The 72,089-nt window shown below is 32.8% G+C and overlaps 4 protein-coding genes and 1 pseudogene across 11 annotated transcripts in view; 4 read left to right on the forward strand and 1 right to left on the reverse strand.

Annotated features, from left to right (window-relative positions):
* The first annotated feature begins 7,086 nt into the window (after positions 1 to 7,086).
* LOC18588968 (glucan endo-1,3-beta-glucosidase-like) lies at positions 7,087 to 10,888 on the forward strand. Of its 2 annotated transcripts, none has more exons than XM_007013736.3 (5): positions 7,087 to 7,344; positions 7,802 to 8,708; positions 9,311 to 9,895; positions 10,204 to 10,492; positions 10,679 to 10,888. In XM_007013736.3, exons 2-5 carry the CDS (start codon positions 8,157 to 8,159, stop codon positions 10,702 to 10,704), a joined length of 1,452 nt encoding a protein of 483 aa, XP_007013798.3. In that variant the 5' UTR covers positions 7,087 to 7,344; positions 7,802 to 8,156; the 3' UTR covers positions 10,705 to 10,888. The 2 variants fall into 2 exon arrangements, with proteins under 2 accessions (XP_007013798.3, XP_007013797.3); XM_007013735.3 differs by having other exon boundaries at positions 7,087 to 7,339.
* An 8,165-nt stretch (positions 10,889 to 19,053) lies between these two features.
* On the forward strand, positions 19,054 to 28,178 carry LOC18588969 (DNAse I-like superfamily protein). Of its 4 annotated transcripts, none has more exons than XM_018127793.2 (15): positions 19,054 to 19,200; positions 19,292 to 19,670; positions 20,022 to 20,185; positions 20,922 to 20,987; positions 21,155 to 21,207; positions 21,944 to 22,025; positions 22,175 to 22,221; positions 22,701 to 22,776; positions 23,773 to 23,865; positions 23,996 to 24,028; positions 24,109 to 24,197; positions 24,274 to 25,411; positions 25,526 to 25,611; positions 26,126 to 26,210; positions 27,348 to 28,178. In XM_018127793.2, exons 1-15 carry the CDS (start codon positions 19,111 to 19,113, stop codon positions 27,489 to 27,491), a joined length of 2,625 nt encoding a protein of 874 aa, XP_017983282.2. In that variant the 5' UTR covers positions 19,054 to 19,110; the 3' UTR covers positions 27,492 to 28,178. The 4 variants fall into 4 exon arrangements, with proteins under 4 accessions (XP_017983282.2, XP_017983283.2, XP_017983284.2 ...); XM_018127794.2 differs by having other exon boundaries at positions 24,292 to 25,411; XM_018127795.2 differs by lacking the exon at positions 27,348 to 28,178 and adding an exon at positions 26,450 to 26,701.
* Positions 28,179 to 28,809: 631 nt separating this feature from the next.
* On the forward strand, positions 28,810 to 30,912 carry LOC18588970 (3-ketoacyl-CoA synthase 11 pseudogene; annotated as a pseudogene).
* A 31,886-nt stretch (positions 30,913 to 62,798) lies between these two features.
* LOC18588972 (EG45-like domain containing protein) lies at positions 62,799 to 64,158 on the reverse strand. Its single transcript, XM_007013741.3, has 3 exons — positions 64,001 to 64,158; positions 63,594 to 63,894; positions 62,799 to 63,117 (listed from the first exon to the last, which is right to left on the reverse strand). The coding sequence occupies exons 1-3, from the start codon at positions 64,107 to 64,109 to the stop codon at positions 63,111 to 63,113; spliced, it is 417 nt and encodes a 138-aa protein (XP_007013803.1). The 5' UTR covers positions 64,110 to 64,158; the 3' UTR covers positions 62,799 to 63,110.
* A 5,277-nt stretch (positions 64,159 to 69,435) lies between these two features.
* DXPS3 (1-deoxy-D-xylulose 5-phosphate synthase 3) overlaps positions 69,436 to 72,089 on the forward strand; it is a 5,933-nt gene continuing 3,279 nt past the window's right edge. For 2 of the 4 annotated variants that reach the window (XM_088809926.1, XM_007013742.3), the window contains exons 1-5: positions 69,436 to 69,690; positions 70,285 to 70,404; positions 70,480 to 70,644; positions 70,857 to 71,007; positions 71,316 to 71,584. In XM_088809926.1, coding sequence (XP_088666052.1) covers positions 69,550 to 69,690; positions 70,285 to 70,404; positions 70,480 to 70,644; positions 70,857 to 71,007; positions 71,316 to 71,584 — 846 coding nt within the window. In that variant the 5' untranslated portion in view covers positions 69,436 to 69,549. Of the gene's footprint in view, positions 69,691 to 70,071; positions 70,185 to 70,284; positions 70,405 to 70,479; positions 70,770 to 70,856; positions 71,008 to 71,315; positions 71,585 to 72,089 lie in introns of those variants that run through there. The other 2 variants (XM_088809927.1, XM_088809928.1) reach the window with 2 other exon arrangements.

The following is a 72,089-nucleotide window of genomic DNA, read 5'->3' on the forward strand; positions in this document are numbered from 1 at the left end:
TGTGTAAATTTAGACGTACGATTTAATAATGGCAGGATATAATTTTGGCCTGAAAACAACTGGAAAAATAAGGGAGGATGGATATAGAATAATTTCATGCTAGAAGCAATTAGATGGATGGAAAAATCTATATATTCAATGTTAATCAATGTAATGTTGTGTTGGTGCAGCCGGTGTGCTTGGAAGAGAAAGACGACGAACCTGAAAATTAATTAATGCCAAACTGGGGTGACATGCGACGGCCCAATTCTTATGACACACCGACTAGAAGTAGATTAATGGCGTCACACGCTAAGTATCTGGAGATTTATGGCGTGACACGCCACAACCCAATTGTTCTGACACGCTGAGTGGAAGCAGATTACTCGGCTGACACGTCGAGTGTTAGTGGATTTACGGCATCACACGCTGACTTATTACAGAATTTTGGGGTGACACGCTGAGTGCAAGCAAATGTATGTTGGGACACGCTGACTGGTATCATGTTTAAGGCGTCACACGCTGACTTCTTCCGACTGTGTATCAAATTAAATATATTATATATAGAAAAGGAAAAAAATTCTTGGTATCAAATTAATTGTGTATAGGTAAAAAAATTAATTATGTATCAAATAATTGTACAAAGTATATTGTGTATACAAAAAGAATTATATCTGTTTACAATGAATTGTATACAATAAATTGTGTATACAAAAAATGTGTATAAAATGAATTGTATAAAAAAATTTATGTGTACCAAAAAAATTGTACAGACAAGGGCTTATATGTTCAGGGTTAGCTCTCACAACTGTTGGAAAAAATTTCCAGAGCATATTGTCAACGCATTTTTGCAATCATATTCTGCTTAATTTCGATATTTTCTTATTACAAAATATGCTCGATGTACCTTATCATGAACATACCGCAGCTGACACTATCATTCTGCCGATGCATTGGCGTCAAATCCCGTCTCTTCCGAAGTATGTTATTGAAATAACCAGCTTGGTGGCAGATGAATGGCATCATTGTCGTCAAGGGTGTCATCTGACCCGCACGAACTCCGTTATCCTTAGCATCTGAAGTTATTGCTGAGTCCACGACCTTGATCGTCCACCTCACCAAGTCGATCTTTGCAACCACCCAATGCCCACCAACGTTGCAAGGCGCAAGGATGAAATCAACATCTTCTCATTTTTTGGCATACGTTGGCCTTTCACCCTCCACATAGCCCCGCAACTCATCTGGAATTTGCATTTTGGCTCGGGCATCTTCTGTTGGAAATTTGGTGTGTAGCATACGGATGGTGTCCTGTGAAAGATGTAAACATTAGCTTACACTTCACGCAATCAAAAACTTAGTATTTATAGAATTGAATAATTTTCAAATAAACTTACGAAGAATATCGTGTCAACCATGCATGCACAGGTAGTGTACAGCTTCGACTTCGGCCCTGTCATTTGCTTGCAGAGTAGGCTGAGGCATGCGTCGATATGTTCACTTGTCATTTCCTCATTGGGATCCTCTAAGGTTATGAAAAAGTCAGCCCCTTGATCCCTTAAGATGCCGACGTTACGCCTGCATATGTAACATAATTAATTTCATAAGTCTTGGTGGATAATTGTTTCATTAAAAAATAATATTTGTAATTTTATTTACGAGCTTACCTCGTGGACTCCTCTTTCTTGAAAGCTTCGTAGTCTTCTACGATTTTATCCCTCACATCTCGACGGGTCATTAAGGGGTCGATGAATGGGCTTGCCATGTATTTGCTCGCCATTTTCAGCCGTGCCCGCTCAGTTGGGTCTGAAATTTCTACTGCACCATGATGGACAACAGATGACTCTAGTGACGATGACCGTATCTCAACTGCATCAAGAGTGCTCTCACGATAAAGAATGATAGCTCCTGCTGCTGCGTCGACGAATGCATCGACCGGAGGAAGATGCTCTCCTTCAGCATCATCTGACTGAAGGGTGACATCCATTGCCACAGCTTCTTCGACGACGTCATCTACATGAGTTACGTGCTCTCCCTCAGCACCAAGAACGTCATCGTCAATGTCAACACCAGGTTCATGATTCTGTCCATCATCAGCATCATCGTGCTCCAAACCAGCACCGTGAGATGGACCGCCCTACAAAATTGGAAAAACCGTTAGGGAGCTCATAAAATACCACAACCCATAAACTGTAAAATGTTGTGACACGCCATGCATAACAAGATAAACTTGGTGACATGTCAAGGATAACGAGGAAAATGTCATGACACGCCATGCAAAACAATTAAAATGTTGTGACACGCCATGCATAACAAGATAAACTTGGTGACACGCCAAGGATAACAAGCAAAATGTTGGGACACGCCATGCAAAACAATTAAAATGTTGTGACATGCCAAGGATAACAAGCAAAATATTCTAACACGCCATGCATATCAAAATCAAACGTTGTGACACGCCATGAATAACAAGTAAAATGTTGTGACACGTTAAAGCTGACACGGCAACAACTAACTATAATACAAATGTCCTGACCTGCTAATGACCAAAAAATAGTTAAACCACTACCACTTAACCCCAAAAATATCAAAACCATCAAGAAAACACAATCTAAACAGTTGCTAAATGTAAACCATCAAAATACAAGCGAAGATAAAATAACGTACTTGTGATTTAAGGCCGTCAAGAATCCGACCAATGATACGGTCCTTAATCGTCTGCATTGCTACACTCAATGACTTAATTGAAGCCTTCAGCTCCAACATATCTTTTTCATGCTTGCGCATGATCCGTCGGAGCTGGCGGGTTGTGACTGCTCTAACATTGACTGTTCTCGACTGGGTTAACTACAATAACATATATAACTGTGTTATTCAATAATCATACATGAAATTGTTGAACATTAACCGTTACAACTTTAATATCGTAACCAGCGGCTCGTTAGCAATCTGCGATGGAGCCGGACCGATCGGTGCTTCAGGACCTGTCGTCGCTTCCACATACTGTAATTACATATTTAACTGTGTTATTCAATAATCATGTATGAAATTGTTGAACATTAACTGTTACAACTTTAATATCTTTACCGCCTGCTCGTTAGCAGCCTACGGTGGAGCCGGATCGATCGGTGCTTCAGGACCTGTCGTTACTTTCGTAAACTGCAATTACATATATAACTGTGTTATTCAATAATCATGTTTTGAATTGTTGAACATTAACCGTTACAACTTTAATATCCTTACCGTCGGCTCGTTAGCTATTTGCGGTTGGGCTGGATCGATCGGTGCTTGAGGACCTATCATCGCTTCCGTAAACTGCAATTACATAAATTACTGTGTTACTCAATAAACATATGTGGAAATGTATAACACAAATCGTTAGAACCGATCTTACTGACGGGTCGTTTCCACTCTGCATCTGAGGAGGACCGGTGGGTGGTTCTGGAGCTGCCAGCCCATGGTCCAACTGCAAACACAGAAATGTTATTCGATATCACAAATGGAATTGGAGAACACAAAATCGTTACAATTGTCCTTATCGGCTGTTCATTGCCTTGACCATGGTCATCCCCTTCATCCATCAACTCATCAACTAAAGTAGCGATGGTGCGCATCCTCGTCGTGCCACCAGAGGCTCTTTTCTCCTTCAAGCTTTTCCTTTTTTTCCTCGCACCTAAGCCCCAATCCGACCGATCCTCCATGTGCCCTATTGGCACGTACTCGTTGCCCTCCAATAACGGGACATCAAGGTCCACAAAATACTCTTGGAGGGCCTCATCTGTAATGGGTTCCAAAGTCTCCAATGCCCATAACTGTAAATAAACAAATAAAATGTTGTCATTATCGAATAGGGAAAATTATTTTACAAATATAACGCAAAAATTAGCAGTTGTTCACTCACTTGGTCAGATGACTCTAACTTCTGAATTGTCTTGTGGAAGTCTTTTGGCTTCTGATTATAATCCCATCTGCACATTCGTGGGTGGACGTTGTCCTTCAGACCAGAGAGGGCAACTATTTTTTGGAAGGCCAAAATTGCCTCCATTGCCCAGAACTGCATGTCAAATGTAACCATTATCATATCGTTAATCATAAACGATTGCACCCATAAATTTTTGTTCGAAAGGAAACTGAAAAATGTTACGTTTTAGTACTTGTATCACCCATGCGAATCCGTAAATGTTGTAGCGTAACCGAGTTTCCTTTGTCACGTTCAAGTCAAGAACTTCGAACCCTTTCAAAAGGTAGTCCAAGGTCAGCTTCCAAACATAGTGCCCCAATGGGAAGACATTCCAAGCGTCGATGTCCTCCACCAATGACAACAACCAAGGCGTCACCCGTTTACGGTAATCTTGACCAAATAAAATGTTATTCGTGATCAAGAAGAGTGCCATCTTGGTTGAGTCTCCTGGTCGCTGAAAGTTACCCTCGCGGAAGGTATCAAGCAAAGCCTGCAGCTTAACGATGTCTTGCCTATTCCAGTATCTTGCATGAATTCCATCCGCAGCAACCTCGTACGGTTGTCTGAACACATCGGGCATTGGACCAAACTTCAGCCCGGTGATGAGGCAGAACTTCTGCTTTGATAGCCGCGCCTTGCTCTTGCCAATGATAAACCATAGCTCGTGGTCCATTGACTGCCTCTCAGTGATCCGGCGAATCATGATGTTGTGCAAGAGACCGGCGCAAAAGTACCCCTGTGGATAGACGTCCAAGAGCATTCTGAAGCAGGTACGCTTAACTGGATAGTACTCCCCCTTTTGTTGGAGAGTCTTTGTGATGTAATGCAGCTGCGACCACTTACAGTGAGTGCTAATTGCGACGTTGAACGCCCACTTCTCCCTCAGCATGATCAGCAAACTGTTAAGATCCTCATACTGTCTGTGCTAGATCTGCAAAATATGGCACACATACACCAGTGAGTTAAGCAGTTATGTGCAACAAGGTGCACTGAAGACATAAATAAGGAATAAATGTTGTGACACGTCATGCATTGTAATCAAAATATTGTGACACGCCATGCATAACAAGTAAAATGTTATGACACGCCATGCATAACAAGTTAAACGTTGTGACACGCCATGCATATCAAGTTAAAGGTTATGACATGCCATGCATATCAAGTAAAATGTTGTTAAACGCCATGCATAACAAGTAAAATGTTGTCAAACGCCATGCATAACAAGTAAAATTTTGTGACACGACATGCATATCAAGTAAAATGCTGTCAAACGCCATGCATAACAATTAAAATGCTGTCAAACGCCATGCATAACAAATAAAATGCTGTCAAACGTCATGCATAACAAGTAAAATTCTGTGACACGACATGCATATCAAGTAAAATGTTGTCACACGCTATGCATATCAAGTAAAATGTTGTCACACGCTATGCATATCAAGTAAAATGCTATCACACGCTAATAACTAACTATAATAACAATTGCGTCACACGGTAAACACCTAAAATCGCTAAAACCACTACGGCTTAACCACAACAACCATCAAACCAGCAGGAAAACACAGTCTAAACATTTGCAAAACAAAACAAAAAACCCGAACATATCAAACAAACCTAGGAAAAAACTAAAAAATTAACAAACACAAGAATGTTGTGAATTTGAGACTCACTGATCTCTTCATTCATGGCCGACATTTTTGCTGGTGCAGTGGTTTCGTTTCGCTTGCAAAGAGCCTTCTCGAACACTCCGGTACTGAAAAAAATGAGAAATGAATCACACAAACGTAACGAATTCTGAATAACAACTGTTTAAAATGAAAATGGCATTCTAATATTCTTATTTATTCTGAAAAAGGGAAATTAATACAGTGAAAGTCCAAAGGATTACCACGTTAGCTGCTCGTTTTTTTTCTCTCTCTCTATTTCAAACCATGACGTGTCAGCTGCTCAAGCATTGCCGTGTCATGCACTATAAACCATGACCATGGCGTATCAACTTTTCAAGCAATGCCGTGTCACACACTCTAAACATGACCATGGCGTGTCACCAACTCTGAACTCTAGCGTGTCACAGATTCCCTCCATGGCGTGTCACCAACTCTTAACTCTAGCATCTAACAGATTCAATCCATGGCATCTCACTAACCCTGAACGCTGACGTGTCACAGATTCCCTCAATGGCGTCTCACCAGCTCTCAACGCTGCCGTGTCACACATTCCCACCATGGCGTGTTACTAACTCTTAATTCTGGTGTCTCACAGATTTCCTCCATGGCGTCTCACCAACTATGAGCGGTGCCGTGTCACACATTCCCAACATGACGTTTCACAAACTCTAAACCCTGCCCTGCGACAGCCATCTAACATATGGCCTGCTATAGCAGGACCATTTCCTGCTTTGGATTCACATCTTTCTCCTTTCAATTCACCACCGTATCAAAGATTTCTGGTTTCACATCATGAGCTAAGCTTTCCATTCATGACGACCTGTTCCTCATTCGATTTAATATCTCTCTTCTCCTATTATCTGAATGTCATGTCCCAAATCTCTGAAAATCCATCTCATGCAATATTATTTTGTTTTGCACAACCTTCGAAAAAAATTTTTGGGTATTTTGCACAACCAATCTTTACATATTTTTTTTCCCATTTTTCACCTATTTGAGAGCGTACGCTAAAGAAGACGGCTCATAAAGGGCATTTTTGTCCCAAAATCTTTACTGATGATTAAAAACAGTTAAAAGTATCTTCCGGTTATTTACAAAAATATGTTATTTATAAAAGCTTAAAAAAAATCCCCAAACTTAAACATTTAATCTCAATTTAAATATTTAACTTTTTAACTTTAATATAAGTATATAGTACTTATTTATTTAAACATGCTAAGTTTAAAGTGACTGGCAATCTGACATAGTGCAGCGCTCACTGCGTCATACTCAACGGCGTCTGAACAACGACAATGACCCTACCCGGAATTTGCTCTTTTTTTATTATTAATTCTGGCAGTGAGAACAATATTATCTACATATATATTTTGTCATTTTCAATTTCAGACTTATTTGAAATCTCCCAACGGAACTGTGACACATGTAGTTGTACTTATCAATACTTTTTTCTCTTTTTCTTTTAATGTTAAAGAGACAGACAGCACCTTTCTCTCTCTCCTCGGCTTATCCTTCCACTGTCTCTCACTCACTTTCTTTTATTGGAAACCTTTACCTTTCTTCCTGAAAACACAAACCCCAAATTTGCTTTCACATTTTTCATATCTTTCTCATCCATTTCCCCTCCATCTTCACCCCGTGGAACAGGTTATGAGATTGAAACATGAGTGATGTCATGTCTTTCAGCTGGAGAGCACCGTTTTCTGCAACAGAGATTGATACTAACTGACAGTTTCATGTAAGGTCGTGCTGTGCTCCAAATTTCACTTAGACAAGATTTCCCTTTAGTGTAGAAACTAGAATCAGTCTATAAGAATGAATGTAGTGAGTATCGTTATATGCAATTACTGATTTGATTAGTGTCAATGAGTTTTAGTCTTTGCTATTGCTTGATTCGTTGGCCGCTCTGTTCTTTGTCTATTTATCTATGAGACATTACTCTTTCGGTTTTCAGTTGGATGTTCTGCTTTGGGACGTACTGATCTAGTAGTCATCAAATCTTAGTTTTGCTTTTCTTTTATTAAGACAATAATTAGTAGTATTAAATGGCTACTTGTGTATGTTATTGAATCTGTTGTTTTAAAAGAATATTGATGTTTATGTTAATGTTTGACAATCTCATTAACCGATTTTAGATTTACGTCGACCTTTATTGCCTTTACATATGGGTCTTGACAAGTTTGTGTCTTTTCTCAAACAGGTTGGAAGTGGGGGCATGAACTTTAGAGACCCAATTTTTGAGTCAGATCAAATTCAAATTGAGCAAAAATCTGCTGTGCAATTTACTTTCATGGTCAAAACACAGTTCCCTAAGCAATAATTTGAATAATTGCAATTCATTTGGTTTAACTTTAACTGCAATTGTTGCTTTGTGCCTAGAAGTGGTTTACTTACTCCAGAATACCTTAGGAACCTTGCTTTTCTTATTATCAAGTCTTCCTGTATGGAAAATTCTTTCTTATAAGAATCTAGCTTTTCTTATTATTAAGTCTTCCTAGCTATATGGCTATATATTTGTCAAAATCTTGAATTTTAACCAATGTCTCATCCCTTATATGCTACATAAACCACCTACACCTCCCCTCTCTTACAATCTTCTTTCACTAGGCAGTTTAAAACTCAACAAAAATCAAAGAGGAAAAGTTTTTCCATTACCTTCAATAGCCATGACTGCCATCTTCCTCCTCCTCGCCATATTCCTCCACCTCTTCACCACCACGACTGCCCTTGGAGTTAACTATGGCATGGCTGCAGACAACCTTCCTTCTCCCTCTGTGGTTGCTAACTTCATCAAAACCCAAACTATCTTTGATAGTGTCAAAATGTTTGATGCTAATCCCGAGGTCCTTAGAGCTTTTGCAAACACTGGCATTTCGGTTACAGTCACAGTCGGCAATGGAGATATTCCTGCTCTTACCAATACTGTTGTAGCAAGGAGATGGGTTGCTCAACACATAAGCCCATTTTATCCTCAGACTAAGATCAAGTATGTCTGTGCTGGTAGTGAAGTCTTATTCTCAAATATTACTGATTGGATTAACAACCTTGTGCCCGCAATGAGGAGTCTTCATTATGCTTTGGTTAAAGCTGGAATTCAAGATATCAAGGTTAGATGAATGCATAATTTATATGTTTATCTTGTTCCTGCTCTTTCTCTTCCTATTATTATTGTTCTCCCCTTTAAATGTAAAAACTAATTTCAAGTTGTAATGATTTTAGAACATTTAATAACCATATGTTGTTGTTTCTTGTAACTTTTGACATTGCTAAGGAAATATTTCATGATTCATGCTTCATGCTAAAACGATAAATTTTTGAAAAATCAGTAATTCAAAAAAGATTGGTTTAAGATGAAAACAATGATATTCTTTACTTCTATTTTCTTCTATTCTTGACTGATATGATAGAGAATGAAAATTCCTTGCTTGCTTTGAGCCAATTTTATGTTGCTCAAACTTGAGGAAACAAAAATGTTTCTTGTAAGTCTTGTTCAAACAGATGTCACAAATCTCATCCTAAAATTCCCATTACAAACGTCTTTACTGTATCTTTTTAAATTTAATATGTATTATTCATACTGATATCGTATTTCTGATGTTAGAAACATATAGGAATAGCTAGTTTTACATGAATGAAACTCCAAAGACATCAACAATTTTTCATTATCATCGTTCAACTATTTTAACCTTGTTTTTTTCTTTTTGAGTAGGTCACAACCTCTCATGCACTTAACATATTCCGACGTGAAACTCTACCAAGTTTGACCCGTTTCATGGTTGGCTATGACCTAAGCTTCTTTGCACCCATACTCCAATTCCATCGCCGGACCAAATCACCTTTCATGGTTAACCCATATCCCTACTTTAGCCCTGATTTATCGAGAAGATTAAATTATGCTCTTTTCAAACCAAACCGTGGAGTCTATGACAAGTACACTGGAAAAACATACACCAATATGTTTGATGCTCTCATGGACTCAACTTATTCGGCCATGAAAGCCCTTGGCTATGGTGATGTGGAAATTGTGATTGGTGAGACTGGCTGGCCCACACAAGGTGATTCCAGCAGTCCTTTTGCCACCATGGACAATTCAATTTCTTACAATGGGCATGTGATTAAGGAAATTCTTTCTGGCAAAGGAACACCTCTGATGCCAAACCGCAGGTTTGAGACATACATGTTTGCATTGTTTAATGAGAATCAAAAACCAGGTCCGCTTGCTGAGAAGTACTGGGGATTGTTTAAACCTGACTTAAGCCCTATTTACAATGTTGGACTTCTTCGTCATGGGCAGGTATGCTTATTTCTGAATGAAGATCTCTTTTTGTCCTTTTTATAGTTTACACAATAAAGGCAAACATTGTTCTTATTGCTTCCTTTCTTCTGCCTCCCCCTATCTAAAATCGGGAAAGACGACATGATTCAATCTTATTGATACAACTATCACAAGAGTTTTTGTTAATTTAGTCTCAACTGACAGTCAAATATGCCGTCAAATCACTTTCTCCCAGGCACAATAGATTGATTTTAATTTCTAATAAGCTTGTAGAAAATGATAAGTTAAAAGGTTCTATTGATTTTTTTTTCTTTTTGAAATATTAGTCGGTGCCAACTCCTACAAATCCATCCCCATCAACTCCAGCACCTTCAGGCAAGAGTTACTGTGTTCCACAAAAGGAAGCTACCTATGCTCAATTGCAATCAAACCTGGACTACGCATGTGGCCAAGGCATAGATTGTACACCAATTCAGCCTGGTGGATTGTGCTACGAACCCAACACTATTCAGTCTCATGCTGCATTCGCAATGAATTCTTACTATCGAACCAAAGGTCAGAGTTATTTAAGCTGTGATTTTGCGGGCACTGGTCAAATCACCGCTGTTGATCCAAGTAAGTGAAATATGTTATCCAAGACTTACAATCATCGATGAATATTGAGAAACTTGCAAACAAAGTATAATTTAGCATTATGATGATAACTAAATTCATTGTCCATTACATTAAATCGATATGATATTTGCTAAAAACAATAACCATTAAGAATTTTAATATTCTTCATTCTGTGTTTATGTGCAGGTTATATCAACTGCCATTACCTCTAAAAGATTGGAAGGGAAGGATCAAGGATGAGCTTGACATATGCCCTTAAAAGTGTTAATCAGCAGAATGTTGCTAAAGTTCATTTGATTAGTCCAACTCTTCCTTCTTTGATGATTGTACTGCCATTGCTGTATCAAATGTGAACAATTTGTCAATGATAAAATGCACTGCTACTTCATTCTTTAACTAGGGTTGTGATTTTTCTTTCATAGATTATGAACTTATAAATGATAATTCAGATATAAACCTTACTCCCCCCTCTCCTTCAACTTTTTCAGATAAAGCTAAATTCAGCAACTCATTTTTTCCACATAACTTCTATTTCTTTTATACTTGAAAAAGAAAAAAAAAAGAAAACTTAATTGTTCTCCCAAATGAAGAACTAATATTTTAATATAATAACATTTTAAACATTAAGAATATTAAACTTAATTGGTATAATATTATTTTTTTAATTATTTAAAAAATTTTAAATAAATTTTTATTTTTTATTGTATTTAATTAATTTTTTATATTTTATTTTTAATCAAATATAATTATTGATTAATTGTAATTAATTAAAACATTATTAGTCATTTTATATTTACATAGTGTCAACATAATTTTAACATGAAAAATAAAAAAAATCACGTAATTTTATTATCATGTCACATAAATATATCACGTTATAATCCGTAACATGTTTGTATTTTACGTTAACTTTATATAATATAAAAATGATAAATCAAAAGTAAAAATATAAGAGTTTGATTGAATATAACAAAAAAATAATATTTATTTGAGTTGTGTAGAATAATTTAAAATTTTTTATATATTTTATGTTGATTTTATTTTATTTTATAAAATTTGATTCTGTCCATTTAGAATAAGTACCATTAACAATTAATTAGTATCTTTGAGAAAAAAACACATAATTAGTTTTGTATAGTCGTTACTATCAATTTTAAAATATTAATTTTTTTTTCAAAATTATACAATTTATAGGTGTATTTTATTTTAATCTCAAAATTCTAAAATTGTTATGAATATTTTTGTGAATATCCATTTATCTATATCTAGATTTGATGTAAATTGGGTTGGATTAGGATTTAATTCATCTAATCTTTTGCAGTATGTTTGGTTCATTGGAATGAATAGATTGAGAATAGAATAGTCATTCTAAGGGAATAAAATATGAGAAAAATAACTATTATATAAATTGGTTTATGAAAAGGGAATATGATAAAAATTATTATTATTACTTATTCCATTATTTGATTGGTAGAAACAATTTTAAGAATAGTTAAGAAATAATGGGTAAATGATAAAAATACATTTTATTAAAATTTAAAGATTTTTAATTTAAAAATAAAAATACTATGATGAGAAAAAAATACTTTTTATTAAAATTAAAGAATTTATTTTGTTAAAAGATAAAAATATTCTAAGTAATAACATCAAAATAACTTTTACTATAATTAAATAATATTTTCATCAAAATACAAATATATTTTTATTATAATTTAATAATATTTTGTATCATAAGATAATTAAACCTTTTATTATAATTAAATAATATTTAATATTAAAAAATAAAATATATTCTTCATTATATTTAAAAAATACTAAATAATATTCTTTATTACATTTATTATATTCAAATAATAATATTATATACTATTCATTATAATATTTATTATAGTTAAATAATATTAATATATTATATAATATTTAAATATTTTTATTTCCTTTTTTTTTAAAATGAAGTGAAAAATTTTGTGTTTTCTGTTCTTTAGAGAGAAGAGTGAGGAAGAGAGAGAAAAAATAGGTTTAGTATTTTTTTATAAAGTAATTTTTTGAATTGTAAAAAGGTGTATTTGTCTAATTAATTTTTTTTTTTTTTCCAACAATTTGGAATAGCCATTACCAAAGGGGACCTTGATAATGGCTATTCAGGCTTTTTTTGGAATGACTATTCCAAAAAATAACTATCCTATTTAACCAAATGCAGTTTTATCTCAAGAATAAAAATAGAAGAGGAATGGTTATTCTATTCCCCCCAACCAAGCATGTCTTACGTGTTATCTTCATTTTGTAAATTCTATCAAGATAATGGGGTTATTTGCCTATAAATAAACTTTCTCAGTTCATTTGTAAATGCACATTTCTAAGATCTCTTTTCTCCTTCTAAATACTTTTTTTCTTTTATTTAATTGGTCTTTCAAGTTAACCTTATTTGTTCTTTTAAGTTATACTTTCACAACACGTTATCAACATGATCTTCTGATCTCTTAAGTTTAGAATTTGTTTTCATCATTTTCAAGCTTCAACAGAATTTCAGTAATTAGGTTTTATTTTCTAGTTTTAGCAAATCAGGTAAGTGTTAGTATTAATTTATTTTCATCCTCTCACAAAGGTTGTTTTTTTTTATTTTTATTTTTAAAAAATCAAGTAAGTGACTTGATATCCTTTTAGTATTTTCATTCCCTAAAAATCAACTTTAATATGAATTTTGTTATCATGTAGTATATATTATATTTTGTCCCTTGCTATTAATGAAAAATCATAATGTCCATTTCCTAAAATGAATGTGGCAAACGAGTTACTAATAAAAAATTATAAATTTGTCAGTTCCTTTAAATGAATGCAACATCATTTAATAATTATGGTTATAATCATGAATTTGTCTATTTTTTGAAGTGAATGCCACATCATTTAATAATTATGATCATGGACATAGAAGAAATCGTTATAATAATTTATACTATTACGATTTTAATTAAGGATAATTTTACCACGAGATGTGGATGGATACCATTATCCACTAACCCACGAGAAATGAATAACCTATTAAAAGTGGATAATAATTGTATTCCACAAAAAGTGAATGAATACTTTCAACTTACCAAATATGGATGAATAATAAAAAGACAAAAATGAAAAGAATAAAAGGAATATAAAAAATTTATTTGTCATTGGTTAAGTACCTATTGTACATCTTGAATTTTATTAAGTATCATTGGAAACTAAAACATCTCGTGATGATTTTAACCATGGTCAAGTTGATACAGCACATCAAGATGCTTGTCCACCTTGAATGAGAAATTGATTATATGATTGGTAATGGAAATATCCATTGTTCATTTTCTTGTCCTAAAAAGGAATTGATCATTTGATTAGTGAAAACTAAAACATCTTGTGATGATTTTAACCATAGTCAAGTTGATGTAGCACATCAAGATGTTTGTCCACCCTAAAAGAGAAATTGATTATATGATTGGTAATGGAAATATCCATTGTTGATTTATTATTCTGAAAAAAGAATTGGTCATTTGATTAGATGTTGCTACAACGCATACTATATTTAAAGACAAGAAATATTTTTCCCACTTGACAACTGAAAAAAATAATATCAATACAGTATTTGATAGTACAAGATTAATTGAAGGTTCCGAAAGAGTTAATATTTTACTACATTGAGGAATAAAATTTATAATAGAGGATTTATTATTTTCTTTTAAATCTCAAAGAAGTTTATTAAGTTTTAAATATATTCATATAAATAGTTATCATATCGAGATAACGAATGAAAGAGAGACTTAATACCTCTATATTACATTTATTATCTCAAGTAAGAGGTGTGTGTTGAAAAAAAAATTACTCGTTTTGTTCTCTGGATTAAACTACACAAATATTAGAATAATTAAAACTCATAGTAAATCAAAAGTTTACTAATGATTTTAATATTTGGCATAACCGATTGGACCATCTTGGATCAAGAATGATGCAAAAAAATTATTGAAAATTAATATGATTATTCATTGAAAAATCAGAAGATTTTTTAATCTGATGAAATACTCATGCGCTGCTTGCTCTCAAGGCAAATAAATTTTAAGACTATCACCAGTTAAAGTTGGGATTGAATTCTCTACGTTTTTTGAACGTATTTAAGATGATATATATGGACCCATACATCCATCATGTAGACCATTTAGATATTATGTGATTTTAATTGATGCATCGATAAGATGGTCACATGTGTGCTTATTATCAACTCGCAATTTGACATTTGCAAGATTACTTGTACAAATAATTTGTTTGTGAGCACATATTTCTGATTATGCAATCCAGACAAGTCGTCTTAACAATGCTAGTGAATATACATCTCAAGCTTTTAATAAATATTGCATGTCAATTGGAATAAATGTTGAACAATTTGTTAGTCGTGTTTATACACAAAACGGTCTAGTAGAATCGTTTATCAAATGCCTTAAATTGATTGTAAAGTCATTACTTATGAAATCCAAACTCCCAATTTCTGCTTGGAGGCATGTCATTTTGCATGCAGCAGCACTTGTACGCATCAAGCCACCAAGTTATCATAAATTCTCCCCTATACAATTAGTTTATGATCAAAAACCAAATATTTCCAATATAAGAATTTTTGGACGTGAGGTATATGTCCCAATTGCTCCATCACAACGCATAAAGATAGATCCTCAAAGGAGGCTAGGAATATATGTTGGATATGAATCTCCATCTATAATTAGCTATCTAGAACCCTAAACAGGAGATTTATTCATTGTAAGGTTTGTTAATTGTCATTTTGATAAAACTAAAATTTCAACATTAGTGTTAGAAAATAAGTAATTGGAAAAAGAAATATTTTGGTATACATTATCATTATCTTATTTTGATCATCGCACAAATCAATGTGAACAAGAAGTTCAAAGATAATTCAGTTACAAAATATAAAAAAATCAGTTGTCAGACGCATTTACAGACCTAAAAAGAACAACTAAATCTCACGTACCAGTTACAAATGCCCGAATTAGAATTGATGTAGGACAATCTGCTATTGCTAATGAGTCTAAGACATGCCAAAAGTGTGGGAGACCAATCGATTTTAAAGATAAAAATCCTCAAAAAAGAAAAAAAGTAAATATTCAAGATGGTCAAGAAGAGGAAACAAAAACTCTAGAAGATACCCTTGACATAATTCCAGAAAAAATTCAGGTACCTAAAATCAGTAAAAATGAAGAGATCTCAATAAATTATGTTATGACTCTTGAAGAGTCATATTTTTGCATACAATGTAGTGTTCAATATTATGAAAGAAAATGAGGATCTTAAACCTACATCTTTGAAGAATGTAGACATAGAAATGATTGATCAATATGGAAAGACGCAATCAAAGTGGCACTTACAAAATGTGAAGTTTTTGAATCTTTAGTCCGTACACCAAATGGCGTAAAATCAGTGGAACATAAATGGGTATTTGTGCGAATATGAAATGAGAAAAATGAGATTATGAGATATAAAGTACGACTTGTCACACAAGGTTTAATCCAAGGATCTAGTATTGAATATGAAGAGATATATTTTTTGTGATGGATGCAATTACAATTTTATAATAATTAGTCTGACAATGTATGAGAAGATTCAAATTCATCTAATGAATGTAGCTACAATTTATTTATATGGCTTATTTGATAATGATATCTATATGAAAATTCCTGAATGATTTAAGTTGCCTGAAGCACAAAATTTGTATTCTTAGGAAATTTATTCGATTAAATTAAATTAAATCTTTATATGGATTAAAACAATCTGAACGCATGTGGTAGAATCGCCTTAGTAAATTTTTGTCAAAAGAAGGTTATAAAAATGATCTTATATGCTCATGTGTTTTTATAAAACAATTCATATATGAATTTGTGATAATTGCTATTTATATTGGTGAACTAAACATTATTGAAACTCTTGAAGAGTTATCAAAAGCCTTTGATTATTTCAAGAGAGAATTTGAGATGAAAGACCTTGGAAAAATAAAGTTTTGTTTAGGTCTTTAGATTGAACACTCAAAAAATGAAATTTTTGTTCATCAATTTAATTATATAGAAAAAGTCTTAAATGATTTTATATGGACAAAACACATTTATTAAGTTCATCAATGGTTGTAAGGTTATTAGACGTGAAAAAAAGTCTGATCTCATGAGGATAATGAAGAACTTTTTAGTCCTGAAGTACTGTATCTTATTGTAATTGGAGCACTGATGTATCTTGCTAACAATATACGACTTGATAAATCATTTGCTATGAACTTATTAGCAAGATATAATTTTTCTCCAACTCAAAGACATGGGGATAGAATTAAACATATACTTTGATATTTGTGAGGAACAATGGATATGAGTTTATATTATTTAAATGCATTAAAATCATATTTAATTGGTTATGTAGATTTAAGATATTTATCTAATCCACACAAAGCTTGATCCCAGACAGGTTACTTATTCACATATGAAAGTATGACTATTTCATGACGTTCTATAAAACAAACTACAGTTTTTAGTTCTTTTAACTGCACAAAAAGTTTAGCAATTCATGAGGCAAGTTGTGAATGTGTTTGGTTAAGATCTGTAACTCAACATATTCGAGAAACATGTAGCTTGTCAATCAAAAAAGAAATTCTAACAACATTATACGAGGATAATACTACTTGCATAGTATAGTTAAAAGAAGGATACATTAAAGGCAATAAGATAAAATATATTTCGTCAAAATTTTTCTTCACTCATGATCTCCAAGAAAATGACAATATTAGTATTCAACACATTCGTTCAAGTGACAATCTAACAGATTTGTTTACTAAAGCCCTTCCTACTGCAACATTCAAAAAGTTGGTACAAAAAATAGGAATGCGCCATTTTAAAGATCTTAAATAATGTAGTTATAAAGGAAGTAAAATACACACTGTACTCTTTTTCTTTATTAAGGTTTTTCCCACTGAGTTTTTCTTGATAAGATTTTTGATGAGATAGGATTTCAAAAATGTATTTTTGAAAAAAATTATATACTATTTTTCTTCTCTAGGATTTTTTTCCTATGAGATTTTTTCTTTATAAAGTTTTAACGATGCAAATTCTTAATATAATGGATATTCAAGGGGGACTGTTATAAATATTTTTGTAAATATCTATTTATATATATATATATATATATATCTAGATTTAATATAAATTAGGTTGGATTAAGATTTAATTTATGTAATCTATAAGTGTTATCTTCATCTTGTAAATTCAATTAAGATAAGAGGATTATTTTCCTATAAATGGACCCTTTAATAAAATCTCTTTTCTCCCTTGAAATATTTTCTTTGTTTTGTTTAATTGTTCTTTCTAGTTAACGTTATTTGTTATTTTAAGATATATTTTTATAACAAAAATTTAATGATCAAAATACTTAGAAAGTCCTTATACTGAGGTATTTTCTTCAGTTTAATCTTTCTGGTCAAAATCGTAACATTTTAGTCCCTTAATTTTGAGAATTGTTTCAATTTAGTCATTTTAACGTTTTTCGTCCATATTGACCTTTACGGTGCTGACATCGTCGCTAACGTGGCCTAAAAAGGGAGTTTTAAGCATTGAAGTGGCAGTGTCACATCACCATATGGATATGGATTACCACGCGGCACATCAAGAGGCTACCACGTGGCAATTTATTCTAAAAAAAAATAACTAGTTAAGATTTGAATTCAAGACTTCTAGCAAATAAAGTAGTCTTTACCATCACACATAAATTGTTCCTTTTAATAATATTTTACTTGAATTTTTTTTCTTCTTTCATTCTTTTTTCTATTCCATAAAGTTGCGTAATTTTGGAGGCTTTTTATACTTTCAAAAACCATAATCATGAAAACTCTTTGGAACCTTCTTCTTAAATGACGTAATTTTATAAGAAAAAAAAAAGTTCCAAAACAATTTAGTTTTATAGAAAGAAAGAAAAAAGTAAAAAAGAAAGAGAAAGAAGAAAAAAAAAATAAAATTTAAGTAAGATATTATTAAATATAAGAGTTTAAGTGTGATAGTAAAAACGTTTGTTTATTTATTAGAGATTTTGAGTTCAAATATTAACGAATCTTTTTTTGAAGAATAAATTAGCATGTGTCAGCATATAAGAGTGTCACATGATAATCTTTTGGTGTGTCATGTGACAACCTCTTTTAAGTATCACGTGGTAATCCATATTCATAAAGTGACATGATAATACCATTTCATCATGATGATAATGTGACATTACGACATCATCGACTCAATCTTAAAGTGTGGTATGACAATGTTATATCATCTTGACATAATGATATTATAGTACCACATCAGCATCCAAAATCACTTTTATATATCATATCATCAATGATGATGTTAGCATATTAATAGTTAATTTAGATAAAAAAATATTAAAAAATAAAATAAAAATAATTTTTAAAATTAAAAAATTATAATTTTAAGTAAAAAAATTAAATTAAAGAAAATATCCTTAAAGGGACTTCTCAAATATTTTGATCAAAATTTAATTTTTCTTTTCGCCGTTCTTACAAAAGCCTTAGCCCCTGTTCCTCTTCCACTTCACTGGAGCTCTCTCGCTCGATGTGGCGTCCTTCTTTTTCTCTCCGTCCAAATATCCTTGCCGCGAGCGCTATCGCCGACCCCGCCGTCATGTCCTCCTCCCGCCGTCCTGTACCTCTTCCATCGCCTTCACAAATTACATTGCTCTGCATATTAAGTCTCAAATTATATGCACTAACTTTCAGTTCTCTAACTTTAACAGTATCGAGGCCGCCGCAATCAGTGGTGCAGAGGCTTCTCGGACCGATCCAACAGCGGCGGAAGAGGCCAGCTAGTCACAGGAGACTCGCACTTAAACTCTGTTCGAGAAGCGAACCTCGGCTTCCGTCGAGGAAATTTCTCGAATCAAAACTCTTTTCAGCCTCAGCAATTCGGTTACCGCCCTAGGCCTCAGTCTCCTTACGACCAAAACCAGCAGCAGTTTCGTCAACCGCCTCCGTCTCATCCATACAACCGTTATCAACGGCCACGCCAATCGTTTGATCAAAATCAAGCTGCTCGGCCCTTCCGGCCACGCAATTCCAAGCCCTGGGATTACCGGGAATGGGAGTACGCAAAAACTCCACCGCCTTCGCATTCTGGTAATTGACATCTCTGACTTTAATTTCCGTATAGCTTTTGTTACTTACTGCAAAAAGAAAAGGAAAAGAATTACAATGTTATTTAAAAATTAAAAATTAGAAATTTAACTTTTGAAAAACAAAATTCGCTATTTTACTTCTATATAAAACAATTAAGCCACTTGCTCATTTTTAAACAGGGGTCGTTTTTTTTCTTCTTTGATTTTCTTTTTTCCTTTTAGCAAAATCTTGAGGAAGCCAAAATGCATATAGCAGAAAGTAAGTGGTAAAAGTAAAAACCAAATTGAGAGGTAGTCCATTTAATTGGTTTAACTTTAATGAAGTTTGTTGATATGTATATATCATTTGCAGAGAGGTTTATTGTCCTTTCCTATAATATATTGGCGGATTACCTTGCTAGTACTCATCGGAATCTTTACTTTCATATACCTCTCCATATGATGAATTGGGAGTGGAGAAAGAGGAACTTAATGTTCGAGCTTGGACTATGGTCAGCAGACATTATGTGTTTCCAGGTTATCCATTCGCTTTCTGTTACATTTGAAAACTTTAATGAAGTTTAAAGATTTGCAAATGAAATATAGAAGCTGTGTAATTTCATTCTACCTTTTTCTTGAAAATATACGATAGATAGAAGCTTTCTCTACCTATAATGTAAAGTTAATACTTTCAGTTGGTAGCATCTCAGTCAAAGTTATATTACTGCTTCAATAGTTCAATTTACTTTAGGTTTGTCATTAGTGACTCAATTGTGGGCTATTGCTATTAGTTTTTTCAGCAAAAGTAATCATGCTAGGACGTTTTTGCTTTGTTTATTTTCATGCTACTTTGGTGGAGATGGTTGTATACGTATGGAGGCTCTGAGGCTCAGTGTGTCTTGAGCCACACAATGGGAGGTAGCTGTCTTCCCTACCATAAATCCAACCCCCTTCATTCCTAAGTTTTGAACTTGTGACCACCACATTAAAAATTTGTGTTTCCTGGGACTGTCAGGAGATTAGATCAATTTTTCCTTATTCATCTTAAAATGAATCGCATTGTCGTCACAAGGCATTAGGCTATTGTTCTCCTTGCCTCTTTGATATGATATAAACACATTCAAATTGGGCTCTTCCTGAGGTGATGATATTCACAGTTTCCGCTTGAGTGATAATTTATATATAGGTGAGACTGTGTGTGTCTGTGTTTTGGTGGGTGGATGTGTTGTCTTCAAATTTTGAAATAGTATGTTTCCTTTTACTATGATTTCAGGAGGTTGATAAATTTCATGACCTGGAGGAGCAGATGAAGTACAGGGGATATAGTGGCATTTGGAAGGTTTGTTGTGTGTCTGAAGCTGTTTCCATTATTAGTATTTGCCTCAGATTCATTTCAGATTTTGAAAAGCTATATTATACGAATGACATTTTATGCTTTTACTTGAAGAGCATGCAAACAACTTTGCCCTGGAGAACTGAATTCTGACTTATTTGGTCATTTTACAGATGCGAACTGGCAATGCTATGGATGGTTGTGCAATTTTTTGGCGAACATCAAGGTAATTGTACTTCACCTTTTATCATTCTATAATAGTCATCAATATGTGGTGAATTGCTACTTTGTTTTATTTGCTGCATGAGTCTTATCAATTCTCTCAATTATCATCTTAAGCAGGAGGTTAACTGTCCACCTTATCATTCAGCAGTTATGCATTTTTTTATTTTTAAGCTCCATGCTACAATTACTTGCTACTTCTATGTGCCTTTTAGTTGCTTGATTTCCTGGTTAGGGCACTGTCTATTAGGTATTCTTTTCCCTAGTAATGGTCATCGATGCTCGTTGAGAGCACATTCTGAACCATATTTCTAAATTTGTCCATCATTATTGTAAAAACAAGTGGCCACATTAGGAAAGCTACTTCAAAGATGTTTATTGCTGCAAAAGTCCCTTAATAATTGGGTATTGGAAACTACATCAACATTTCCATTTATTTATACAGTCAACATTCCTTTCAATTTTACATTTTAAAGGAAGGATATCAATGTACTTTGATAGTTGTATTCGATTGCATGCATGATCACTTGCTATGTACCCAAGTTACAAGTCAAGGGTTTAATCGCTTGATTGGTGTTAAGCTGCCTGGGATTTCTCGGGCTTTTACCAGTTTCAAGATTTTGATTTTTTTTTTGTTGGAGTATTTATTGACTCCCTGTTGATGCTATCAACATGACCCCTCATCAAAAATTTCATTTGGCACTGAAGTATATCAATTCATTTTATAATCTTCATATTAGGTTCAAGTTACTTCATGAAGAATATATAGAGTTCAACAAGCATGGACTTCGGGATAATGTTGCTCAGATATGTGTTCTTGAGGTAGACTGCACCTTTCTATTTCAATCTCGAGTGGAATTGCCAATCTAATAGGGTTTTCTTGATTGTATTTCATCCCAACTTTCTTTGTTTTTCTTGACATGGTTATATACCATGCCTTGACTTCTATTTATTTACACTTTTCTATACAGTTGTTGAGCCAACATACCCCTGAAAATACATCAGCTCCACTAAAAAGGTAACAAGAGAAATTTTATGCTTTAAACTTGTTTAATGCTTTTCTCTCAAAATGAATTTAAAACAATCTGTAATTGTTTTTTATTTATACTTGAGATCAAGTTTTCTTGTGAAGGTATATTTTGAAAGAAGTATTTATATTCAAAGATATTACGTACTGAGTCCCAAAGGGTACACCCCAGTGGTTAAGAATTTGAGATTCCAGCTTGGAGTTCTTGGGTTTGAATCTTGGGAAGGGACATGCTACTTCCTATTGTGTAGTTCAAGATCATATGCACTAGAAAAAAAGATATTATGCACTGAAACAAAGAGTTAAAATTCAGTTGCTGTCAGGACATCATTTTTCTTCCATTTGGTACTTGTGCTTTCTCATTACAATATGCATTTGGTCCTTGCTTGCATTGAGTATTCTATTAGAAATTCACATTGAACTTTTTGGTCATTTCAATTCCTAGTTAAATGATTAGCATTTATTTGCAGCTCAGCTAATAAAGTTGTCGTGTGTAACATTCATGTGCTATATAACCCAAGAAGAGGAGAAATTAAGCTTGGCCAGGTATTTACTTTTCTGGACATTTAGTTACTCAGTGGATGGATGTAACAGTTCGTTGCATGCTCTAGAGGTTTTTCCTTGTCACCTCCTCTGTGGAGGCCATGATTCCTGATTGCACCAGCTTCACCTAAGGATCAGTCTTGCTGCTCATTTGCTGGACTTTCACAATTCATCACAGTGCACCTTATAAAACCTGAGGTTAATCTGCCTCGAGGAGTTGTATTGCCATGTCAAATTCTTTCTTTCTGTGTGAGTTCAGATTTGATGAGTAGTTCTGCCTTGTGTGCATATAACTTATGTTGCTTTTGCTGAACCTCATCTTGCTTCTCGACACTTTATATTTTAGATACCTTTGCCAATTCATGCAAAAGCCCTAAATCTGATGCAAATTGAAATGGTTTTGGACCCATCTTATGTTTCCTTACCTGCTGTAGATTTCATTACTTCATATTTTGACTTCCCAGCAGTCTCTCTCTCTCTCTCTCTCTGCTTTGCTGGTTTGCGTGATCAGCTGTGCTTAGTCTGGCATGTTTATAAAATTTTTGGAAAAATTGATCCTGAACTGGTTTAGTAATCAGACATTATTCAGTTAACCTAGAGGTACCTAAATTTTAAGAACTCTTTGGCATTGCTTGTTTACCTTGACACACCCACATACATGCAAAGATTTATCCTTGTATTTTTCTTCCCTTGCCAACCTCCCCCTGCACACAGATGCCGTTTCTTCTTTCTATTCACTAATTTGGCCCTCAATTAATTTTTATGTCTGCATGCTATTCTGCTTTGAGCCTTTATTTTCCTAAAGCACATGTATCAAACTCATATCTGACGCATCAAAGTGGACATGGGTATGACCTATGAGGGTATGATGCTCTAATACAAGTAAAATTTCAGGAAAATGTGAACATACCCACATCCTACATTTCTACCTAAGTCTGAGCACCAGTTTATAATGGTAGTAGTTATTCTAACCTCTGCACCTAAGTTTTCCTCAAACAGGTTAGGAGGCTCCTAGAAGGAGCTCATTCTGTTTCGAAGAGTTGGGATGATGCTCCCGTAGTTCTTTGTGGGGATTTTAATTGCACTCCCAAGGTATTCACTTCGTTTACACCTTAAGCTTTAGATAAGCATTATCCACATGGTTTATGCCTGTTTTGTATTTGTCTTTTACAACATCTTCAACTTTGATAAGTTACAACATCAGATCTTATTTTTGTAACAGAGTCCATTGTACAACTTTATATCAGAGCAAAAGGTAAATGCATTTTAACTTTTTCTCTCTTTGTTTCGACGATGGATGGTCAAGTAAGATTGTGATTATATCATTTGAGGCAGTTGGATTTGTCAGGAGTAGATAGAGATAAGGTATCAGGACAAGCTTCTGCCGAAATTCCTCCACCAATGCCATATAATCCTAGTTCCGGGTAATGTTTGTACAAGTTTCTGTCTATGACACTCAAATGACTTTTCAGTGCACTCCTGATTGTTGAAGATGAAAAGCTTGCAAAAATATTACAGGGTTCAGTCTTGTGATAATTCAGTACAAGTTCCTTCGACAGTAGATATCAAGGAAGTTGGTGTGGATAAGAATGATTCTCACTCTGACACACAGAAACAAAATAATCTAGACAGAAATATCAAAGATGCTCCTATAAACAACTTGCCTCGTTTCAGTGAGACAATGCAGGATTTCTCAGATATGTCTTGCAACAATTTGCTGACGGATGGCAATGGCAGTGCACAATATGGTGAAGTGACCACAAGAACTCACCAGAATGTGATTGATGTTGCAAAAGCTGAAACTGGATCAACATTCTTCATTCCAATTGATAGCTCAAAAAAAAGTTCAAGCTGTTGTCATAATGAAGTCAAATTTCCTATAGATGAGATGGATGATGATAAGCAAAGATTTTCTCTTGCTAATTCTTCCTGTATTGAAAATGTATGCTCCGATGTGACTGAGATGGAGCATACAGGAATAGATATCACCATCCATTCTAATGAAGACACATGCATTGTGATGGATGATCATTCTAACAGGGTCAGAACTGACCCTGAGTTTTTGAATACCTCCAAGTCAACTGGGTCATTATGCCAGACTCACTCTCCTGATTCAGTTGTAGTTTCCCATCTTGGGATCTCAGGCAGTCGGTCATCCCAGTCAATTGCTAATGACGACAGTGTTAGTCCTTCAATTCCTTATCAAGTCGACTTCTCAGGTCTATCTGCTGGCATTGATATTGAAGTAGAAGAAAAAATGGATAATTTGTCTCTTGAAGAGCTTAGTAAAGCTATGGTAGAAGGTGGAACCATTGTTGAAGACAATAATGCATTTGTAGCTGCATTGTATGGTAATGAAGATGTCAATCCAACAAACTCTGGTCTATCAGTATCATCAGATTTGGATCATTCCTCCAAGGAATTTTTCAGTTCCCAAAACTCCCAGTTTCTATTACCAAGTGATGAAATGCTGGATGATTTATCACCTTCCTTGGATTCTGAAGGCTCTGAGGTTGAGCAGGCTACTTATGATCCATCAGTGTGGAGCCCAATGGAAATAGCCACTGCAACTGGCAGTGAGGACTGCAATTTTCTAGAACACCCTCTGCAGCTTAAAAGCACATATACAGAAGTCAAGGTACATCATTGCGGAGCTTTACTTTCTCAGTCTTTTCAGTGATTAGATATGTGGCAAGCATAATTACTATAAATGAATTCAAATTTGGAATTTTTTTTTTCCACGCCTTTACAGGATTTTTCAGGGACAAGAGACTTGGATGGGGAGCCTCTTGTAACCAGCTACAACAGGCGTTTCTTCGGCACCGTTGATTACATATGGTAAGTAGTTATAGTTGTCCCGCTTATTAGATTTGAATGTACTTGAGAGTCATCACAAATAAGGCATATTCAAATGAAGTTGCAGCATTACTAATGTTTTTCCATGTAAAACTATGGACACATCTGACATGGACTTGGATATAGTGTCTGAATGATATTTTAACCACCCCTTCTCTTTTTCTTTTTGGTACCATACAAAGTTCAATCAGGAGCTGAGATCAAACCTTAGAACTTGACCTCTTCCTACTTTATCTTCCTTCATTGTGGGATGGTATGAAAAGATATGTTGTCCAAGCTATACATACTTTTTTTTTCATTGTACCACATTAATATGGGATCATTTCTTAATGGAGCTTTTCAAATGAGCCCTTATCTTACATTTCTCATGGTTTAATCTAGTCAATTAAAATAAGCCACTAGCTTTGACTTTTATTTAGAAAAAAATTTGGTTATAGAATTGTGCTTATGTGAGGGTTAGAATTACTTAAATCTTTTACACTGCTCTGACTTTCAGGCGTTCTGAAGGTCTCCAGACAGTCAGGGTGCTTGCTCCAATTCCGAAACATGCTATGCAATGGACACCAGGATTCCCAACAAAGGTATGATAGCAAAACCTAGTTTGAATAGAAGCTCTATTTCTCAACTTCTTTGGTAACAATAAATTATGCAGTGCTTTTGGGAAATCGTAAGAGTATTAATATAAATAAAAATTGATAATGACTTTTAATAGGAATAAAAGAAAATATAAGATCTTTAGATTCAAATTTGATTGAACATTTCTGATTTAATACAAGAAATGTGTAAATTACATATACTAAAATTCTCCCCATCTTTTCAGAAATGGGGTAGTGATCATTTTGCACTGGCTTCAGAATTGGCATTCACAAAAGACTATCAATTAGGACCCAAAAAGTAAAGTGGGTAGAAAGATGTTTGTATTTGCGGTTTGTAACATTCAGTTTTGCCTCAAGTTTTATCTCCTGTGTTATTGCTGTATATATTTGAATTTTGTTTATTTATTATAGTTGGATATATTAATTCATCAATCCTCAAATTTTAAATAAGAAAAACTGTTACCAGATTTGTAGTATTTTGCATCATAGTATTCCTGTGATCTATAACGTAACTCGGTATACTTTTAGCCACTAACGGCTGGCATTTATTTATTTTTCCTCAAAACCTTGTAAAATATGTGACCCTGATCCTGCGCATTCTTGGACGCAACAGCAAAGTTTAAAAAACATATGCCCGTAGATCTTGCTAGAACACTTGAATCAGTTTCAGCAGCTCACAAGTGGAGCCCGCAGTTGGTGTTACTGTTAGCCAATTTGTATTAGAGGTTGCCATTTGTGTATTTAAAATTCGAGTAATATGTTACTTTATGTCGTTTAAATATTAATAATTTAAAAGAAAAGACTTGAGTTTAAGTGGGTTAAATATATTGAAAAATGTTTAGTTAATATATTAATACAATTAATTAAATGTGTCAAATATATATGCACTGCGGATCAACTGCATGTAACTTGAATAATTTTATATTTAAAATATAAGATCATAACATGAATAGGATTATACAAAATTTAAATTTATTTAATTTGATATCAAAAATTATGAAAACTGGCATGTTTGGCAAGATAAATCTTCATTTCTTTTCGCTCATGTTGATCTCACCATGCATGTCTTTGCCTGTGGATCTGGGTAATGACCAGGCTCTGCTGTTGCAATTGAGTCTCCAGGGTTGTCCATGTTGCTTCTCTGCGGCATCATTACGGAACTGGATTTCACTAGTTGGACTACAGTTTTGGGTTTCAAGGCAAGGCAAGGCAAGGCAAGGCAGGGCAGAGCCCAGTGCGGATGGTTTCTGTTTCATCCACTTGTGATAATCTGTTATCTGTACGAAACGTGCTGCATATGGATTTAGCTTGGCTGGGGACTTGAAAGGCTCTCGTTCTGACAGTTTAGCAGTAAAAAAGCCAGACTGGTTTGGTTGGTTTGCACGTGACTCACTGATATTGAAGCATCGACCTCAGTTATTTCTCTCTTTTACCTGGAAAAGACCAGAGGACCGATTCTGCCATTCACAAGCACAACCCCAAACAGCTCGTTTTGAGGGACGGACAGCTTCCTCTTTTTTCGATTCTATCTTTCGCTCCCCCTTCTCTTCTCTTCTTCCCCCAAGATTATACATACCGGCATGCTCCATCTAAACCCTTGGTTTGTTTTTCTTCTTTTATGGTAATGTGTAAAATAGAGTATAAATCATTAAAAGGGTACCAACTTATTAAAACAACTGATTTTCTTTTCTCACGTCTTGCTTTGAATTATTTGGTTTTCTCGGCAGACTGAAAGGAGGATGGACGACGATGAAGAATAGAACAGCACGTAATACATTCAGATGTAGCGGTGTTTTTGTCCAACGCTTGTAAAGGGACAAAAGAGGAAGATTTTGGGTGTCAAGCTGTTCGCCTTTTGGTAGTGGTCGACCGCAAAGTACAATCGTGCCTTGATGTTTTCAAACTTTGAGTGCTTCAACGGTTTTCTGCTAAATGTTTTTTCGAAAGCAAAAATTCACCCCATGCATTTGTCATGTCCTTTGGGTAAAGGAAGACAGAGACAACACATTTTCATAAGGTAATTCCAAATAAATATAAATTACAAAGGTTGCACATGCATTGCATGTGCTCTTAACGTAATATGTGCGTTTTAAAAATGACGTGAATAAACCCGTCGCAAGAGAGATTTTTAGCGACTGCTTGATGAACAAGAGCTTAAGAAGACCACCAGTTTCTGACGTGTCAAAATCAGAACAAAAAAACAGCCAAGTTTCCAATTCAAACTGGACAAGCAAAGCTTTAATAGACCTGTTGCCTATTTATTTACATTAAATTCCCATTTGGCCGCCGTATCAGTGCAATTTAGGAGTTGCAAGCAGCTCCATTACAGAAGACAATGTCAAATACTTCCTCCGCTCTTTCATTCTCTTTCTCCAACTCTCTACACTCTAAGGCCAGTTTTTTCTTCTGGGTCTCCTCCCATATTTCCTCTCGTCTCTCTTCCGTTTTGGTTTTTTTTATTTTTTTCACTTTTGGATCTCTTCTAGATTCCAAAAATCAGCAATTTTTTATATGCATAGCTGCTGAAGTTTTCTTTTAGTTTCTTTCTGATGAAGGGTCTTTTCTCTTTCATTTTTGCAGGGATTCCAATGCTGATAAGAGCTGCATTAGCTTAGTCTGTACCTCGAAGGACCTTTCTTGACAGTCTGAAATTTTAAGTAAACCAGTTCCAATTCCATTATAATTCCTTTGCTGTTCAAAATCCCAGGAAAGCTTTACCCAAGCTCAACTACCTTGTCTTTTGTTTGATTTCTACTTCATCATCAGAAATTCCTTCAAAATGCACCCTCCTCTTCACTACTGTTTCATCTATATTTCTTATCTATAAACTTTTGTTCATTTGTTTTACCAAAACAACCCATCTGACAAATCCCCACCAAAAAAGAAAAAAAAATGTCTGAATCTAATCCAAAATTACCTTCTAACAAGCTTCCTGATTTCAAGCAATCTGTGAAACTGAAATACGTTAAACTTGGCTACCATTACCTGATGACTCATGGAATGTACATATTTTTAACCCCTCTTGTTGTGGTCATTGCTGCACAACTCTCCACTTTCTCGCTTCAAGATCTCCATGAGCTTTGGGACCATCTTCGTTTTAATCTAATGTCTGTGATCCTATGTTCCACCCTTCTCGTTTTCTTATCAACCCTTTATTTTCTTACTCGTCCTCGTCCTGTTTACCTTGTTGATTTTTCATGTTACAAGCCAAATGACGCTAGGAAATGCACCGGGCAGATCTTCATGGAAAGGTCTGTTATGACTGGTACTTTCACAGAGGAAAACCTTGAGTTTCAAAGGAAAATTCTTGGGAGGTCTGGTCTTGGGGAGTCCACTTACCTCCCCGAAGCTGTTATAAGAGTTCCTCCTAATCCGTGCATGGCAGAGGCAAGGAAAGAAGCAGAAGCTGTGATGTTTGGTGCACTTGATCAGCTTTTTGAGAAAACATCTTTGAAACCTAAAGATGTTGGAATTTTAATTGTCAATTGTAGCTTGTTTAATCCAACACCATCTTTATCTGCAATGGTAATTAATCATTACAAGCTTAGAGGGAATATTATTAGTTATAATCTAGGTGGGATGGGCTGTAGTGCTGGTTTGATATCCATTGATCTTGCCAAAGATCTTCTTCAAGCACATGCAAATTCCTATGCTTTGGTCATTACCATGGAAAACATTACTTTGAATTGGTATTTTGGGAATGAAAGGTCCATGCTTGTTTCCAATTGCTTGTTCCGGATGGGAGGGGCCGCAATTTTACTTTCCAATAAAAGGTCTGATGGTAGGCGGTCCAAGTATAGATTGGTCCATACTGTTCGAACTCACAAAGGTGCAGATGATAAATGCTTCACTTGTGTTACTCAGAAAGAGGATTCTACCGGAAGGATTGGAGTTTCTTTGTCAAAGGATCTGATGGCGGTTGCTGGGGATGCTCTGAAGACTAATATCACAACCCTTGGCCCTCTTGTTTTACCAATGTCTGAGCAGTTACTCTTCTTTGCCACTTTGGTTGCCAGGAAACTTTTCAAGATGAAGGTGAAGCCTTACATCCCAGATTTCAAATTGGCTTTCGAGCATTTCTGCATTCATGCTGGTGGAAGAGCTGTACTGGACGAGTTGGAGAAGAACTTGCAACTCTCAGATTGGCATATGGAACCTTCAAGAATGACACTGTATCGATTTGGTAACACTTCAAGCAGCTCTCTTTGGTATGAATTGGCTTATACAGAGGCCAAAGGGAGGATTAAGAAGGGAGACAGAACATGGCAAATAGCATTCGGTTCAGGGTTTAAGTGCAACAGTGCTGTTTGGAAGGCTCTGTGGACCATAAATCCAGCTAAGGAGAGAAGCCCATGGATGGATGAGATTCACCAATTCCCAGTGGATGTTCCAAAGGTTTCAGCAATCTAGAATCCATTTAACCACTTTGCTTTTCCAGCATTAGATTAGTGATTGCTCTCCAGGTGATAAACACCACTTGTCTCTGTTGTTTTACTGCAATTTCTTTCTGTAGGGACTAGTTGGTGATCGACTAGGATTTGCATTTAGTCTTTCTTGTTTATTTGTTGAAAAGATGGCTGCAGTTAGGTCTTTTAGTCGATCTGCTTATGCTTCCAGTATGCATGGGTTGTTGTGATGGCTTGGACTAATGTTTCTCTATCTATTCATGATTTTCTCATGTTTGAGATTTGATCATGTTCATTGCTGATTAATTCGGCTAACTTTTCATTGTGTGGAAAAATAACCAGTTCCAATGTGAATTGATAAAACAGAGTTGGCATTTCTACTAGACGGTTAATTGATTCTCATAACAGTGCAAATATTAGGCCAACCAAACTGAGAAATCAACCCATCCATCCTGTAAATACTGATAAAAATCATCACAAATCAGCAAATATACACAGAAATCAATCTTTCCAAGACTTTTGAGTTCATGATCAAGAAAGACCTAGTTATTAATCCTTACGGCACTTGTTTGATAAGAGCCTTGTGAATGTGAGGGATGACACCAGGACCAGCTATGGTTCCTTTGATAAGGGTATCAAGTTCTTCATCACCATAAATTGTTAACCGCAGATACCTTCAGATCATTAATTACTTGCAGCAGTACCTGCCAACTCTACGACTTGTACAGTCAGGTACTCTAAGATGGCAGAAGTATGGACAGCTGCAGTTGCGCCAACTCTTCCATTTGCTTTGACCCTTCACTTAAGAAGACGGTGAATCTGGCCAACACTGAACTGCAGGACAAGTTACAAGGTTGAGTAATTAGGGAGAAAAGGTACTAGTGAATGGCGACAAATTTATCAATGGAATACATACAGGGAAAGAATTCAAAAACAATTAAGATCGTGGTCTTGATTTTGATTAATAGTTATTTTTTAAATAATTATTTTTTAGTATAACATTGTATAGAGAATAATAAGAACAATCATTACAAATAAAATATTATTTTATATAGAACAATATCTATAGCAAGTGAAGTATTATTTCATACAGAACAATTAAAACAAGTGAAATGTTATTTCATACAAAACAACAAGAGTAAGTGTACTTCATTCTATGCACAATAATCACTTCACACAGATGATAGTGAAAACAATTTAGAATAGGTGGCAACATTCACAAGTTATTTTCATCTTGGGATGTTTTGTAGAGTTTGGCTTGGTGGCTCAGATATGGAGGTAATTAAGAGGTCTTTCTTTTAACCTTTTCTTAAGTTACAAATAGTACAAGTGTTTCCTCCTCTTCTCATATTTTTTTGTACTTGTTCACGTACATCTTATTCTCTTAACTTGTTCTCGTATAGCTCTTCATGTATAGTTCTTTTTTGTTACCTGTTATTTGAGAACAAGTCTTATTATACCTAATTACATCAATGGTTACATAATGAGTTTCTAACCATTACTCATTACATGCAATAAAATCATTATTTTAATATCCATGAATTATAATAATGGTTACTCACATTAAAACTCTTTATAATAATATCATTCATTATGTGCATTAAAGCTTATTCTTGACTAACCGTCACTGTTGACATTATATATAAACCTTCACAATTCATTTAAGGGAACTTTACGTTTCCGAAGTTAGCTCACTCTTACTCAAAGTTGTTCTCTCTAAATTCTCTCACTAGCACTTTTCTACTTAGTACTTTTTAGCTTCACTCTAGCATTCTCCTATTTTCTACTTGTTCTCAATCATTACTTCACTATTCATATATTCTTTTCTATTTGTCATGACATTAAATATTTTAAAAACTGCTTCAATCTTCCTCTTTGTACTTCCAACAAATCCTTTACTTATTTATAATACTTTCTCTTTCTATCGCAGGAACCCTTTTACAATGGTCATCAAATTACAACTAGAGAGAGCAATATGTCACTCTATAGTTAAGGCGACATGAACCTAATGGAGAACATTTCATAAAAGCTACTAACCACCTTTCCATGGTGGTCATCTAACCATCCTAGACTTCATTTGACGAGGCACATTACTGAGACCCACATAGTACAAGATGCAAAGACTAGTCATATCTACTTTCAAACTTTCCACTAGATGCTACCACCCTTAGTCCTAGAACTCATGAGCAAGCAAAGCAACTTATTATTCTTTCAATTTGCTAATACCCATTTCAAAGTTCGGCCTAAGTCGGGCCAAACCTATGGGCCTAGTAAGTGGTTAAGCTCATGGAAAGGTCTACCTACCGCCCACACCTATAAGGTTATTATTTTGTAGTAAATAGACCCCAAAGTTGTGGCTTTGCTTATGCAAATTAATGAAAAGTAGAAGAATTCAAAAATACAACATCCCATTAACTGTTGCGCTTCCATGTTTATCTAGAATCTTGTGTGAGTATAACTTTATCAAATTCACTTTTTTTTTTATTAAGAAAGAAGAATTTGAACTTAATTCTTTAAGCATAACATATACATTTAATATTAAATCAAATGATTTTCATAAAAGTCACAATAATTTGACTCAAAATTCTTAAATTTCAAGTATGAACAATAACTATTCAATCATATATTACTCTAACATGTTACAAAATTTATTAAAATTTCAAATTGGATATAATCTTAATTTTAACAAAAAATCATAAATTTGGGTGCAAGTAAATATCAATTTGTAATTAAAAAGCATCAAACTATGTTCTAGCATCGCATCACCTTGCTTGGCCCATAGGTAGCATATACATCCTTCAAGGAAACCAAACTCATGGCATAAGAATGTATAACAAATGGCGAATCAAGGATGGACCTCGTTTGGACTTCCTTGATGGTTTTTGTTTGTAGGTTGTAGATAGTCGATTTTGGTTAATACCTATTCTCTAAATAATTATTTTATCGTATAACATTTTATAGAGAATAATGAGAACAACCATTACAAGTAGAACAAGTACTTTGCACAGAATAACAATTTCACATAGATGACAGTGAAAGTAATCCATAATAGATGGCAGGGCTCATGGGTTACTTTCATATTGGGATGTTTTGGAGAGTTTGGTTTGGTGGCTCAAATATGCAGTTAGTTAAGAAGTCTCTCTCTTAACTTTTTCTTGAAGTACAAGTGTTTCCTACTTTTACCTTATTATCTTGTACTTGTTCACGTACAACTCTTCTCTATTAGCTCCTACTCGAGAACAAGTCTTATTGAATATAATTACTTCAATAGTCACATAATAAGTTTCTAACCGTTACTCAACATTAACTCTTAGTAACGATTACCTAACATTAAAATTCTCCTTAATGATATCATTTGTTACGTATATTAAAGCCTTTTCTTGTAACCGTTACTTTTGTCACTATATATAGAGCCTTCTCAATTCAAAAAGAGGCCTTTTTCATTTTCAAAACTACTTAACTCTCACTCAAAAGCTTTTCTTTCTAGCTTATTCTCACTTAGAACACTTATTCTTTGACATTTAGTACTTTAGAACTACTCTAATCTTCCTCTCTGCTACCTTCGATACATCCCTTACTTGTTTGCAACGCTTCTTCTTCTTATCACAAGAACCTCATTTACATTTTGGTAACTCCACTGGGGAGAAGTAATTGCATTAGGTAAGACTTTTACTGCTACAATTTCTTGTTACCGAAAAGATAGAAAGTTCCACTAGCAACCAAGATGCACCTATTCCTTCTTACATTCAAGATCTGATGAGAATGATCCAAGCTTCTTAAGAGAGGATGCAAACATTGGAAGACAATAATAGGCGAATGATGGACACTATATCTCAACTCGCGTCCTTTACTATCACCACTTTTGAAGCCCAACCTGTGCACCTTAATGAGAGTGCACCTGATGGAGTCATTCATCTAATTACAAACACTTAGGGGAATGGAGGAAATGGAGAAGGTGCAGCTGATGTAGTAGTTGTTAAAACCTTAATCCTACCAACACCACTGCTGCAGTTACCCTAGCAATTACCTCTACTGCAGTAATCCCACCTACTTCTACTCAAGGATTTGTGACAATGGAAAAGCTCCAAAGGCTATTGGATCAGAAAAACAAGAGCTTGAATTTTTTTGAGTTTGATATCAAGTTGCCTTACCTGGCTAGTGTAGCTACAAAACCATACCCTAAAGACTATATTAGCCTCAAGTTCAAAAATTTAATGGAAAGATTGGAGATGCATGCGAACATGTCATGAAATTTGTGGAGACTCTTAGAGTTGCTAGATTGGATGATGACCTGAAGTTGAAGGAGTTCTCCAAGTCTCTCACTGAGAAGGCTTATACATGGTATGTTAACCTCACTCTTGTTTCTGTTCAATCTTAGAATTAGATGTGTAGGATGTTTAGGGAAAATTTCTTTTCTACTCTAAAAAAGGTTACTCTCGTTGATCTTGGAAGAGAGTTTCAAAAGTCTAGGGAGGATTTAATGGAGTATATCCAACCCTTTTGAAAGAGGGTGCTAGACATACAAGAATCTCATGATGAGAAAGAGCTAGTAGAAATGTGCATGCAGGGGATGTTTGATGAATACAGGCTACATTTGGAGAATCTACCTTTTCTAACCTTTGCTACACTAGTGGAAGCTGCACGAAGGACCAATAATACGGTTCTTAGACAAAAAGAACTCACTCACTTTGGTAGAAGGAATACCCTAATGGTGAATGCCATCCAAAGCAAAGGTAGAGAAAGAAAGGGTCCAATCCAAGCAAATTTACATCCAAGAAGAGATGTCCCAAAGAGAAGGCCAAGGGAGGAGAATGACTCTTCTCCACCATTTTCAGTACCTTTAGATACAGTGAGAGTTCTTTTCCAAGAATGGGTTAGGTATGGACAAATAAACTTACCTTATACTCCACGACCACTAACAGCAGAGGAAAAGGCTAACCCAATATATTGTGATTATCATCGAGTAGTTGGTCATCCACTTTCTAAATGCAAAAACCTTTGGAGAATGTTCCATAAATGAGTGCAAGCAAGAGAGTTATTGATTGGAAATAACAAAGTCCAAAATAAGCCTCTTCCAGTTCATCCAAGTCTTCAAGGGCAAGTAAGTGCATTAATTCATGCTCAACATGATGTCTCTTCTTCTTCAAACACCCAATTTAATGATACAAGTGAAGTTACTGTGGTTACTTCTTCGATTGCCAATTCACTCATGAAGACACTTAACTTTAGGCATTTCTTTGACCAGCTTGGGTTTTCAAAAAAAGTAAGGAAAAAAGCAGCTATATCACTAGCTCAAATAGCTGGTGAATAGTATGGAGAGTGTAACATAGTAGTACGACCTATGGGGAAGATGGTTGGTGCGTATCAGAATGCTATTGTGTTTATAGAGGCAGACATGTGTACACTGCATCCTTATCATAATAAACACCTATATGTGGAAAGTACTATTAATAGATATCCTATTAGGAGAACGTTCATTGATGATGGTTCTTTTGTGAATCTCATACCTTTATCCACTTTGAAAGCTGTAAACATAGATTTAAAGAGTTTACTTCGTCCTATGGCTATCATTTACTTTGATAACAAGGAGATTATGACTTTGGGGCAAGTGACAGTGAACTTCAAGATAGGGCCGATTCAAGATCAGACATGTTTCCATGTTATTGATGCAAATGTGGCTTATCATGCTCTAATTGGAAGAAAATTCCTACACATGCACAATATCATTCCTTCCTTACGCCATCAAGGTATTAAAGGACATTGGAAAGGGAAGGAAATTTTCATTCTAGCCACTAAAGCTCCATTTGAACGGCATGGGGTGAGTTATACAGAGGCTTCTTTCTTTGAAGATCTAGTAGAAGAAGGAGAAATAGTTATTGCTAGACCTATCGGTGTTCCACTTCCACAATGGGAAGAGTATGTTGGGAATAAGGCAGAGAGTAGTGGCAAGAAGAAAAAACATTGTGGGAAGAGAATAAGGGAAAACACTTCCACATATAGAGAAGTAAATGAAGAAAAGACGTCTAATGGGGTAACTTCTTATCCACGTGAAGATGGAAAAAATTATGTATTGCTTATGATGGGACGTGGGGTCTGGGAAAACATCTTCTCCTGATCTCAAACTTTGAAAGCCATTGGATACATCACCATCATATTTTTAAGGGGAAGCAGAAAAGGAAAAAGTACAGGAAGTATTACCCATGAAAGAACAACTCCCAGATCAACCCAAGCCTCTAAGTGATGAGTTAGAAGAAATAAATATGGTGGAATAAGGAGAGACAAATAAGCCACTCTTCATAAGCAAAAGTCTTTCTAGTGAGCAAAGGGTTGTGCTAATTGAGTTGTTGAGAAAATTCCAAGATGTGTTTGCTTGGACTTATGAGCAGATACCTAGATTGGATGAGAATCTTATTACTCACGAGTTACACATTTCTCCACAAAGTAAATCAGTGAAACAACATGCTCGTGTATTTTATCATGAGATAGAAAGCCAGTTAAAGGAGGAGATTAATAAACTCCTCAAGGTTGGATTCATCAAACCCATACATTATTCTACTTGGTTAGCAAGTGTAGTTCCTATGAAAAAGAAGAATGAAACAATTCTAGTGTGTGTAGATTTTAAAGATTTGAACAAGGCATGCCTAAAAGATGATTTTCATTTTCCTAATATTGATACATTAGTGGATGCTACAACTGGTCATGAGATGTTTTCCTTCATGGATGGGCTTAGTGGATACAATAAGATATGGATGGCACAAAAAGATGTAGAGAAAATAGCTTTCAAAACTCTATTCGGTAATTTTTATTACACTGTAATGCCATTTGGATTAAAGAATGCGAGTGCAACCTATCAACGTGCAATGACAGCTTTCTTCCATGACATAATGGTTGACTGTATGGAAGATTATGTGGATGATATAGTGGTGAAATCCAAGAAGGCTTTTAATCACTTTGAAGACCTGAAAATAGTATTTGAACGGTGTAGAAAGTAAAATCTTCACATGAATCCTTTAAAGTGTGCATTTGGAGTAATAGCTGGGAAATTCTTAGGTTTTGTGGTTTATAAAAAAGGTATAGATGTTGATCTTGCAAAAATAAAGGCTACTCAATCCATGCCATCTCCGGTGAATCAACAACAACTCAAAAGCTTGTTGGGAAAAGTCTCTTATATTAGGAGATTCATTCTAGCTTTAGGAGAAATCATTGTGCCTTTTCAAGTTTTGCTTAAGAAAAGTGTTCCATTCACATGGGGTGAATCACAACAACAAGCATTTGAGAAGATTAAGAAGATTATTACTTCTCTTACAACGATGATTATGCCTATCAAAGGAAAGCCAATGATATTATATTTGACATCTACTCCATATTCAATTGGTGCCTTACTTGTATAGGAAATGGATGGAGAAGAAAAACCTATGTACTACCTTGGTAGATGCTTAAACGGAAGTGAGTTAAATTATCCACCAATGAAAAAGTACTATTTGCTTTAATGCACACAACTTAAAAGCTTCGACATTATTTCTTGGCACACAAGCTCATAATCGTGACAAAGTCAGATCCCATCAAGTTCTTACTTTCTAAGCCAGCTCTATTTGGAAAAGTAGCAAAGTGGCTTCTTTTATTAAGAGAATTTAATGTATCAGCTGTTCAGCCAAAAGTTATCAAGTCTCAAGCACTTTTAAATTTGTTAGCATATTTTCCATCTTAGTTTGAAAAGGTTATTCTTGATGCCATTCCAGCCGAATTTCATGAAGAAGTATGCGCAGTAAATATAGAAGAAGGGGAATGGATTTTATACTTTAATGGTTCTTCAAACAGTTTTGGAAAAAGTGCCAGAATAGTTCTCATTCCACCGGGTCGAGAAGATAACTCCTTGATACAAAGTTCTGAATTAACTGTTTCTCATTTGAGTTAAGATCACATCTTTTGGGAGGGAAAAGGTCTTCGTGTCTTGGAAGCATCAAGTGAAGATGGGAACTTCTTGATTTCAGGTTTAGAGTTAAACTCCTTAGAGTCAAGTAAAAAACCTATCTCTTTAGCTTTCAAGCTAGATTTCCCATGCACAAATAATCAAGCTGAGTATGAAGCACTAGTTTGGGGTTGTATGGGGTAGCAACGATTGGAGAAGCAATTTTTGCATTCATGGAGATTTTAATCTTATTGTAAAGTAGACTAATGGTGAGTTTTCTTTGAAAGAGCCAATGCTTGCTTTTTATAGAACTCTTGTTCAGTCATTGTTATACAAATTTCAAACAGTGAGATGTGAACATACTTTGAGAACAACGAATCGTTATGTAGATGCACTTGCTACTTTGGCTTCTAAAATCCATATTTTGGAGAAAGAACGAAGTATTCTTGTAACTGTACTTAAGAGAACTATCCCATGTCCATCTAGTGAGCTATTACAACCTCCAATTTATAAAAAAGAGGATTGGCAAAAACTTATCATAGAAGAGCTGTTTAATCCTTGTTCTACTACTATTCTGCGCTTGAAGCAATACATTTTGATTCATGGTACACTTTACCATAAAGGAAGTAATGGAGTTCTAGCAAGATGTGTTTTTGAGGAAGAGGCAAAAGAAAGATTGAGAATAGCCCATGAACAATGGTGTGGGGAGGAAGAACCACTTTTACATTGATTACTCCAAAGGGCAGAATATTTTTGGCCATCTATGTCCAAAAATGTTTTACAACTTTAAAAGGCTTGCATTAGATGTTTTGATCCACTAGATGTACAAGAGTGTAATTTTGTGAGAAGTGCTAGTGATTGACGTAGGCCTTATATTGATTTTCTCCAAAATGGAATTTTACCAGCTAACTTTCAAGATGCAAGACAACTTAAGAGAAAAGCTCAACATTTTTTTCTAAAAGGAAGTGACTTATTCAGACTCTCATTTGCAAGAACACCACTGAAATGTGTTTCCCTAGTTGACGTCAATCCATTGTTAGAAGAAGTGCATGCAAGTAGTAGTGGAGAACATGAAGGTGGAAGGAAGCTTTATCAGAAGCTTTTGGGTATTATTGGCCTACTATGGAAGTGGATGCAGTGAATTGTGCAAGCAAGTGTTATCCGTGTTAGATTTATTGGAATGCTATGCATGCTCCGGTTGTACAACTTCATAACATCATTACTCCATGGCCATTCCATACTTGGGCGTTTAATTTGATTTGACCTATCAATTCTCCTTCTAAAGGATATACTTGGATATTAGCAACAACAGAGTGCTTTACTGAATGGGTGGAAGCTATTTCTTTGAAGAATGTGACTGGTCCAGCTGTGGCAAATTTCATCGAGGAAAACATCATTTGCAAGTTTGGCATACCTAGACGTATTCTTTTAGACAATGGTACTCCATTCATTAATGCTAATGTAAAGGAATTACTTGCCCTTTATGATGTGGATCATGCGAAGTCTACTCTTTACCACCCGAAAGGAAATGGTCAAGCTGAAGCTACTAACAAGACTTTACTTAAAGTGCTTAATAGAATGGCGCATGAAAAACCAAAGATGTGGCATGACGCACTTCTAGTAGTGTTATGGGCATATAGGACTTTCAAGTATGGACTTACAAAGGCCACTCTTTTTTCACTAGTATATGGAACAGAGGCAGTACTACTTGCAGAAATTCTAGTTTCGTCTGCAAGATTAGCCTTAGACGTTAAACTTGATAATGATAATTTACGGATGTTAGAATTGGAAGCGCTAGAGGAAATAAGAGATAGAGCAAAGAAGGATTTATCAATTTATCAAAGAAGGTTGAGTAGAGCTTATGACAAGCTAGTGAAGAGGAAGATATTTGAAAGGGGTGATCTGGTACTATGCATAGCTGAGCATATTAGAAGAGGAACCCTAGCTTATAAATTTAGCCCAAAATAAGAAGGACCATATGTTGTTCGTGAGGTAAATGAGAGTGGATATTGTAAATTGATAAATCTAAAGAACAACGCCATCATTGTTGCAATCAATTTTCAATATATAAAGAACTATCATGTATGAGATTCTAACTCCACTCTTTGTTGTATGCAAATAAATGATTTACTTCTTCGTAATGAAAAACATTCCAGTTGCAGCTTCACCGTTTTTATATTGGCTTTGTTTTACTATTTATACTTTAGCTGTTAGCTTCATTGCTTATATCTTGGCTGCAATTATACTATATTATTGGTCACAAGCTATATCGCTCAATCTTTGACCATAATTTATCATCAATGTTTCAGTCGCTAGCTTTATCGCTCATAATTTGACTGTAATGATATTATGTTATTAGTCGTATGCTTCATCGCTCATCTTTGGCCTTAGCTTAGTACTCATAAATTGGCCGTAACTCTGACACTTGCCTTCTTCACGTCAAGTTAGAGTTAATCTTTTTAATGAAAAGTTGAGAATTACCTTTTGGCCGCATATAATAATATGAAATGTGAATAATTACGCAACAAGCGTGTGGTATCATTATTATTGCAAAAGAAAAAGAAATATGATATATCAATAGTAATGTACTAGCTTAAATGAGCTTTCAAAAAAAAAAAAGAATAAAAGTAAAGGAAAAGCAAAAGACTAGCCAACTACATACTCCATAGAGAAGAGCTATTATTGGCAAATACATTTAATTATTCTTGTATTTTAGCTTCACGTTTTTTCAATGAAGCTATCTTCACTGCAATGTCTTTTAACTCATTTTCCAAGGAAAACTTGTTGAGAAAAACCTTGGCTTTAGATTTGCAATCACTAAGGCACTCAAGCTTGAATCCAAAGTTACAAGCATCATTGAAATCCTATAACATTTGTTGCAATTTCTTTGGTGAAGTACTCATTAATGGAGCGTGGGAAATGGCTAAAGCTCTACCCAACATTTCCATCATTAAGCAAATGACGTCTACGTTCTTTACAAAAGAGGTATTCCAAAACTCTCCCTCTATATTGAAAACATGCTCCAAGTATGCCACATACTCCAACGAAACTTGAAAACCATGGAAATTAACTTTCTTACCACTTTGTTCAGTATGAGCTACTTGCGTGCTAGAAGCACTATTGGTATCTTTGTGTTTTGGCACTAGGGAGGAAGAGGCACGAGGATTAATTGAAATAGCTCTAGCATCATCATCAGTATCAACTCCAACATCATGAATAACCTCAATATGTGGAGTAGCCTTAGGGAAAACCTTAAAAGCAGGAATAGCCTCAATGTCAGGAACAAGCTCATCTCGAATAACCTGGAGAGTAAGAATAATCTTAACTTCAAAAAAAAAAAAATGGAACAACATCAATCAGAGTAACATAGTGATATGTTTATACTTGGTTCATAGTAGAGCTCTAAACATGATTTGGCAATAAAACATCTAAATCAATGAAATCATCAAAAGGGGTTAGCTCACTCTCAACTTCAGCTTTATCAACATCAATTGATTCATTATCAGATTCATCACTACGTTTAAAGTCACATGATTCCTCAGTCTCTACTTTAAAAATTTCTTCCTCTTAAACTAAATTAAGTTCTACTCTTGTAGTTGATTCTCCAAAAAAAAAAAAAAACAAATAAAATGAAAAAATAAAAAAATGTAAAAAAAATGAACTTACTTTTCGATAAACGTGTTATCTTTTGTTTGACGAATAGGAGCATAAGGTGCAACATCTTTTTCTTCAATTATATTTTTCTTGTTTTTAAGAGGAATCAAGTGTAAGGATACATCACTGTTACTTACATGAGGAGTGTAGAGATGAGCATTAGGATTAGTTAATGGCACAGTAAAAGATCTCCATTCTCCAAGACATTCTATCCAATAAGCAAACCATCCAGAAGTATGGATACCAACTCTATCAAGAGCCAGGATAGTACAACTCTTAAGTTTATCTAAATGGAGTAGAAGTCTTGCCATGATAAATGAAGAAACACAAGAAGAAAAGCTGATAGACGAAGCAGAGTCAAATAGAATTGGTTGGTCAAATCCAAAATGACGTGCCACTCTATAAACAGAATGCACTTCGACAAAACGAAAGTCCCTTATCTCCGTCAGAACTAGAACTTTCAATCATAAAAGGCAATCGGGAACTATGAACCCATATACAAAAGTTAATACCTCGTGAACTCATTATTTCAGATTGTAGAGGGTAAGGGTTATAATAAATTGTAGGATCACCAAATACATTTATAGGTTGCACATAAGGTCTGGGATTGAATTCTTTTGTAACATCCATCACTTTGAGATCATTACCCCTCGGTAATCGATCACGCCATGCCCAAGCTCTATAGTTGTTCTTGGATAAAAGGTTATTTACAGAAAAATATACAAAAGGATATGCATTAGGCATAGAAGCGTAAGAACCAAACCTTTCCCATGGGCACATCTGAATTAAGGAAGCATCCATATAAGTCAAAACTTTGTAACGACCAACTGACTCAATAGTTTGAGTTGGTACAAGTCTAATCTCTTATATAGAGATCTTAAATATAATGGAGTAAGAGGAAAACGTATTCCTTTAACAATTTTTATTACTTAAGAAAAAATTACTGAAGAGATACCTTCATCTGGACACCTTGGGAGTATGTGTCGTGCTAACCAAAAAATTATTAAAGCCACTAGCTCATGCTTATGGTCTGGGTACTCAAGAGAACCAATTTCAATTCTTTTGGCATTGAACTTTTTATTAAAAACCCTATCTAATTGGAGAATCGTGCAACCTTTGAGGTTTTACTCAGACTCTTAAGTAGATTAAAGAAAAAAGCTCGAATGCATACTTCTTCTTCAGAAAGCTTAGTAGAGTGAAAATCATGCTTTCCTATACAAGGAAGTTCCAAAAGAACACATACATATTCCAAAGTGAAGGTAAATTGCCCCTATGCTGTAATCATAGTATGAGAAAAAGCACTCCACTTTGCAACAATAGCACGCCATACATCCATCCTTTTTTCTCTATTGATCTTGGAAGTGACATGTATAACATCAAGTATTCCAGGAAAAAAGAGAAGTTTAACATAAGTAGGATTCTTCAACACCTTATTTACCCATTTATCCTAACCATGAATAAATTGAGAATTAGAGCCTAACTTAGTAGTAGAAAGGGGAAACTCATCACGCTCAAACCAAAACTTTAGTACAGATAGTTATGGAATACCACTTCTTTTATGAGGAGGTGCTTGTGAGTATAGACGATTCCAATCATATCCAACAAGCTCATAGAGATGTTCATCAACCTGTCTGGCACTAACTTCTTCTAAAAAATGATCTTATTCTCGTACTCTTATAATTTCATCTTCTCAGTTTTCAAGGATAGGAGGAATTTCACCACTCTTGCCTATTCTAATTTTCTTGGGAGCAACTAATTTGGAATCATTATTCTTCCTTTTATGAGCAGTGGTCTTGTTCTTTGTTGCAACCCTTTCAAGTTCATTATGATGGATCTTCGGAGGAAAACACGTCCTAGGCATAAGGGAAGATGGAAACTTTGTAACGTCCAGCTGACTCAACAGTTTTAAGTTAGTACAAATCTAATCTCTTTTATAGAGATCCTAAATACAGTGGAGCAAGAGGAAAATGCATTCCCTTAACAATTTTTATTGCTAAAAGAACAATTGTTGAAGAGATACCATCACCTGGACACCTTAGGAGTATATGTCGTGCCAACCAAAAAATTATTAAAGCCACTAGCTCATGCTTATCGTTTGGGTACTCAAGAGAACCAATTTCAATTCGCTTGGCATTGAACTTTTTATTAAAAACCCCTATCCAATTGAAGAATCGTTCAACTTTTAAGGTTTCACTCAAACTCTTAAATAGATCAAAGAAAAAGTCTCGAATGTATACCTCTTCTTTAGAAAGCTTAATAGAGTGAAAATCATGCTTTTTGATATAAAAAAGTTCCAAGATTACACATGCATATCCCAGAGTGAAGGTAAATTGCCCTCATACTATAATCATAGTATGAGAAAAAGTACTCCACCTTGTAACAATAGCACGCCATACATCCATCTTTTTTTCTCTATGAATATTGAGCTTGGAAGTGACACCTATAGTATCAAGTATTCTAGCAGAAGAGAGAAGTTTAACATAAGTAGGATTTTTCAACACCTTATTTACCCATTCATCCCAACCATAAACAAATTAGTTAGAGCCTAACTTAGTAGCAGAAAGGGGAAACTCACCACGCTCAAACTTGAACTTTAGAATAGATAGTCCTAGAATAATATCCAACAGGCTTAGAGGGATGTTCGTCAACCTATCTGGCATAAACTTCTTCTTAAAAACGATCTTCTCCTCATTCTTTAATAATTTCATTTTCTCAATTTTCAAGGATAGAAGGAATTTCACCACTCTTGCCTATTATAATTTTCTTAGGAGTAACTAATTCGGAATCATTATTCTTCTTTTTATGTGTAATGGTCTTTTTCTTTGTTGTAGACTTTCCAGGTTCACCATAATGGATCTTTGGAGGGAAACGTGTCCTAGGCATAGGGGAGGATGGAAACTTTGTAACTCCCAGCTGACTCGATAGTTTGAATTGTTACAAGTCTAGTCTCTTATATAGAGATCCTAAATACAGTGGAGCAAGAGGAAAACGTATTCCCTTAACAATTTTTATTGTTAAAGGAACAATTGCTGAAAAGATACCATCATTTGGACCCCTTGGGAGTATGTGTCGTTCCAACCAAAAAAATTATTAAAGCCACTAGCTTATGCTTATGGTCTGGGTACTCCAGAAAACCAATTTTAATTTCCTTAGCATTGAACTTTTTATAAAAAACCCTTATCCAATTGGAGAATAGTGCAACCTTCGAGGTTTTACTCAGACTCTTAAGTAGATCAAAGAAAAAGTCTCGAATGCATACCTCTTCTTCAGAAAGCTTAATAGAGTGAAAATCATGCTTTCCTATACAAGGAAGTTCCAAGAGAACACATACATATTCCATAGTGAAGGTAAATTCCCCCCATGTTGTAATCATAGTATGAGAAAAAGTGCTCCACCATGCAACAATAGCATGCCATACATCCATTTTTTTTTCTCTACGAATATTGAGCTTGGAAATGACACTTATAGTATCAAGTATTCTAGCAGAAGAGAGAAGTTTAACATAAGTAGAATTCTTCAATACCTTATTTACCCATTCATCCCAACCATAAACAAATTGAGTTAGAGCCTAACTTCATAGCAGAAAGGGGAAACTCACCACGCTCAAACCTAAACTTTAGAATAGATAGTCCTAAAATACCACTTCTTTTATGAGGAAGTGCTTTTGAGCATAGACGATTCCAATTGTATCCAATAGGCTCAAAGGGATGTTCGTCAACTTGTTTGGCATGAACTTCTTCCCAAAAATGATCTTCTCCTCGTTCTTTAATAATTTCATCTTTCCAGTTTTCAGGGACAGAAAGAATTTCACCACATTTGTCTACTCTAATTTTCTTGGGAGCAACTAATTCGGAATCATTATTCTTCCTTTTATGTGCAATGGTCTTTTTCTTTGTTGTAGCCCTTCCAGGTTCACCATAATGGATTTGCGGAGGGAAACTCATCCTAGGCATTAAGGAGGATGTAAAAAGAAGCGTACAAACATGATCATGGAAAAAGAGATAAGTATATATACACAATAATATTTATTATTTATGTATTTGTCAAAATAATAATAATAACAATAAACCTACAAAGTAGAACAATAAAATTTATCAAAATTATAAATTTTGTTATTAATATATATAATAAAAATAATAATAACAAATGAACAAAATTTTAAAAAATAAAATAATAAAAAATAAAAAAATTATTATTAATCAAATTAAAAGAATTCACTTAAAAGAGTACTTAAAAGAGCTCGCGGAACATAATTGAAAGAGCTCGCGACACTCCAAAATAAAAAGCTCTCTAAAACAAAAAGTAGAGCTTCAACATATTAAAAGAACAATTTATATATATATATATATATATATATATATATATTTAAAAAGAAAGTACCACAGCTTGTGACTTTCAATGTTGGAAAACCCTTTTCTATATATAAACAAAAAAGAGAACTGCAACTTGCAGCTTTTGCTGCCAACAAATCAAAGAAAAAAAGTTTGACAAGTTAGTCAACCTTTATTTACTTCTTTTATTCTAATGTTTTGCTTTTCCAAGGCTGCTTTGCTTTTAGGCTTTAGCTATAAACTATAATTTATGGGTTATAAAGTGTTGAATCAAATTCTTGTATCAAGCAAGATTTTTTTTCTTTTTCTTGTGCTTATCAATTTAGTTTTCTTTTGAACATAAAAATTCTTGCTTTGTGTTTTTCTTCTAAAATCAAATAATTTATTTATTTGTTTGAACATATATATATATATATATACATAAAAAAAAGAAAAAAAACATCATCTCATACATGAAATTTTTTTTTCCTCATATTTCAATTAAAAAAAATTCATGCAGGGGGCAACAAGCAAAAGAATTCAATTTTTGTTTTGAAAAATAAGAAAAATACAAGAAAAAAAAAGTCAAACAAGAAATTATATTAAAAAAAATTACTTACTCAAAAAGATTTGCAAAATAACAGACCTTGTTATGAATTTTATTTTGCTTTGAATTTGAATGAAGAAAATTATTCATAGTAACTTGATATTTATAGGCCACATAGAATCAAGATTTTTATGAAAAAGATTAACTTTCCTTTTACCATTTGTATCTTGAAAATCTTATTTTATATGAAAAAAATTATTGCACAATCAATCAAATATTACAAAAAAAATATTGGCATTACACCTTACACAAGATAGTAACATGTTACTACCTAAAGTATTATTAGCTAAGGTGTTATTGTCTAAGGCGTTACTATCCAAGGTGTTACTACTCAAAGTGATACAGTACAATATGTTATGGTACAAAATAAAACTTTTACATTCTAAATTAATACATAAGAATTATTTTTAACAATTAATTCTTACGCAAGGGGCAAAATGTAGATAATCGATTTTGGTTAATACCAATTCTCTAAAGAATTATTTTATCGTGTAACATTATATAGAGAATAATGAGAACAACCATTACAAGCCTATCAATTACTTTGGACAAAATAACAATTTCATACAAATGACAGTGAAAGTAATTTGGAATAGGTGGTAGGGTTCATGGGTTACTTTCATATTGGGATGTTTCGGAAAGTTTGGCTTGGTGGCTCAAATATGGAGGTAGTTAAAATATCTCTCTTTTAACTTTTTATTGAAGTACAAGTGTTTCTGCTTTTACCTTGTTCTCTTGTACTTGTTCACGTACAGCTTTTCTCTATTAACTCCTACTGGAGAATAGGTCTTATTAAATATAATTACTTCAACACACATGATAAGTTTCTAATCATTACTCAACATTAACTCTCAATAATGGTTACCTAACATTAAAATTCTCTTTAATGATATCATTCATTACGTGTATTAAAGCCTTGTCTTTTTTATTGTTACTTTTGGCACTATATATAGATCCTTCACAATTAAAAAAATATGCCTTTTTCATTTTTAGAACTACCTAACTCTCACTCAAAGCTTTTCTCTCTAGCCTATTTTCACTCAGAACACGTATTCTTTTCTTATTCTCTTTCGTCTGCCACGACATTTAGCACTTTATGAACTACTCCAATCTTCCTCTCTACCACCTTCGGTACATCCATTACTTGTTTGAAACACTTCCCCTTCTTATCACAAGAACCTCATTTACATAGGTCATATCGAAATACTCCCCCAATGCTCCAAGGTAGTAGTGCTTTCTTATTCTGGATATTCTCCACAATCATCCAACGACTATAATCACATTAATATTTGAGAAAGGGATATTGCTTCACATTCCAATCAAGGTCTACCTTCAACACCTAAACATTTATCACTTTAGGATAGAGAAAGCAAAGTGATAGACCGTATCTTTCCATTTTTGAGAAACTCATACATCTCTGACACCGTGCGAAGGAACATTGCTCGCCTGGATGAAGCAATGCTTTGAATTCTTCAGTATCCATGTTAAATAAAACGATAGAGTTTGTACAAGGAGTAGAAGGTGTTGAACGGATTTAGCCATCCATGGAGACTTATCAAACATTACTGAGTGCCATGTAAATGTTTCGTAACTAAAGCTGTCAAATCTTTTCTAGGATTTAGACTTTAGACTGTTTATAAAGTATTCATTGTACCCTGATCTCCGTCGTGAATAGATCAACCTGTATCCCTTGGTCAATGAGTGAAAAAAGATTGCAAAGACCAAGCCTTTAGGATATGATTTTTCCTTAAGGTTACTACTTTTTGCGTGATAAGGTTACAAACGAAGAAATATAAACTTAAAGGATCAGTAGCTCTGCAAAGTATTAATTTTAAAATTTATTATTATATAATTTTATTAATAAAAAAAAGCTCCACTAGAGCCTCGATTTTGGTGCTCCCTTGGGAGCTCCGGTGTTTCTTTGGAGTGCCTCATTAGGGCTTTGGTGCTCTTAGGGAGCATCGATCTGGTGCTCTCCATGGGTGATCAGTCGGTGTAAGGATGTCACCAGTCAGCTAGCTTGAGAAAGAAAACACTAAAAAAAAATGATCATTTTAAACATTTCATATTGAATATTAAGCCGTTTGGAGTTTTGTTTTAAAGCAGAGTATCCATTTTGAAAACTAATAGACTTCCGAGTAATTTCGATTAAAACTTAAAGAACAAGGATATTTCACCCAAAAAAAAAGTATATGGATTTGTACTTCTAAATATATGTGATGCAGTATAGTAGAGAAAGAACAAAAGACATACATAGGTTCAGATGGCAAAAAGAAAAGGAAGAGGATGAATGTGGGGAGTTTGTGTTTAGCATATCAATAAACAACAATGTGCTTAAACAGTTACATTATCTCTTATGCCGCATAGTGTGCAGGCCAAAGAGTTTTATAGTGATTGCCTTTCCAACTTTTTAGGGATATTTTCTTAGTCCTTAAAAGTTAGAGGTGAAGATGTTTAGTAGGCAACAAGATCAAAGGGTAATTTTGAGATAAAAAAAATATATTGTGATTCTTTCAACAATTTTCATTTGTAAAAAGATTTATATGATACAGTTAATAACTTTTATGCACTGTCAATTTATGAAATGTTATCATCTCATTAATGAAACAAAGTAAAACTAAAAAACTTTTAAGAACTCAAAACTAAATATTAAAAATTTTCTTAAAAAATATATAAAAAATTAAAAAAATGTGTTTGTTTCAACTCCTATCTTATCCTCTTTTTCTTCCATTAAAATTAGATTTGGCTAACTTCAAGAACAAGATAAAGGAAAAATCAATTCTTTCCTTTTCACTTGTAACTTCCTTTCTAAAAAAAAAAAAAACTTATTCGGTTAAGATGTTGAAGGATGAACAAGATAATGGCTTTGAAAATTGAGTAATAAATATAAAACTTAGAATCAAGCCAGAAATCGAGCTAAGATCAATATTTTTGCTATTTTTGTGGCGATTCTTAGAGGTAATTAAAAGAGATAATTTTTAAAGGAATTAAAAGCATAAAGCTTCTTAAATTGAGAGAGATTCAAGGCTGGCCTTTGGGTAAGGTCACCTAAGCAAGAATTTTAGGTCTCAAATTTGGAAAAATCCTATATTTTTAAAATAATAATATAATTAATTATATTAAAAATATATAAAAATTAAAATAATTAATAAAATATTTATCTGTTGTCTCATGTTTAATAAATATTTATTTTCTCTCACTTTCACATTCTTATTAATTCTCAACTAATTATCTCATTTTCTATTAAAAATATGTAAAAGCCAAAGATAATTAACAAAATGACATTTTTTCTCATTTTTCTTCATTATTTGTCTAATAAATCTCCATTTTTTTATCACTTTCCAATTTCTACAATGCTGTTAATTTTCATTTATTTATTCTATTTTCAATCAACTATTAGTAATATCTATTTAATGATCTTCAACATTTATTTTTTCTCACCTACTTTTTCTATTTTCAATCAACTAACGATAATACGTATCTAATATTTCTGGCATTTATTATTTTTTATATATAAAACACTAGAAAAAATCATTGTATTTGCAACGGATTTGCAATGGAATTTAATTAAAATTTTTATCTACTAGTTCCGACGGATTTCCAACGGATTTCTGTTGAAAATTTTCGTTGGAAATCCGTTGAAAAATTAAATTCCCAACGGAATTTTCAACGAAAATTTCGTTAGAAAATTTCCAAAGAAAAATTCCGTTGGAATTTTGACTTGTACAACACACACATGGTATGTTTAATATTTTCAATGGATTTCCAACGAAAAATTCCGTTGGAAATACTTTGGAACTTTAAACTTAAAAAAAAAACGGGTGTAATCTTGATAGTTTTCAACAAAATTTTCAACGAAATTTTTCGTTGGAATTTCCAATGGAAGATTTCGTTGAAAATCCGTTGAAAATTTCATCTTCAGAACACATGTCTAATTGTTAATTATTTCCAACGGATTTCCAACGAAATTTTTCGTTGAAAATTTTCGTTGGAACCTTAAACATTTCCTACGTAATCTTTAACTTTTCCAACGGAAATTTTCATTGGAAAAGTTAAAGAGTCAATGATGCATTCAAAAAAGTAACCTTCCAATAGAATTTTTCGTTGGAAAGTAACTTTTGAATGCATCAAAACTTTTATGACTTTTTAAACTTTCCAACGGAATTTTTCATTGGAAAATTCCGTTGAAAATAATCATAATTTTTCCAATTATAAAATTTAAAATTTTTATAAAATTTTTTAATTATTTTTAAAAAATTAGATATTAGTAAAACCAATTACATAGTTATTGAAGTAAAATTTTTTTAAAGTTTAAATATGTTTTCCTTCGAGTAATTTTGTATAATTTTTTTAACTTTAATGAATCATACAATATTGAAATATAATACCAAATTAAGGTAATGTTATATTATTCCAAAATTTAAAAAAATAACTATGTAAAATTTTATATTTTATTAAAAACCATGATAAGATATAATAATCATATAAAAAATATATATTACATTATTTACGTTTTAATTGTAATTAGCTAATATATGTAAATTAAGATTGAAGTTTTATAATAAACTTATTAATATTTGTGCTTAAAAAATATCATTTTATTATATGAGATATATTAAATAAGGGTCTACATATATATATATATATATATATTAATATATAATTTATGTAAGATTATAGTAAATTTCATTTAGATGATTATAATTATTAATGTAATTGGATAAAAATCATACATTTTATAAAAATCATATTGATAATTAATTATACAAGTTTGGTTAATACATATCAATGTATAACCTATAAGTTGTGATCATTATATATGTATATAAAAAATTTAGTCATATCTGACTATTACTTATATTGAGTAATATTAAAAAAAAAAACTTTTTGAACGAAGATAAAATAAATCTAAAAGTACTGTTATTGTCAAGACTTGAACCTTTGCCCACATGTTAAAAGAGTTAAAAGATAATCATTTCTTCCACCAGCCCATACTTAAAACTTATCTCCCAAACTTAATTGGGTATTAAACCAAAATGAATATTAGTTGCCTTTGGCCTAATACGTCGTCGTTCTGCCAAAATTCGATCCCCTTAACCCTACATCAAAACGACGTAGTTTTGATTTATAAAACCCTATATATAAAGTCACAAAATTCTCCCCAAACCCGACTTTTAAATTGCCATTTTCTCTCTCTGCTTGCGGCGCTGTCCCCTTTCTCTAAAACCTTTGCCCGACTTCTACAGCGTTCCCGGTGCTGTCCCATAACCTGTGGCCTAACTTCGGTTCCGACGTTGTCCTATTTTAACAGCAATCGGTCTCTCTCAGTCGCCTTTGGCCCCGTCGTCCTGCTGCTATATTCTCCGATTTAAACCTTTGCCGTCATGACCCAAACGCTCTTTGAATGAATCTGTCCCCGTCGCCTTAGTCCCCTTAGTGCTGCCTTACTCGCCATCCGATCCCTTCCACAAATCTAGCCTTAGGGGTTAATTTTGTATATCTTGTTTATTTGATTTTTATCAATATTTGTTTATCAATTGATGCACCCTAGGTATTTTTAATGATGTTATTGTGTTTTAATTATTTGATTTAAGGTTACAAGCCTAAATGTTTCATTGCTTTAATTTCAGTCAAAGGCTAAGGTCGGCTCTGGAAGCATAAAAGTAGTGTTCGGTTTGCTTCAAAACAAGATTGGGTTTTGGTCTAATTTTGCAGGTGACTAAGATGTATAGATAAGCAATTAAATGTTGGTATTTGAGAACTAACCACCCTTGTTTTAATTATTTGATTTGCTATTACAAGCCTAAATGTTTGACATATTTAAATGTTGGTATTTGACATATTATTTGATTTGCATTCAATTTAGTTAAAATTTTTATCAATAATTTATAAACATAAATAAATATGATGTTTATTATATTTTAATGCAATTTGAATCATCTAGCCAACTAGCCTAATATCTTATTAGCCGATTGGGATCAAAAGCAATTAACATATTTTACCTTAAGCCCAAATAAAATTAAGGCCCTAATTATAATTTCCACTTTAAGTCTTATAATATAACGCTTGAATTTATAGCCCAATTTTAAATTTCAAAATAAAATTTTCATAACTGTATGAAATAATAGAAAATTTTGATATTTTTTAAAAATTGTAATAAATTGGAAACTACATGAGTTAATGATATTTAAAAGAAAGGGTAGACATCATGTATATATAATTTCAATTCAAACTTAATGTACGGTCACCAATTTTAAGATGCAAGTGTGAATCTCTAATTAAAGCAATTTAATGTGCAAATAAATATAAACCATCTGCCTAGGTTTTTTGATAATTCATGTATGCAATAATTTATACTATAAGGGCTACTTTGCATCTTACAATGTAATTTTGAATATATTTATATAAAATACATATTGAAATGTAGGGTTTAACAAATTGTTTTGTTACCATCAATGCAATAATATGTTTGGTCTCACATCAAGATGTTTTAGTTCGACGCATATGGGAAAAAATTTGTTCTGATCGATTAAGAGACATGCTTTTAGAAGAAAGGCATAAAGCAATAACTGAAGCCAAAGCTAACAACATTACAGAATGCAGAGGCATGTTGAGGGAATGGATCACAAATGAAATATGAGACACCTTGATCGATACAGTATGGGGTACAGAAGAGTGGCAAAACAAATCGCGAAAAGCAAGGCAAAATCGTTTAACGCCAAAAGAAGGAAGCATTCCAAAGCACACTGACGGTTCAGTTCCATTTGCGGTTCATGCAAAAAGGATGGTATGAATTAATGTTACTCAGAATTAATATGTATGTTTTCCCATCAATTTCATTTAAATTGTAAGTTTAGTAGTTGGATTTCAGTTTTGCTTTACATGTTATATATATCAATTATGAATGACTAAATATAATTGTTAATAAATTCAAGCAATTGAGCTGAAACGAGATGTTACCTTCTTCGAAGTGTTCAACCATACTCATAAGCGCTCAGGGGGTCATGGTGATTTTATTGATAACAAGTCCAAGTCTACGAGTGTAAGTAAAAATTCATTAATTTTTATTGTTTCTTCTAAGTTGATGTTCTACTTCAATATTAATCATTAATGATGGTTTTTATGTAGGAAATGTATAATTCTATACTATTGCAGAAGTATGGCGATGATTCATCTTCTCAGCCAGAATTCGATCCGCATGCTTGAACTGAAGCAATTGGAGGGAAGGAGACTACACGCACTCACATGTATGGGTTTGGCACTCATGTCCCTGCTACAGCTTTGCTTACTGGAACACAATCTAATGTAGCAACATCTAAGTCTGTGTGTGGCCCTATCAACTCAAACTTTAACAGTCCCACAAATGCATTGGAAGAAAAAGTGGAAAATCTTGCATAAAACTTGAATAAGATACGTGAGGAAATACACGGGGAAATACGTGAAGAAATGAGAAATGTGATGGCGAAAGGCATGAGTGAATTTATGGCACGTATGGAAACCATGTTCATGATTAATGCGCGTTCAACCCTTGGCGATGCGGGACCTTCAAGACTTGACAAGTAAGAAAAAAAAATTCCCTCACATGATGTATAATTTTCAGTGCAAACACTTGGATACTTTTTAATTTAGTTATGTCTAATATTCATATGTATCAAACTATTTTATATATTATTTGTTAAGGATAATTTCTAATTAAATGTTAGGGCTTGAATCTCAATTTTGTAATGTGTATTTCTTTTATATATTTTACAGTTCGAATACGGAATTAAATTTAGTATCGGAATGAAAATTGGTAATTTTTTTTGAAAATTTATTATAAAAATAATAGATCAAAATATTTTCAACAAAAAATTCAGTTGGAAATATTTTTCCAACGAAAAATTCTGTTGGAAATGTTAAATGTTTTTCTGTTGGAAATAAGATTTCCAACGGAAATTTTCGTTGGAAATAATTTTTCCAACAGAAAAAATTCTTACTACTCTTTCCGTTGGAAATTCTATTTCCAACAGGAATTGTTCCTACTGTTTTTTTCGTTGAAAATTTCCAATGGAATTATTTTCCAATGGATTTAAAAAAAAAAGGCAAAATTTCAAATTTCCAACGAATTTTCAACAGATTTTCAACGGAAAATATTACTCACAAGGCTTGTACCGACGGAATTTTCGACGAAATTTTCTGTTGAAAATCCGTTGGAAATAAACATTTCCAACTGAAAATTCTGTTAGAAATAGCCAAAATTTTTGTAGTGAAACCAATTTTTTTCTTCAATTTATAATATCCACTTTTGAATTTTTCTTTCCTCATTTGCTCTCTTTTCCTTTAACCTCAATTTCTCCAAACAATAAATAGTAAGTTTGTTATGCTATAATCTTCATAAAGTCATGAGTCTCATTTGGGGTTTGCAATAAACATTAATTCAAAAATTAGGTACTATTATTCTAATCTTTTCATACTTTTTTACTTTAATTTTAGAGTTTATATTATATTATTATATTATCTTTATTTTATGTGGTAGTTGATTTATTTGAATTAAAAATTTTGATTGTTGATTTTATATTAACCATTTGAAAAATGTAAAATAACTATAATAACTAAATAATTTTTGTACTTCATAATAGATATTTGAATATGTTAAATAGAAAATATGAATCTAGTTATTCAAAGTTTAAAAAAAAAACGAAAAAAAGTTTAATACAATCTAAAAAAGAACACTTGATAAATTTTTTACAAGTAATAAAAATAATGAATCAAAATTATTAACGAATCAGAAATTATTAAAGAAATATTAAAAAACTTAATTATAAAAGTTTAATTAAAAATTTTACATTTCAAAAAATTTAAAGAATAAAATTTTAATAATTTTTTTTAATTTTAATAAAAAAATCTCATATGAATATTTCCTTTTAAACTTTTTAAGTTATTGACTCTGTAAAGAATTATACACGGAGAACCATTTGCCATGCTCTTAATTCAGCAAATATTAATTTTTTAAAAAAATGACTATTTATTGACAATTACCCTAGTGCGTGGTACGAGTCAATAAAGCAGATAGAAACCAAGGCCACGCTGGAACTGGAGGAATGGCAAGAAAACGCGACATCTGTTTTAAACCAAGTATTTCATCTTCTTTCTAGAAAGCCGAAAGAATAGAACTAGGGGAAAAGCAAATTTGTTTATTTTGCTAAGAACACACCTTAGCTAACCAAACTTGTTTATTTCATTAGAAAAACAAAGAATTTGATGTAATGTTAACCTTCCTCTAATGGTTGCCTTGCCTTCAAACTTTTTCTACCTCTTTTTTTCCTTTATTTAGAAGCCTTTCATTTAAAAAAAAAAAACTTTTAATGGACATTTGTAATTGTTCATCCTTCATCGTCAAACTTAGTCCCATTAGTTTTTCTTTTTTTTTTCTTTAAGAAAGTTACAAGTGAAAATGAAACAACTATTTTTTAATCTTTGAAATTTTTATTTATTCTATTATTCTTAAAGTTATAAAATTTGGTCAAACCTAATTTTAATAGAAAAAGAAAAAGAGAAGAATATGATGAAGTCAGTGACAAATAAAAAGAGAAAACCAAGAAAAAATTGTTGTGAGGGGGTTGGAGAAAGAAATTTTTTTATAATATGTATTTTTTAACACTTATGAAAACCATAGCATTGTATCAAATAAGTTGTAAAAAATTTAGGGTAGGTAATATACTCTGACCTTTTGAGCTCTGACTATAATTCCACAAAGCTCCATTAGGATTTAAAATGGACAATCCGTCTTAAACATGTAAATGGCGTTAATGGATAAATGTGAAATGTCTAAAATACCTTTCTTCTTTCTCTATTATTTTTCACTATTATCTTTTTTTTTTCAAGCCAGCTAACAATGCTTCCTTACCCCAGTTGATCATTTCATAGTCGAATTTGGCCTTTGAATGCCAAATTCAACCAAATCTCCCAGGGGGAGTGTGATATTGTGTTTTACGTACACTTGGTTAAGCTCAAGAGTTGCATTCATATGGCTTTTGATATTCAGACTTTTGTTTGCAAGTAGTGCTTCTAGCCTTTGTGTAACACATATGTAATAAAACAATTTAAAAGCTGACTTGTGATTGGCAATATTTTATGAACAAATACTTTTCCAAAAATGCAAACTGATGTTATAATTCATATATGATGCTAGAAAAGCTAACATTGAAGTTGAGAGAAATTGTAACAAAGATTGTTGTAATGAAGAACCGTGAAAAAGAGTTGTGAAGATGATTAGATGCTTCCTCCAATAGTGATTCTTCTCAAGAATAATTAAATACATTGGGAGAGATTGCAACAGATATTATTTTATTGAAAAATCGTGAAATAGAGTTTGCAAAGATGATTAGATACTTTCTCCAATAATAGCTATTCTCTATGGAACTATATAGTTGGTTGCTCCTTTATTAACTTCGTAGACTCATCAAAGTAATGTTATTCATATAAATGTTACACACCAACACCACATATTACTGTATATGGCCAAAAGGGAACCTTCAAATCTACATCAAGGAGGTTAACTTTTAACTTGATGTGAAGGAGATTAGTTCAACCCCTTAAATAAGGACGCATAAGAGTTGCGACCAATTTGTGAGTAATAAGTTATGGTTAAGAAGTAAGTGATAAAGCTTATGGCTAATAGCATAACATCATTATAACCAAATTATAAGTGATAAAGCTAATGGTTGAAATATGAGTAATGAATCATGGTCAAAGAATGAGCGTAAAGCTTGTGACTAATAGAAAAAATATAATTTCTAGCTAAAATATAAGCGATAAAGTTTGTGGCTAAAATATGAGTGATGAGCTATAGTCAAAGAATGAGTGATAAGCTTGCAACCAATAGTATAATATAATTGCAGCAAAAGTATAAGCGATAAAGCCAGCGGCTGAAATATGAATGCTTTACTTTCCAAATGTCAAATTTCAATATATAAAGTAATGGAGAGTCAACGTCATAAAAGTATCATACATGAGCGAAAAACAGGTTGTTTTGGACTTTGTTGTTCCCAATTTGAAACTCTCTTGCTTACATCTTCTTGTGGAATATTCTACCTAAGTCTCTACATTCAAGAAGTGAATGATCAACTATTCTATGATAGTCAAAATATCTTGGGTTGGATTTCTTCTCTACTGTTGGTGATCAAGTAACATGGGGCAAGTACACCTGTCCATCCCTAATCCATTCATGAAAAAGCACTTGCACTATATCTAGTGGAACTGAGAATGGTGGAGAAGAATCATTCTCCTTATATGGTTTTCTCCTTGTATCATCCTTTTTAGTGTAAATTTGATTGTAAAGGACTTTTTCTTTCTTTGCCTTTTCTTTGAATGGTGTTACGTTTAAATCAATTTCGTGTTCTAAAATATCAAGTGCACACATCCCTTAACACTTTCAACTGAGTTTGAGAAGAAAAACAATGAAAAAGGACTTTGAAAAATGCATTCTGGTCTAAATCTATCGATACATGTTCTCCATGTATCAATACATTTGGACAAGTATCGATAGATTTTGAAATCTATCGATACATGTTCTTGAGAAAAGTGAAAATTCAAAAAGTCAAACTCAATCTATCGTGATAGGAATGCAATAGAATGCTCACTGTCTCAAAAGTATTGATACATTTTACAAATGTATTGATACATTTTCAATAGAATGTTCACTATCTTAAAAATATCTTATACTTGCAAATGTATCGATAAATTTTAAACAGCATGTCAAAACCCTTGCAAGCAAGTTCAAATGTGTCGATAAATGTACAAATTTATCGAAACATCATAATGGGAATTCAAAAATAAAAGAGGTAATGTATAATGTATCGATACAATATGATTTTTAGAGTATTGAATGAAGAGAAGAATGACTATTTTCACATTTAATGAACCTCCAACTACCCCTGAAACTTCAGCAACTATAAATACAAGCTTTCTCAACATTTATGAAGATTGGAAGACTTTGAAACACAACTCAAAAAAGAAGAATTTAGCAAAAATGATTCAAGGCCCTTTGTACTCTTCTTCTAATCCTTAAAGTCTTCTAGTGTAGCATTTATTGAGCTGTCATTCCTTCACCAAATATTGTACATAATTTGTTATTCAGCCTTTAAGAAGCATACCAACTATATATATTTACTTTCTTCTCATTGTACTTACTTAAGTGGTTATATCTTAACCAATATAAAAGGTAGAGTGTAATAACCATTTCCCTCGTCCAAGCATGTTGTGAGTGTCGTGGCAGGTCGAAGAGAATAGGTAGAGAATTAGAGAATTGAAGATAATTAAAGAGAAAAACTCTGTGTGGGAATGTTATAACTTTGGAAAAGAGTCAAGATCTCTCAAATGAATTATGAAGGTTCCATATATAGTACTAGAAGTGGTGGTTACTGAAAAATAAGGCTTTAATGCGTGTAATAAATGACACTATTATGAAAACCTTTAATGTGAGTAACTGTTATTGTAAGTGGATATTAAAATGGTGATTTTATTGCATATACTGAGTAACAGTTAGAAACTTATTATGTGACCGTTGAAGTTATTGGGCATAATAAGACTTGTTCTTGAGTAAAAAGTAATAGAGAAAAGGTATACATGAAAAGGTATATAAGAATAAGTTAAGAGAAAAAGGTGCACGTGAACATGTACAAGAGAATAAGGTAAAATGAGGAAACACTTGTACTTTAGAAAAAAATAAAGAAAATAGGTAGAGAATTAGAGAGAGAAGTTAAAAAGAAAAGCTCTGTGTGAGAATGTTACAGCTCTAAAAAAGAGTCAAGATCTCTCAAATGAATTGTAAAGATTCTATATATAATACCAGAAGTGGCGGTTATTCAAAAATAAGTTTTAATACGCGTAATGAATGACATTATTAGGGAGAGCTTTAATATGAGTAACCGTCATTGTAACCAATTATGTGGATATTAAAATGTTGATTTTATTACATATAATGATTAACAATTATAAACTCATTATGTGAACATTGAAGTAATTGCATGTAATAAGACTTGTTCTTGAGTGAAAAGTAATAGATAAGTAGTATACGTGAAAAGCTATATGAGAACAAGTTTAAAGAAAAAGGTGTACATGAGCAAGTACAAAAGAATAAGATAAAAAAAAGAAACACTTTTACTTCGAGAAAAAGTTAAGAGAATAAATAGAGAATTAGATAATATAAAAGAAGTTAGAAAAAGAAACTCTGTGTGAGAATAGTTATAGCTCTGAAAAAGAGTCAAGATCTTTCAAAAGAATTGTGAAGGTTTTATATATAGTACTAGAAGTGTTGGTTACTCAATAATAAGCTTTAATGCATGCAAAGATTGATGTTATTATGAAAAGCTTTAATGTGAGTAACCGTTACTGTAACCCATATAATGAGTAACTGATGAAATTCATCCGTCAATAAACTTGGTACCATCTTACAATATTACGTGCCATTGTATTGCCGATGGAATCTATTCTATCGGTATTCCATTGTTGTGCAGTCGATAATACTTAGCACATAACTCCGTCAATATTTCGTCAGCTTTTCATTGGAAATTATCAACGAATTTTATCGATGGAAATAATTTCACTGGTAAAGCTTTATTTTTTTGTAGTGCGTGGCATCTATTATGCCTCGGGTTTAGGGTGTGATAATGAAGTAGTCCTTCACTTGCTCTAGTTATGCTGCGTGAAGTAGTGCTTTACATGTTCTAATTGTTCTCATATTTTCTGCACAACATTATGCTTAATACAACTCTAAAGAAAATAGGTAGTGATCAAAATCAGCTATCTAAACTAGTTAAAAACGAAGTGATAGGAAATCTAAAGCTACTAATTTAGATTATAGTCTATTTGATTAACTTTAGATTATAGTTTGTGTGATTTTTTTATTAATTAGATTATTACTAGTAGATTTGTGCATTTAGAGAATGTAATTTCTCAACCTCAACATTTTGAACATGGTGGATACTACATGTGTTGAAATTCTCTGAAAAAGTATCTTGATTAAGGTAGCAGAGTAGATCATTTACTACTTTGGAAGCTTTGTGGAGGTCAAAAAGAAGAAGCTTCTTTTAGGTTGGATAACGGGTAGCCTAACCTAGCTATAACTATATTTAAAGGAAGCCCCAAAGGGCTGTTGGCTTGACACTTGGCAAGGTTATCGACTTAAAGCGTAGTTGGGTTTTTGGGGTGTGGTCTTGAGATTTGATGGGGCTGGGTTTGAGATTGAGTTTTTGGGGCATGGGCTTAAGGTATGATAGGGCTAGGTTTGGGCTTGATACTTCACAAGGTTCTTGGCTTGACATGTGGTTGGGTTTTTGAGGCGTGGGCTTGAAGTTTGATGGGGCTAGTTTCATGGTTGGATTTTTAAGGCATGAGTTTAAGGTTTGACGGGACTGGATTTAGATTAGATTTTTTTTTCTCTCACTATGATGTTCTAAATTTTTCTTTGACTTTTTTTATGTTGTTATATATAAAAATTCTATTATTTATTACTCCATATCATTTTTTAGTGTTAAATATAACTAATGCAAAGTGGTGCAATTTTTTAGCTAAATATAAGGTTTTGAGAGAGATAGAGTTACTACATATTCTACTGTAAGCTTAGAAATTTTTTTCAAGATTTTATTTTTTCGTAACTGATTATAAGTGTGTTTTTGTATAGAAGCTCCGTCACAAATACTATCATGACCACTACAACAATTATATATTTTGTAAAATAACATTTTGTACATATATAATAACTATTGCATATCTATTTCACAAAGTATTCTCAACTCAATTAAAAAAAAAATTCTGTTCCAAGCTCATCACACAGACAGTAGACTAGTATATACTGAAGCAAAGCCCACATAAATATCTCTTAATCTAGAAAGTAAGACTTGAAGGTTGTCTATCTAAAATATATACTATATATAAAATCCTCCTTTGCACAGAAAAAGAAGAATTTGAGTTTGACATTTTATGATTAAATTCTTTTAACTTTGACATTGTATTAAATTTATTATTGATCAAAATCTTCAAACGAAACACTTTTTAAATATTTTAAATTAATAAAAAGTTTATAATAAAATAATAAAGATTTCAAAGTAAATGGAATGAAGGCAGTATTTATGATATGAAAGTTTGGCCTGCATACATGTGAGCTTATCTCAATTCTTCAGTGACAAAAGAGTCAGGACCGTTTAGTTGAACTAAAACTTAATATTGTCGCGTGAGAGCCGGCAATATTGACATTTAGTGAAAAAGGTTAATCCGGGCAACCACTGCGTCCATCTTTAAATTATATCCAAAAGATTGATTCAATTCAAGCCAAAAGGAAAATCCGAAACCAATAATGGAAAAGAAAAAGTTGCATTGAGCCCATTAATGGACCAATACTTAGCTTCCATTGACAAACAAATGGATGCATGGTGTCACCATATTCGTGGGCGCATATCTTGGAATAAAGCTCTGTAGTAAATGGCTTGATCGAAGTACAATCAGATTAGCATGCATGCAGTATTCGTATTCTTTATCTTAAATAATCAAAAGAGAACAACTTGATCACGTTCACGAGATATATTATTTTGATTTTTCTTCTTGTTATCTATAACTGTCATCACTAAATGTGGCTTCAATCAAGCCTTGGTATTTGTTGACCAATTGTTTTCACAAGAAAAGTCGGAATTTATTAATAAGTCCGCAAGAAGCAGGTAAAAAGAATCGATGCCAAGTACGTGCTCCGTGACACCAATCTGTGTGTATATTTCTCCTTACATCACTCTCTTATTTTGTGTAGAATGGGAACTGCATCTTTATAATCGAAATCAGATTGGAAAAAAATTCAAATATTTCTAGAAAGATCATGTTGACAAATACATACGTTTTAATGCATATATTAATAGGACCAAAAAAGCCAAATCGAACGCTTTGACTTTAGATGGATGGGGTTCTAGAACCAAAAGAATTTGATCCAAGCTTCATGAAACAAGTACTGAGGGGTACCGGAGTCTTCATAATTCAGACCCTGCCACAGAAAATTACAATATACACTTGAGTTTCAAAGCAATTCAGTTTCCATTCACAGGATTGCCTTTTATATAGTGTGGAATTACCTGATGACTCAATTAGATCTATATATGTTCAAGAAGAAAAGCATGACATGTTTTCTACATATAGGACCTGAAGATATATATATATATATATATATATATATATATACATATATCTATATATATGTGCCTACTCCATACTAGCCTTTAGTTCATGAAACATATATAGAACAGATTCTTCATCAATATTTTTCTTCAGAATCTACGCTTTTCGCAGAACTTGAACAAAATTAATGCATTTTCTCAAGTCCTTTTGAGAGATACCGTAGCTATTCGTAATTGTGGATCGTGAAGTTTTATTGTGACTATATATGTATATATTATGTAATCATCCGTTTGTTTATATCAAACTAGAGAGAGCAAGCAAAGGATTTTGACGTTTTTTTCTTACTGTTGGAATTCAATGTTAACGGATGCTGCAGACGGATTTGCAATGGCCCCAAATGCAGTTGTAGAAAGAACTATTGTAGCACCATTGCTGGAAGGCCTAGAAACTGATGTCTCTGCTCGATCAACAATCCTTACTTGAATCGTTTGCCCAGGCTTGCAAGTTCTTGGGGTAGCCGCACTGATGCACCTTACTAAGTATTGCCGCCCACAGGAAGCACCGTTGTCCCATATGCCTTCCCCGGCCGCTGCGAACAAGTTGCTAGAAGGAAACTGGGAGGCATCGTTCCCGAAGCAGGCGGTGGCTGCACCGTGACCCGACAAAATATATGTCATGTACGGATTTAGTTACATAATTACTGAACTACAGCCGGTAACAGTTGATCTGATATTAATATGGTAACCACTTACGAATATATGGCGGGCTGTAATGGGCAGCGGCACCTACGTCACCATAAGACAGATGGAAGAGCGTTGTTAGGAGGAGGATGATGAACGGCCATGGCTGCTGCTTTGACATTTCTCCTGCCTATTTGAACTATTCGTACGTGGTTTTTAAAATGCACACGTTATAGACGTTATACAGTCCTTAATTGTAGCCAGGAGTATAAATAAGCATTAGGTTGGACCTACTTTATTGCCCTTAATTTTTTAATGTAAAATGCCCATTCGTTACATCATAAATAGATAGATGGGACTTTGCTATAAATAAATAACGTACCGATGAAGGGAGGCTTTGACCTTTTTCTGTCAAAAATAATAAAAAGTAAAATATGAAAATCAAAAAACAAAAGTAAAAGTATAATAAATGTATTGCAAAATAAAAAATTTGAATATAAATAATTAATACTGCAGGTCTTTGTAAACTAAAATATTTGTGGAATCAAATAGCAAAAACAAAAAGCAAAAGCATGGTAAATGCAATTGTGAAATAGAGAACCCGAATATAAATAATTAATACTATAGGTCTAAGCAAAATAAAATATTTATGGAATTAAATGGAAGAAAGTTATATAATAGTTTTATTTATTTATCTTTTAGTTTAAGCAATATCGGATTATGTGTACAATGAATAAATAGTCTTCTTCGGTTTCAGAAATTTCAACTCGCTTATCTTAGTATTCAAACCCTTAACCTCCGTCCAATATTCAAGTCTTATATGCATAGCCTGCATTAAATGGGCTTTCATATATAAAAAAATTATAAAATTTTAGTGGAAAAAATTAAAAATCAAAACTACAATTTTAATGTAATTTTAATAAATCGGATCATATTTATAAAAATTTAATTACTTTTAATCATATTTATTATCCAAACATTCCATTTGATTATTACTTTTGTTTCCAAATTAGAAAAGGCAAATTTGAGAATAATACCAAACATATCTTCAAGTAAATAAGCAAAAATACTAGTTGGAAAGCTATCAAACACATATAAGCCCAATGATAAATTATCATAGTCTGTTATCATCACATTGATTAGTTTTACGATGTACGTAAAGTGATAAAACACTCCCAATTCTTCTTAAAAAGTTCTCAATATACTACTATAAAAGTCCAAATCTCATATCAAACTTGAAATTTTATGAATCACCAAAAAGAAATCAAATTCTACTAAAACTCTTTTGTACCCTCTACTCCAACATAATTCTAATCCCTGATGCTTTACAACATTGTTTTAAAAAGTAATAGTGGGATTCATTGGAAATAATCAAAATGAACATAGTCTTGCATTAATTACTTCAGATGGAATTTGGAAAATGCTCAACATGATAATGGGATCTGGAAAATATTGATAATGTGTATTTGGACATTTTAGTTATAGACAAATAGGCAGATATGGGCTGGAGATCCCCACATTTAGCCATGTAGTACTTAGGGCTTTTTAATATTTGATGTATTTCATTCTCTTGTAAATATGCTCTTACTAGTTTGGCGTTTAGTAATAAAATTATATATTTTTCAAAAAAAAGTAATTAATAAATAATTCAAGAAAAATTAAATAATAAAAAGGTATAATATTCAAATAAACTCTTAAACTATTTAAGAAAATTCAAATAAGTACTAATTCTTTTATGTCATTCAATCAAGCCTCTATACTTTTATTTTAAATCAAATAAGTTTTTATAATTAAAGATTGACTAATTGCTATTAATCAAAATACATTTATCATTTTATATTCACATAACGCTGGCATTGATATGGAAAGTGAAAAATACTATATGATTGTATTTTCATATTAAATTAATATATCACGTCATCATCAATTATATATGATATATCAGTATGCCATACAATGATTAATCATGATATATTAATATGTTCTATCAATGCCACGCAATATAAAATGATAAAATAGTATTTTAACTAAATCAATCATTAATTATAAAAATTTATTTGATTTAAAATAAAAATATAAGGACTTATTTAGTTCAAAATAAAAATACAAGAGTTTAATTGAATGAAACAAAAGTATGAAAATTTATTTAAATTTTTTTAAATAATTTAAAAACTTTTTAAAATATTGTATCTAACAAAAATAAGTATCAGTAAAAATAGCAGTGATATCAGCCTCCTAAAGAAAAGTAAACAAGTCCTATGTTTTGGCAAAAAAAAAAAAAAACAAGTATGAAGTAACCAAATTGATGTAGATTCGTGGAGAGTTCACATTTGACATTCTCTGATATTTACTCATGATTTGTGCTTTTCCTTAGTACAAAACTAATAATAATAATAACAATACTAGTAAGTATTCGTATTAAATTATAAAGGATACTTTTAATCTTTATCAGTCGGTACTAGTTTGGGTCAATATTCAGGCGCCGGCGGTCAATGGATTAATGCATAGAGTTAGCTGTCACCAAATTGGCAAATCCTCAACCAATTGTCGCTGCCGCCTGCACGTTAACGTCAAAGCACCACACTTACCGTCTTCAATTTAGCCGGTTGTCGTACGTTGAAGTTGAAGTTGCGGATTTATATTTTTACTTTTAAAGTAGTGTTTAGTACGAGAGAATTGAGAACACATTTTTTATAATATATTTAATTAAATTATATTGTAGTGTTTGTTTTGTAATAGATAATTACAAAGTAAGATTACAATACAATCACATTATAGCCCAAAATCAATACAATCATATTACATTACACTCTGTAATATTATTAAAGATATTTTTACCCTTCAACTTTATTAATTTGTTAAAAATATTTTATAATGTTATAATTAAAATAAAAAATATTAAAATAAAATATATAATATAAGAATTAGAAATTAAAATAAAATATAATATAAGAAATTAAAATTTATATAATATAGGTAAAAGAAATTAAAATAAATATATAATATAAAAAATTATATTAAAAAATGAAAATAAATATATAATATTATAATAAAAAATAAAAATAAAATATATGACATTAAAAATATATTTAATAGATGATATTATATAAAAATTAACAATAAAAAATACAAGTATATTAAACTTGTATTTTAATAAATAAAGGTAATTTTAAAAATTAACATTATATTTCTAATAAAGTACTGTAAACCAAACGTTAATATGTTATCTTCTCTGCATTTTAATTATTATTTTATTTGTATACCAAACACTATAATGTTATTTTTCTTGCAATCACATTAGTTGCAATCACATTATTTATAATTACATTGTATTGTAAAGTACCAAATGTCACCTAAGAGTTTGTTAGGTAAATTTTTACAATAATGTGATAAATTTACTTTTATAAAATTTTTTTATAAATAAACTGTTTAGTATAATAATTTATATAAATTTTAATTTTGGTTAAAATTATCATAAAGATATTTAATAAATAAGAATATTTTTGATAGAGTAATGTTGAGATTATTTTTAATAGATGAAAACATTTTTGAAAAAAAAATTCTCCTGAAGAGTTGACGTGTTTTTAAAAGAAAAGAAACATCCCTTAGCTTGAAGCTTTTTTTTTAGATTTTGTTTTTAAAAAAATTAAATTTTTAAGAGTTTTTCAAAATTTTATTTGTTTGACTCTTACTTTTAAAATTAGATAAGTTAAAAAAAATCAAATCAAGCAACTACTAAGAGACCTACTTAATACTCATCTCAAATGAAATAAGTAAAACTTTACTCTACTCAATTGTGTAATGTGCTCGTTTTATGAACTCTTTCATCTATAGTAAAGAAGGACCAACCTTGATCCAAGATATCTTATGGACTCTTACATTAATCAATAGTTAAGTGAACTTTGATACCACTTGTTATGAATTTACATTTTTAATTTAAAAAATATATTTATTAGATTTTTTATGTCAATATATTATCATGCAATGCTGAGCTTTTGTAACTCTAGACATATTTTCCAAGCCAAATTTTTTATGTCAATGAAAGTCTTTTGACAGATAAGTTAAAAACTTAATATGATATTTTGACATTAAAAAAATAAAGACATATTTTTCAAAAAAAATTTAAAATAGATCTCATCTTTTACTGATATTACATGAGATATGTGATAATAACATGTTCATAGTTCAGCAAAATTAATGGAAAAGCAAATGCTCAAACACCTACAATTTAATTCTTATATTTTTATACTTATATATTCTCTATTAACTTCAAATTCTACCTTGTTTATTGATGTTAAAAGTTAGAAACAAAAAACAAAAAAACTTCCCCAACTTAATTTGTTTTCGACACTTGGTACTTTCCTTTGAAACAAAAAGATAGAGGATGTTTTATGCAAAAGTTATTTATGTGGAGATCTAATTAAGTGTCACTTCTGATTAAGTTGTTAACATCACTGGTTAAATACTGTGATTGCATCTAAGAAATTAGATTCAAATTTCATTTATATCAACATAGAGAAATTGATGGAAGTACATGTAATTGATTTGACATAAGAATTAAAAGTTTCTCATCTAATTAAAATTACTTAAAATTTTCATAAACACGATTAAATTGATAAAATGTGCTAATTTAAATAGTCAAAATTTGCACAATCTATATATAAATATATATATATATATATATATATATATATTTTGAGACTTAAAAGAAGAAGATTTAAACTTTACTCTCTAAGTAGAGAGATCATGCACTAATCGATGAGTCAAACACTCAAGTGTTTGTATAACTTATATGTTTAATATAGTATTTGGCTTAATTTCACATAGAAATATATCCCAAAATCCTAGTTAGTGTAAATCATAGTTATGAAAAAAAGAAGATTCTAGTGGACCCTCGAGGAAAGATAAGATGAGAAAGTGAAGAACTTGGGCCAAGAATTTTTTTTGGTGAACATGGGCTAAGAAATCTTGCAGCCAAGGGATTGCAATACCTAATGAAGCACGACAAGAATCAAGGTTGACATGATCACATATATGGGTAATGTTATTTTACTTTGATTTTGATGCTCTAAAGTACATTTATCATGTACACTTGTTTAGACCCAAGATTTAAAATTGTTATTGTCAAGGACAATGGTAAAATTAAAATGAACATATTAAAAAGATTAATCCAATTCTTAAATTAAGCTGAAAATATTAAATCATACCAAAATATGCAACCAGTCATACTCAGACTTAAGCCTTAATTACTGCAGAGGTAAACAATCTTAGTAATTCAGTCAATATGCCCTTGATTAAATTTCTTAATCTCCATAATTAACATTATTACCATTTCGGGCTTCTCAATATTTTCTCTGGTCCGCTTCTCCTCAACGTTTCTTGCGTCTCATTCAGCAATTTTCTTAAAGACACTTAACCCGCTACTATTCTCACTATTTACAACACCAACACTCTTGCTTTATTTTATTTTTTATTTTAATCTTAATAATAATAATAATAATAATCATCACAATGATGTTTTCATCTTTGTTCCCTGCAACTAGGCTCCCTCGTTGTGAGTTTTTTGTTTCTTTTCTCTGGCAGTAACCAAATTATACTGAGTTGGGTCTTTGAGTCTCCCAATGGGTACTGCTCCAACTCAGTGCCCACCTGGAATCTCTGCAAATCTCCATGCCAAATTTGATAACAGAATTGAATTTTCATGCTCCAACTTCCCTTCTACGCTTAATATTTCAAAGCTTAACTGCCACCCCAATTCCAAGGTATGCAATGATCAATTTCTCTCAAAAATATGTTTGGCTTGTATATTCACTATCATTCTATTAAATGATTCTTTGTTTCCTGATTTTTCTGAGATTATGAATCGAACTTATCTGTAATATTGATTTTTTTTTTTTTACATATCTATTACCGTTCACTAGAAGTTAATTAAAGGAAAACATTTTTTTTTTGGAATTATTTATCTATAGGTGAATTCGAGTAGTTTATCGCAAACTGTGGAGGATAATGAGAAATTTTTATTTTATAATCATATTTCTTTTGGATTTGCTTTTCATAAAAACGGAGCATTGAATTGTATAATCTTGTTTTTATTATTCAATGTACCCGGAAAAGCGCATGAAAACAAGCTGTTTTTTGGTCAGAAATACTCAACTACATATACTGCTATGTAAATGTCAAGGAAACTTTAGCCAGTTTGGGCCAAGGAACCAGTTGTTTTGCTTGATTGATGGTTTTGGATCGTATTGCCCTGAGGGTATGTTTCATGTGGATGTGAATTTGCTAGATAGCAAAAGCCTTGGATTTGATTTCAGTAGTTTGATTGGGATGGTGATGTCTGATTTTTCGTGGTGCAGGGATTAGTAAATAGAATATGTTCTTTGCCTGATATTGATGATTTGTTTTGGGAGAAAGTCCCTACGCCTATACTCGATGTGGTTGAAAACCCTATGCATTTGAAAAACTTGACTATCAAGGTTTGAGTTCTGAGCCTTATAATTCTTACATATGCATATGCTTTAAGCACACTTAGTTATAAATTGTCTCTGCAGGAACTGAAATTATTAGCGGATGAAATCCGTTCAGAATTGTCTTCGATAATGTCAAGAACTCAAAGATCCTTCAAGGCCAGTTTAGCTGCAGTGGAATTAACGGTTGCATTACACTATGTTTTCCATGCTCCAGTTGACAAGATACTGTGGGATGCTGGGGAACAAGTAACATCATATTTCATGCATTTTTCTTCCATGCCACTCTTTGCTTATGTTTCTATAAGGATGCCCCTACATCTCTCTCTGTTGATGAGCAAATGCTGATCCAATTCAAGGAAGCACAAAACATGGCAATGAATCTTGTGTATTTGCACCTCAATATTTTGATCCATGATCCGCAATTAGTTGTTATACTGATTTCTACTCTATTTTTGCAGACATATGCACATAAAATTCTTACAGGAAGGCGGTTCCTTATGCCTACTTTGAGACAAAAGAATGGTCTTTCTGGCTTTACTTCCCAAACTGAGAGTGAATATGATCCATTTGGGGCTGGGCATGGATGCAATAGTATATCTGCCGGACTTGGTAGCATTTCTTGCCTTCTGTTTATCTATATTTTTACTTTAGAGAGAATCACCCACTTTAAGAACTTTTCTTTTGTTACTTAGATTTCTTATGCTTATAAAGTTTCTCTTAGTTTTGGTGCCTAATATTAAAATCTCTTCTCCTGCTGCAAATTGATTTGTCAATATTTAGTATGTGTACTTTTGGTTAAAATCCTATCCAAGGTTGCTCAGTTGCCGTTGTGTTTTACATTTTATTAGCTTCCATCGGCAGATTATCCTTTCTATTCAGAATCAAACTTGGAAATTGAGAATTCTGCTTCATGTTAGGTATGGCAGTTGCGCGAGATATTAAAGGCAAGCGAGAATGTGTAGTTACTGTGATCAGCAATGGCACAACTATGGCTGGTCAGGTCTATGAGGCCATGAGTAATGCTGGTTATTTGGACTCAAATCTGGTTGTGATCTTAAATGACAGCTGTCATTCTTTGCATCCAAAGATAGAAGAGGGCCCCAAGACATCTATAAACGCTCTATCCAGTACCCTTAGCAGGCTTCAATCAAGTAAATCCTTTCGCAAGTTTAGAGAAGCTGCTAAGGTAAATTTTATCTAGTTTTGCTTCCTACCTACTTGAGACTTGAGTAAACATCAAAAAGACCTCTTTTCTTGCTCTTCCTCCTCTTCATGTTCTTTCTCCCTTTTATTTATTTATTTTTTATTTTTAAAATTGTGTTGCCAAGGAGAACCATTTGTAAGTGAATATTCAAAAGATGCATCTTATTTGAAGCTGTCTCTGCAAATGCAAGAGTATTTTGAATATTGTTGCCTAATATTACAAGCTGTAACTGCCCTTGTCTTATTTTGTTCATACATTTTCGTGAAGCCCATATGGACATACTCTATTCTATCACACTGATCAATTAACAGTCTGTATGCCTAGACTGGGAATGATGGAATCCAGAAATACAGTGAAATATGCCTAGAAATTGAGAGTTATTTGGGGTAGTCTGGAAATAAGGGGATAATAAAGTAAGTGTTGGATTAATGGGGATATTTTGGGGTCCTTGGGCTACATATTGGTAACAAAAAGATTGTGCATGATT

This window comes from Theobroma cacao, chromosome 9 (genome assembly GCF_053813885.1).
Source record: "Theobroma cacao isolate CCN51 chromosome 9, ASM5381388v1, whole genome shotgun sequence".
NCBI classification, from domain to species: Eukaryota; Viridiplantae; Streptophyta; class Magnoliopsida; order Malvales; family Malvaceae; genus Theobroma; species Theobroma cacao.

Bases quoted from the DNA above. Each gene is read 5' to 3' on its own strand.
- LOC18588968 (XM_007013736.3), top strand. From the start codon at position 8,157: ATGCTACATAAACCACCTACACCTCCCCTCTCTTACAATCTTCTTTCA. The intron at 9,896-10,203 runs GTATGCTTATTT...TTGAAATATTAG, and splicing joins GACTTCTTCGTCATGGGCAG to TCGGTGCCAACTCCTACAAA. The intron at 10,493-10,678 runs GTAAGTGAAATA...GTTTATGTGCAG, and splicing joins AATCACCGCTGTTGATCCAA to GTTATATCAACTGCCATTAC.
- LOC18588969 (XM_018127793.2), top strand. From the start codon at position 19,111: ATGTGGCGTCCTTCTTTTTCTCTCCGTCCAAATATCCTTGCCGCGAGC. The intron at 22,222-22,700 runs GTAACAAGAGAA...ATTTATTTGCAG, and splicing joins ACATCAGCTCCACTAAAAAG to CTCAGCTAATAAAGTTGTCG. The intron at 26,211-27,347 runs GTATGATAGCAA...TTGAGTCTCCAG, and splicing joins CACCAGGATTCCCAACAAAG to GGTTGTCCATGTTGCTTCTC.
- LOC18588972 (XM_007013741.3), bottom strand. From the start codon at position 64,109: ATGTCAAAGCAGCAGCCATGGCCGTTCATCATCCTCCTCCTAACAACG. The intron at 63,895-64,000 runs GTAAGTGGTTAC...GTCACGGTGCAG, and splicing joins TTACAGCCCGCCATATATTC to CCACCGCCTGCTTCGGGAAC.